General features: G+C 40.9%; 1 protein-coding gene across 1 annotated transcript; it reads left to right on the top strand.

The window, feature by feature from the left end:
* The first annotated feature begins 46,425 nt into the window (after window positions 1–46,425).
* LOC117504355 (N-acetyllactosaminide alpha-1,3-galactosyltransferase-like) lies at window positions 46,426–70,675 on the top strand. The gene is made up of 4 exons (XM_034163811.1): window positions 46,426–46,457; window positions 46,563–46,655; window positions 62,971–63,108; window positions 69,929–70,675. The coding sequence occupies exons 1-4, from the start codon at window positions 46,426–46,428 to the stop codon at window positions 70,611–70,613; spliced, it is 948 nt and encodes a 315-aa protein (XP_034019702.1). The 3' UTR covers window positions 70,614–70,675.
* Window positions 70,676–72,089: the final 1,414 nt, after the last annotated feature.

Here is a 72,089-nt window from a genome sequence, read left to right as displayed (position 1 = left end):
ATTTGAAGCGAAACGTCCTCACGTCAAGCAACCCAGTCCAGTCGAAGATTCAAGCTTCTCTACTTGGAAGGATGGTAACCAACCACCTTCTCATGGGATGCAAAAACTGAGAAGGCCAACAACCAGCAATGCAGCGAGAGCTGTGGACAAAAAAACTAGCACAGGAGGTTAGTAGAAGCACCAACTGTTTAGTGCTAAACCACAAAAACCCAAAGAACATACAAAATACATGTGGGGGGAAAAAAGGAACATGAAAGCAAAATGAACATAAGGAAAAGGCCAAATTCCCAAGCCCAATGCAAAGCTAAGTGAATCGTGAGCTGGTCGAACAAAAAAGGAACAACACAAACCATAAAGTTGCAGGAAGGAAGACTGTAAAACATGATAAATCCACAAAAATAAACTCTGGAACCTTTCAAACAAAGAAATTAACAGTGAATCAAATCAATTTTATCTATAAAGCGCCAAATCACAACAAACAGTTGCCCCAAGGCGCTTTATATTGTAAGGCAAGGCCATACAATAATTACGGAAAAACCCCAACGGTCAAAAAGACCCCCTGTGAGCAAGCACTTGGCAACAGTGGGAAGGAAAAAGTCTCTTAACAGGAAGAAACCTCCAGCAGAACCAGGCTCAGGGAGGGGCAGTCTTCTGCGGGGACTGGTTGGAGCTGAGGGAGAGAACCAGGAAAAAGACATGCTGTGGAGGGGAGCAGAGATCAATCACTAATGACTAAATGCAGAGTGGTGCATACAGAGCAAAAAGAGAAAGAAACAGTGAATCATGGGAACCCCCCAGCAGTCTAAGTCTATAGCAGCATAACTAAGGGATGGTTCAGGGTCACCCGATCCAGCCCTAACTATAAGCTTTAGCAAAAAGGAAAGTTTTAAGCCTAATCTTAAAAGTAGAGAGGGTATCTGTCTCCCTGATCTGAATTGGGAGCTGGTTCCACAGGAGAGGAGCCTGAAAGCTGAAAGCTCTGCCTCCCATTGTACTCTTACAAACCCTAGGAACTACAAGTAAGCCTGCAGTCTGAGAGCGAAGCGCTCTATTGGGGTGATATGGTACTATGAGGTCCCTAAGATAAGATGGGACCTGATTATTCAAAACCTTATAAGTAAGAAGAAGAATTTTAAATTCTATTCTAGAATTAACAGGAAGCCAATGAAGAAAGGCCAATATGGGTGAGAGATGCTCTGTCCTTCTAGTCCCCGTTAGTACTCTAGCTGCAGCATTTTGAATTAACTGAAGGCTTTTCAGGGAACTTTTAGGACAACCTGATAATAATGAATTACAATAGTCCAGCCTAGAGGAAATAAATGCATGAATTAGTTTTTCAGCATCACTCTGAGACAAGACCTTTTCTAATTTTAGAGATATTGTGCAAATGCAAAAAAGCAGTCCTACATATCTGTTTAATATGCGCATTGAATGACATATCCTTATCAAAAATGACTCCAAGATTTCTCACAGTATTACTAGAGGTCAGGGTAAAGCCATCCAGAGTAAGGATCTGGTTAGACCCCATGTTTCTAAGATTTGTGGGGCCAAGTACAATAACTTCAGTTTTATCTGAGTTTAAAAGCAGGAAATTAGAGGTCATCCATGTCTTTATGTCTGTAAGACAATCCTGCAGTTTAGCTAATTGGTGTGTGTCCTCTGGCTTCATGGATAGATAAAGCTGGGTATCATCTGCGTAACAATGAAAATTTAAGCAATGCCGTCTAATAATACTGCTTAAGGGAAACGTATAAAGTGAATAAAATTGGTCCTAGCACAGAACCTTGTGGAACTCCATAATTAACCTTAGTCTGTGAAGAAGATTCCCCATTTACATGAACAAATTGTAATCTATTAGATAAATATGATTCAAACCACCACAGCGCAGTGCCTTTTATACCTATGGCATGCTCTAATCTCTGTAATATTTTATGGTCAACAGTATCAAAAGCAGCACTGAGGTTTAACAGAACAAGCACAGAGATGAGTCCACTGTCTGAGGCCATAAGAAGATCATTTGTAACCTTCACTAATGCTGTTTCTGTACTATGATGAATTCTAAAACCTGACTGAAACTCTTCAAATAGACCATTCCTCTGCAGATGATCAGTTAGCTGTTTTACAACTACCCTTTCAAGAATTTTTGAGAGAAAAGGAAGGTTGGAGATTGGCCTATAATTAGCTAAGATAGCTGGGTCAATTGATGGCTTTTTAAGTAATGGTTTAATTACTGCCACCTTAAAAGCCTGTGGTACATAGCCAACTAACAAAGATAGATTGATCATATTTAAGATCGAAGCATTAATTAATGGTAGGGCTTCCTTGAGCAGCCTGGTAGGAATCGGGTCTAATAGACATGTTGGTTTGGAAGAAGTAATTAATGAAAATAACTCAGACAGAACAATCGGAGAGAGAGTCTAAGCAAATACCGGCATCACTGAAAGCAGCCAAAGATAACGATACATCTTTGGGATGGTTATGAGTAATTTTTTCTCTAATAGTTAAAATTTTATTAGCAAAGAAAGTCATGAAGTCATTACTAGTTAAAGGAATACCCAGCTCAATAGAGCTCTGACTCTTTGTCAGCCTGGCTACAGTGCTGAAAAGAAACCTGGGGTTGTTGTTTTCTTCAATTAGTGATGCGTAGTAAGATGTCCTAGCTTCACAGAGGGCTTTTTTTTTATAGAGCAACAGACTTTTTCCAGGTTAAGTGAAGAGCTTCTAAATTAGTGAGATGCCATTTCCTCTCCAACTTACGGGTTATCTACTTTAAGCTGCGAGTTTGAGTTATACCACAGAGTCAGGCACTTCTGATTTAAAGCTCTCTTTTTCAGAGGAGCTACAGCATCCAAAGTTGTCTTCAATGAGGATGTAAAACTATTGACGAGATACTCTATCTCACTTACAGAGTTTAGGTAGCTACTCTGCACTGTGTTGGTATATGGCATTAGAGAACATAAAGAAGGAATCAGAAAAAACCCTAACCCTTAAACCTAGTTACAGCATTTTCTGAAAGACTTCTAGTGTAATGAAACTTATTCCCCACTGCTGAGTAGTCCATCAGAGTAAATGTTAAGAAATGATCAGACAGAAGGGAGTTTTCAGGGAATACTGTTAAGTCTTCAATTTCCATACCATAAGTCAGAACAAGATCTAAGATATGATTAAAGTGGTGGGTGGACTCATTTACATTTTGAGCAAAGCCAACTGAGTCTAACAACAGATTAAATGCAGTGTTGAGGCTGTCATTCTCAGCATCTGTGTTGGGTTTGCACCCTGTTTTTAAAGAAATGAGAGGCACAAACACTGAAAAGAAACCAGTCAGAGAGAGACAAATATATATATATATATATATATATATATATTTTTTTTTTTTGCTCTGCACAGAGGAGGAGAACAATGAAGCAGCTTGTAAGTGCTCAGCTACAAAGCTCTTCTAAAATCCCCTCCTCTGGCCCAGCCTTTTATTTAGTTCATCAACATGAGAAAAAACAAACAAGGACAGTCGGGAGAGGTTACACATGAGTCATGTCTGCAAGAGGGTGATAGCAAAGATAGGTAACGGCTGAAACCTTCCATTCCTGCAACATGAGCCTTGTGGCTCGTCAAAGCAGGATAAGGCAAAATGAAAAATAGTTTGCTCAATCATGAAGAATGCAGACAACAAGTCTTTCTTTCTAAAACCTCCTCTTCTCACAAAGAGGAAAAATAATAAGCATAAACTATAAGAAAATAAATAATAATATAAGCATAAACTAAAGAAAATAAATGATAATAAGAGCATGAACTATATAAAATCCTTGACATAATTCTCCCTGTTTATCGTTTATTTACATAAGTTTGTCATGTCCAAGACACACTTCAATAGAAAATTTGTCCACTTTAACCACTTGTCTTATTACATTTTCAGCTAAAGCTTCATAGGCTAAGAGTGTGTTAACTCATCAAGTCAACAGTTCAAGCTTGAACTGGAGTTGAGCTTTTCAATATCATAATTCTCAACACAGTCATTATAGTTTTCTCCACTAAGGTCTGACTGTTTCAATGTTTGATATTTTGGCATAGTTTGTAGGAAAGCCAGATTATACTGTACAAATGTATTTGACACCATTGTGCCAACCACTGTTTTGATACAAGGGATCACACAACACATGCAAAGTCCAATCAGAATTAGGACTATAATAACTGGTGTCACCATTTTCAATAGTAACTGCCACCATGGTCCTGAAGTCAACCAGGACCAGGGATTCCACCGGTTCACGGCTAGGGTGTCTTAATGCATTGCATCACAAAGTTTATTCAGCTCTTCCAATGCGTCCTGCACATCCACCGAATGAATGGAGTCTGGGATGAAAGTACAGCATGTTGTGTTCAGCAGAACACAAACTCCTCCCTGTGAACCAGTAAGCAAGTCTAAAACCATGCGATTTTGGATCACCATGGTACGTAAAGCATCTATTTCAGTATTTTGAGCTGCTACTATTTTCTCAGTTACATTCATGAACAGACCCAATCGATAATTCAGTTTCAATCATTAATGAATTTTTTACCACTCCTATCCAGGGGAACAATGAAGGTGCTATTTTATCTCCTACAGACCACAATTTTTGGTCCTTTGGTACATCCGAGCCCCACGTGATCATGTGGTAACACATCTGGGTATATCAATCTCCTCTGTCTGGTGCTGCCATTCTTCTCTGTGGAGGTCCTTGGCACTACCACATATGTATGGTCAGTCACCTGGGTAGGTGCACACACACCACCCCAATTTGGTGGGAGACTCATGTACAGTCTGGAACCACAAAGCCAATAGATGTCATCATACACTGGAGTACCATTTACAGGTGGTAGCAAAAACTTACTAACATAAGCACATGATTCATCCATTCCCCATGGACAGGAGCCTGTATAATTACCACCCTGTCCAATGTGATGAAGATAAGTACCATCCACATAATGTTTTGGTTAGGCTTAAATTATTTGATAAAACATACGTTTGGGTACACAGACATTTCTTAATTTTACCTACAGTTTTATTCCCTGTCCCGTAAAAGCAAATCGGGAATGGCCGTTGTGATGATATTTTTGCATTTCCCTTCAGTCTAGTCAATGGAGCAGCACTCGGGCACGCTTGTACGTCTTCTGTTGAAATCCCTATCATAAAAGTGGTTGCACTGAGACAAGTGGTATTACGTCTTATCAGATTTGCTGAGAACTGTTGCCCCCGAAATACAGTTTGATTATGCATCTGTATGATAAGACATTCTGTCACCCTAGCAGGGTACGGTTTAGCCGTCAGAGCTGGGTGTGTTGAGGATATAGGCATTTGCGAACAAACATAACAATTAGTAACGTAATTCCATAGCCAATAAATGAACATATCTGTACCACATATTAGTATGGTATATATGAGGGTGTCCATCTGTCTTTCACATTATGAATAAACCTCTTCTGACGTTGCTTCCGTTGTTCTCTGGCTCGGTCCACAGTGAGCTGCAATTCTTGGGTCAACCACCAGGCCAGGAATCCAAGGAGCACGAAACACACTAAGATCACAACGCAACCGGCTGCCCTACCAACAGTCCGGCAGCGGCGGCGCTGAGCACGCCGCTCCGGGGTCTGCTGTAATTCACTCATGATTGCTAGGATACAGTGTTGTTAACCAACCTCACCTAATAGTGCAAGGATCTCCCTGCTTCACTGGCGTTGAGACAATCTATTGCTAATTAAATAGACTCCCTTTGTAGCCAGACTTCCCCTTACACTCTGGAGGCAGCCAACACACACTGTATCTTACAGTGACTTAGATGTATCCACGTTGATCTCTCCGCTATCTTTACTGCAGTTGTTGTTAACAGCACTTGGTATGGACCTTCCCAACGAGGACTGGACCAGTTCTTCCTCTTAATCACTCTGATGAACACCCAGTCTCCTGGCTGGACTACTGGAAGGCCGTCCTGTGGGAGATCAAAATTATTCGGCAGTAAATGTGTTTGAGTTATCTCTTTCTGTGTTAATGTCTTTTTCATAAAATCTGCTAATGTTTGTTCCTCATCTGCTGTTTTAGTATCCATGTCAAAAATTGGTAGACGATATGGTCGTCCATAAAGTATCTCAAATGGTGTTAAACCTGATGGTGTTGGTGTTAGTCTCATATACAATTTTACTAGGTCCAAACATTCAATCCAGGTTCGTTTTGTCTCTTCCATACATTTCCTTAGTCTTATTTTTATTGTGCCATTTGTCCTTTCCACTAATCCTGCACTTTGTGGGTGGTAAGCACAATGATGTTTTAACTTAATTTTCATGTGTTCTGCTACTCTTTGTACAACTTCATTTACAAAATGTGTTCCATTATCACTGTACAATGTCTCTGGTATTCCATAATACGGAATAATTGTCTTACACAATGCTTTTGCTACTGTTAAAGCATCTGCTTTTTGTGATGGAACAATTTCTACCCATTTTGAAAAGGCATCAATTAATACTAGACAGTATTGATAAGGTCCACATCGATTTAGTTCAATAAAGTCCATATGAACAATTTGAAAAGGATACTGTGGTTTTGGGAATTGCCCTCTCCGGGGTCTTATATTTCCCTGTAGGTTGTGTTTCAATCAGGTAACGCAGGCTTTACAAAAATTTTTTGAGTATAAATTAAATCCATAGGTAGTAAAGTATTGGTCTACCATATATACCATCCCCCCTGTCGACACATGCGTTAACCCATGCGTCGCAATTGCGGCTGCTTTGAATAAGCTTTTGGGTAGGATGGCTTTATGTACACAAAGTCGTTTGGGGTTGCCCCATTTTTCAACAACAAATGTCATTCCTGCGCTGGTGCCTGTTTTTGCATATCCAATAAAAGGTCAGAATCTATTAATGGTTCATTGTCTGTCTGAGCTGTGTAAATAAAAGAAGTACCATATCGACCAGCTTCTGCTTCTTTAGCTATTTTGTCTGCCAGGCAGTTTCCTCTGGAGACAAAATCTGTACCTCTGGTGTGGGCTGCGCATTTACATAATGCCAGGTGTGATGGTAATGTCACTGCTTCTAGCAAATTTGTGAGTAAGCCTGCATGTGTCACTGGTTTCCCTGTAGAGGTTATCATACCTCTTTGTTGCCATTGTTTTGCAAAGAACCAAATTGTTGAAAATGCATATTGACTATCTGTATAGACTGTCAGTTTCTGTCCTTTAGCCAAGATACAAGCTCTGGTTAATGCAATGAGTTCTGCAGCTTGGGCTGATTTAAAATGATCAATCCGTTTTGCTTCAATAACAGTATTTGGTAATTGAACAACAGCATAGCCTGTTAATGTCTGTCCTTTCTGATCTTTGAAACATGAGCCATCCACAAAGTAATGTAGTCCATCTGTAAATGGTTCGTCTGTTAAGTCTGGTCGAGGTAACTGTTGTTTCTGTGTGTCTGCCACACAATCGTGCGGTTCACCATCTGTCTCAGTAGGTAGGAGCGTGGCGGGATTCAAGGTGTTGCATCTTTCAATGGTAATATGTGGCTGAGACAATAGCATTGCTGTATAAGCTATCTGTCTAGCAGGCGATAAGAATGTATCCAACTGGTTTATTTTTATTCACATGTTGTTGTAGCAAGACTGCACACATGAATCCCTGTTTTGTGTCCACCACGAGAGTGAATGGCTTAGCATAATTGGGCAGAGATAATACTGTGGAACTCACAAGTTCTTGTTTAAGAGCTGTAAGCTGTTCTTCAGCTTCTTTATTCCACTGTATTTTGTCAGTCATAGCCGTTGGTATAGAGTGTATTAAATCCTGCAATTTCTGCACCTGCTCTGCAATAATTACAGATAGCTAAGAAAGTCATCTTTTCCTTTTTTGTTGACGGTTTAGGCGCTTTGAGAATAGCGCGCTTTCGATCATCTTGTATTCGTTTCCCCTCAGCTGATAAGACATGGCCATAAATAAGTCACTTGTGGTTGCACAAACTGCAACTTTTGCTTGTTAATTTTACTTCCTGTTTCTGCCAAATGTTGCAAAAGCATCATAGTACATTTTGTACAGCTGTCTTTTGTCTTTCCTGCCACCAAAATGTCATCTACATACACCAAGATTTGTGAATCTTCTGGTGGAGTAAATGAAGATAAGCAACAATTTATTGCTTGTGTAAAAATGGTTGGACTGTCAGCAAAACCTTGAGGGAATCTTGTATATGTATATCTTTTCCCTTTGAATGTAAAAGCAAACCAAAATTGAGAGTCTGGATGAACAGGTACTGAGAAAAATGCATTACTGATGTCTATGACAGAGAAGTACATGTTTCCAGGACTTAATCTATTTAGCAGCGTATGTGGGTCTGGGACCAGAGGGGCACTAGTTTCTACTGCAGCATTTACTGCACGTAGGTCTTGTACCATTCGCCAATTCTGATTGTCTGCTTTTTTCACAGGATATATTGGAGTGTTACAGGATGCATCTAAACATTCCCTGATGACTCCTGCTTCCAATAATTCTGCAATAATCGGTTCAATTCCTTTTTCTGCTTCAGGTTTTAACGGATATTGTTTGATCCGTGGTCTCCAATCAGATCGTGGCTTAATTTTGACCGGCGGAATATTTTTCAACAGTCCTACATCTGTGGGTGCATTCACCCAGAGATGAGGAGGCAGTTTGGCCAATAAAGTCTCATCTTCCTGTGTCAACAACACAGATGTTGTTAAATTTCAATGGTCCAGATCTACTTCATGTATCACTGGTGTCGTCCAAGCACTTACAAACATGTATTTCCGATACAAGCCTGTGGATGGACTGAAATCCCACACCGACATTGCATCTGCTTCGTGCCAATCAGTTGCTTCCTCAGCTATTTTAGCAATTCCTCCAAGGTCCTTCCAGGACTGAGTGTCTGCCCTTGTCAGTGAAATATGCGGCACAGCCTCAGGTTTTCCTCTGTACCATTTGTCTGCACTTTGGGTCAGCACTACACTACACACAGAGGTGGTTTTTCTGTCTGTGTATAGGTGTGCTACTGTCTGTAATTCTGATGGAATTTTCAGAAATCCTGCTCCATACCTTTCATCCTTTTGTGGAGTGAATAGCATAGTTAGGTGTAGATCTTTTGGTGACATCATTACTACATGTTCTCTGTTTTCACAGGTCATCAGACCTTCCTCCAATAATTGTTCAGTTTGTCTCAACTCCGACAGATCCAAAGAGTACTGCCAGGCCTGGGCCAAATTTCTATACACAGTAGCGGGCTGTCTCACAGCTCTCATACCACCTACTGTTGGCGTGACTCCTATAGATAAGGCAGTCATCAAATCTCGTCCCAGTAAATTTACTGGACAATGGGGTGAATAAACCACAGAGACACAAGCAGTTTGGTTCGTTTCAGGATCTTAAAAATTGACAAACTTTTCTCTGAATTCACCTGTCCATTTACAGATTTTACCCAAACGACTTCTTTTGCAAATTTAGTTCTGGGAGGTCTGTCTGTTATCACTGTCCTACATGCTCCTGTGTCACAGAGAAAATCCATGTCCTGTCCATTTACCTTTAGAGTCACCACAGGTCTTTCTTTCTCTTTATGGCCTCTACTCTCATCCGTGCTTCACTGAGCCATACTTCTGCACACTCTATTTCTCCTTCTTTTCTTGCTTTCCTGTTACCCTTTTTATTTGCTGCTGCTGCTGTAAGTTTTAACACCAAACCTTCACAATCTGGCACAACCAATTTACCTGAAAAGCCATATTCCTTTTTCCATTTAGTTATGTACTTCAGATTTTCCGGATTGCGTTTGTGCATGTATTTTTCGTCGCCCTGAAATAGGGGCTTATTTTTCTGTGTATGTTTCCCATGTTGTTCACCTATTCCCCTTCACTCTGCAAAGTTCAGGTCAAGCTTCTACCCCGTGGGGCGGACCTTCCTTGGAATCCCCCTCTTTGCAGACAACGGCTCCACTTTTATCCCCTGATAAAATGGGATATCAAGCTGTCCGTGCTTCAGTCACTCAGTCTCATTCTTTTATCATTACTAAGGAATACTCAGTCAAACAATACCACACATACAATCCGACACTGTCACACACACACATACACTCCCACAACCGCTCCAACTCTCACACATATACAAAATAAATTACAGATTTCATCAATGATTGCAATTACAGACAAGCCCTCATCTTAAAAAAAATAATAATAATAAATCATTTTATATCAAGACATAAATAACACAACAAAACAACAAAAACAGAATTTTCTCTCTTTCATACCGCAAACACACTTAGTTTCACTTTTGAAATAATCAATTAATTTGCATCTCTGTAACTGCTTCTCCTGAAATTCTCCTCCTGTATTTCTCAGCCGGATGGGGACTCGAACCCTCTGCCACCTGTGCTGGCAGGACCGGAGACTCTAACTCCCTCCCCTGCACTTTATTCCGGGTGGGGACTCTAACCCCTCCTCAACATATTTTCCTCACAGGCAGGCAGTAATTACTTATGTTAATTTGTTGCGCCCCTCATTTGGTTCGGAGGCGTCATCAATCTACTGCGGCGAGTGGAGGTGGACGTCTATAGTCACCGGCCCGACGGAGAATTCACTCCTCAGGACTTTCCTTCGATCCCTCTAGTGGAATCGGCCATGCACGGTCTGCGGCGTGTCTTCCTCCGTTCGCTCGAGAAGATCTGTCGACGCCCCACGTTGGGCGCCAAGAAAAAACTGTTGGGTTTGCACCCTGTTTTTAAAGAAATGAGGCACAAACACTGAGAAGAAACCAGTCAGAGAGAGACAAATATATATATATATAATATATATACTCAACAAAAATATAAACGCAACACTTTTGGTTTTGCTCCCATTTTGCATGAGATGAACTCAAAGATCTAAAACTTTTTCCACATGCACAATATCACCATTTCCCTCAAATATTGTTCACAAACCAGTCTACATCTGTGATAGTGAGCACTTCTCCTTTGCTGAGATAATCCATCCCACCTCACAGGTGTGCCATATCAAGATGCTGATTAGACACCATGATTAGTGCACAGGTGTGCCTTAGACTGCCCACAATAAAAGGCCACTCTGAAAGGTGCAGTTTTGTTTTATTGGGGGGGATACCAGTCAGTAACTGGTGTGACCACCATTTGCCTCATGCAGTGCAACACATCTCCTTCGCATCATCCGTGAAGAGAACGCCTCTCCAACGTGCCAAACACAAGCGAATGTGAGCATTTGCCCACTCAAGTCGGTTACGACGACGAACTGGAGTCAGGTCGAGACCCCGATGAGGACGACGAGCATGCAGATGAGCTTCCCTGAGACGGTTTCTGACAGTTTGTGCAGAAATTCTTTGGTTATGCAAACCGATTGTTCCAGCAGCTGTCCGAGTGACTGGTCTCAGACGATCAAATCAAATCTTGCGACATCTGTGGCATTGTGCTGTGTGATAAAACTGCACCTTTCAGAGTGGCCTTTTATTGTGGGCAGTCTAAGGCACACCTGTGCAATAATCATGGTGTCTAATCAGCATTTTGATATGGCACAACTGTGAGGTGGGATGGATTATCTCAGCAAAGAAGTGCTCACTATCACAGATTTAGACTGGTTTGTGAACAATATTTGAGAGAAATGGTGATATTGTGTATGTGGAAAAAGTTTTAGATCTTTGAGTTCATCTCATACAAAATGGGAGCAAAACCAAAAGTGTTGCGTTTATATTTTTGTTGAGTGTATATATATTTTTTTTTTTCCTCTGCGCAGAGGAGGAGAACAATGAAGCAGCTTGTAAGTGCTCAGCTATAAAGCTCTCCTAAAATCCCCTCCTCTGGCCCAGCCTTTTATTTAGTTCATCGACATGAGAAAAAACAATCAAGGACAGTCGGGAGAGGTTACACATGAGTCATGTCTGCAAGAGGGTGATAGCAAAGATAGGTAACGGCTGAAACCTTCCATTCCTGCAACATGAGCCTTGTGGCTCGTCAAAGCAGGATAAGGCAAAATGAAAAATAGTTTGCTCAATCATGAAGAATGCAGACAAGTCTTTCTTTCTAAAACCTCCTCTTCTCACAGAGGAAAAATAATAAGCATAAACTATAAGAAAATAAATAATAATAATATAAGCATAAACTATAAGAAAATAAATGATAATAAGAGCATGAACTATATAAAATCCTTGACAATCTGTGTGGATGTTAAAATCGCCCACTATAATTCTTATCTGAGCTAAGCACTAAGTCAGACAAAAGGTCTGAAAATTCAGAGAAACTCACAGTAACGACCAGGTGGACGATAGATAACAACAAATAAAACTGGTTTTTGGGACTTCCAATTTGGATGGACAAGACTAAGAGTCAAGCTTTCAAATGAATTAAAGCTCTGTCTGGGTTTTGGATTAATTAATAAGCTGGAATGTAAGATTGCTGCTAATCCTCCGCCTCAGCCCGTGCTACGAGCATTCTGGCAGTTAGTGTGACTCGGGGGTGTTGACTCATTTAAACTAACATTCATCCTGCTGTAACCAGGTTTCTGTAAGGCAGAATAAATCAATATGTTGATCAATTATTATATCATTTACTAAGAGGGACTTAGAAGAGAGAGACCTAATGTTTAATAGACCACATTTAACTGTTTTAGTCTGTGGTGCAGTTGAAGGTGCTATATTATTTCTTCTTTTTGAATTTTTATGCTTAAATAGATTTTTACTGGTTATTGGTTGTCTGGGAGCAGGCGCCGTCTCTGCGGGGATGGGGTAATGAGGGGATGGCAGGGGGAGAGAAGCTGCAGAGAGGTGTGTAAGACTACAACTCTGCTTCCTGGTCCCAACCCTGGATAGTCACGGTTTGGAGGGTTTAATAAAATTGGCCAGATTTCTAGAAATGAAAGCTGCTCCATCCAAAGTGGGATGGATGCCGTCTCTCCTAACAAGACCAGGTTTTCCCCAGAAGCTTTGCCAATTATCTATGAAGCCCACCTCATTTTTTGGACACCACTCAGACAGCCAGCAATTCAAGGAGAACATGCAGCTAAACAGGCCCCTCCCGGTCCGATTGGGGAGGGGCCCAGAGAAAACTACAGAGTCCAACATTGTTTTTGCAAAGTTACACACCGATTCAATGTTAATTTTAGTGACCTCCGATTGGCGTAACCGGGTGTCATTACTGCCGACGTGAATTACAATCTTACCAAATTTACGCTTAGCCTTAGCCAGCAGTTTCAAATTTCCTTCAATGTCGCCTGCTCTGGCCCTCGGAAGACAATTGACTATGGTTGCTGGTGTCGCTAATTTCACATTTCTCAAAACAGTCGCCAATAACCAGAGTTTGATCCTCGGTGGGTGTGTCGCAGAGTGGGGGAAAAACTGTTAGAAATGTGAATGGGTTGGCGGTGTACACGGGGCTTCTGATTAGGGCTAGGCTTCCTCCTCAGTCACCAAGTCGGCCTGCTTTCCCAGCTGCTCGGGATCTGCTGGAAGGGCACTAATGGCGGCTAAGCTACCTTGGTCTGCACCGACTACAGGGGCCTGGCTAGCTGTAGAATTTTCCACGGTGCGGAGCCGAGTCTCCAATTCGCCCAGCCTGGCCTCCAAACTATGAATAAGCTACACTTATTACAAGTACCATTACTGCTAAAGGAGGCCGAGGAATAACTAAACATTTCACACCCAGCACAGAACAGTGCGGGAGAGACAGGAGAAGCTGCCATGCTAAATCGGCTAAGAGCTAGTAGCTGCGCTAAGCTAGCGGATTCCTAAAAACACACAAAGTGAATAATGTGTAAATAATTTAGAGGTGATTCAGCAGAGGGAGTGCTTTAGTTAAGGCACGTGAAGTTTACACTGTGAAACAAATTATCTAGATCAATCTAACTGCGCCGATTAAACAGCTAACAGATACAGAAAAACACCTCTGTGCTCCGGAACAGGAAGTGATACAATACCGCAGTAATATGTACCCAACGTGTCCGAAAAAGGGTAGGGTGAAGCATCATCTTATTTATCCCTACCCCTTCTTCCCCACAACCAATAATACCCTTTGCCACGTATACACATAGATTCCTACACACATAAACTGATATCAAAATATATATATACACATACCTACTTACATACAAAATACTATATATTTACAAACCAAAGCAAAAAACAAACACCCTAACTCTCATTACCCTTCCTCCTCCCTATACCTAGAAAACCATATTTTTGTACCGCTGTTTGAACTGGTTCATGCTTGGACATTGCTTGAGCCCCACTCCCAATCTGTTCCACATCCTCACCCCACAGACAGAAATACAGAAACCTTTTAATGTTGTTCGTGTCCACTGATGTTTTAAATTAAATTTCCCAATCAGATTGCAATCCCCTGATCTGTTAAACATATTTTTAATATTTGCTGGAAGTAAATTGTTTATTGCTTTATACACGATTTGTACTGTTTGAAAATGAACCAAGTCTGTGGATTTTAAGATTTTGGATTGTAAAGATAGTGGATTTGTATGATCTCTATAGCCAGTATTATGAATGATTCTTATAGCTCTTTTCTGCATTACTGATAGTGATTGTGTTGTACCTTAAGTATTACCCCATACCTCTGCACAGTACTGTAAATATGGTAAAACCAGTGAGCAGTAAAGAATGCGGAGTGAGTTGTGGTCCAGAATGTTTCGCTTTTAGAACTGAAATGCTTCTTGACAGTTTACTTTGTATATGTTTTTATGAGTCTTCCAGTTTATCTTATCATCTATTATCACCCCCAGAAACTTATTTTCATGTACCCTTTCAATATCTACCCCCTCGACTTGTAACTGAACCTGTATGTCTGTATTACAATAGCCAAATAACATGTATTTTGTTTTACTTAAGTTTAATGATTTGTTTCTGTCAAACCATATTTTCAGTTTTCCCATTTCTATACTGATCCTCCTCAGTAACTCCTGCAAATCCCCCCCGAACAAAAAATGCTTGTCATCTGCAAATAATACTAATTTTAATATTTTGGAAACATTGACAATATCATTTATATAAATTAAATATTCCGACTGAATGTAATTTGTGGTCTATGGCATTTGTAATTGCAAGTGATGTTGAACTATGTGCTCTGAATCCATATTGACTATCAGTAAGTAATTTGTTTATTTATGAATTTGTCTAATCTATTATTGAATAACTTTTCTAATAATTTGGAAAATTGTGGAAGCAAAGTGTGATGTGGTGTCTATTCCCAGTCTTATACAGCGGCACAACCTTAGCTATTTTCATTTGATTGGGAAATTTACCGGTTTGAAATAAGTTACAGATGTATGTTAATGGTTCTGCAATCTATTCAATGACCTGTTTTACCACCACCATATCAATTTCATTTAAATCGGTAGATGTTTTGTATTTACAATCATTCACAATGTCTAATTTCTTTTCCATCCACTGCTGTGAGGAACATTGAACAGGGATTTCTTTCTATGAGATTATTATCCCAATCCTCAGGTTGGGAATCGGGAATTTTTTCTGCCAAGCTTGGTCCAATATTTACAAAAACATTATTAAAACCGTTGACTACCTCATCCTTATTTTCCTTCTTGACATTATTATCAATTAAATATTGAGGGTAACTCTGTTTTTTGTTACCATTTTTGATATCCCATATTCCTTTAATATTTATTATATAGTATGTTACTATAATATTCCTTCCTACATACCCGTATAATATTAATCTATTTTTGTATTTCTTATATCTATTTTCTGCCTCTTTAGTTTTATGAATTCTCTATACAGTGTATTTTTCTTCTTACATGCATTTCGTAACCCTTTTGTCATCCATGGTCGATCTGGGATTTTTTGTTTTCTGTAGTCTTAATTGGACAATTTTTATCATAATGATGTAAATATTTGTAAAAAAGTTTCATATGCACTATCAACATCACTCTCACTGTATACCTTTTCCCAGTTTTGCTCCTGTAAATCCTTCTTTAGTGTGTTCATGTTTCTTTGTCCGCACTCGCCTGTATTTTATTTTCTCGATTTCTATTATAAACAATGAAAACTGGTAGATGGTCACTGTCACTGATTAATAATCCACTCACAGTATTATTCTCAATATCATTGCTGAATATATTATCAATTAAGGTGGCACTATGGGATGTAATTCTGCTTGGCCTGGTGATTTTTGGATATAAACTCATACTGTACATTATACTGAAATTCATCTGTTATTTTATGCTTATTTGGATTATTTGAATATTTAAGTCACCACAAATGAACAGTTTTTTGATTAGTTTTTGAGAACATTTTTCCCATACAGTCGGTGAATATTTCAATACTAGATCCTGGTGCTCTATATATACAGCTGACTAATACATTTTTGCTTTTTTCTTCACATATTTCACTAGTTATACATTCTAATAAGTTATCAATCAGTTGTCATATTGTCTACTATTTTATAATCCATGTTCTTATCCACATACACAGCCACTCCTCCTCCACTCTTATTCTTTCTGTTTACACAATTAAATTCATATCCATTCCTTTATCTTCATTGATCCATGTTTCTGATAAAGCAATTATGTTAATTTTTTTTTAAATTGACTTAAATATTCTTTAATGTTAAAGTTTGCATACAGACTTCCACTGTTGAAATGGATTATTGATAATTTGTTATCCGTTTTAATGATCCGATTAAACTGTTCATCTGTATAATAGCAACAACTGTCATTGATATTTGAGAAGAAATTATTGTCCGGGTCTATATCGTGCTCCAAGTCCAGTACATTGTGGTCTGTGTATTTAAATGTTCTCAGTTCTAGTTTTCCATGATCAGCAATCCTTTGAGTTATAGCCTTCTTGTCTCCAGATGTAGATGTAGTAGATGAATAGGTTCCTCTGGTCTGTGTCATGGTGTTGTGATGTGTTTGTGTCCTCATACCTTGTTGGTCGTATTTGTCCAGTTCCTTGATGTTCCTGATTACCATAACCTTCGCTTGTTCTGGTGTTCTATTCAGTTTGATGAATATTTTGCAGATGGATGTCCATGTCTGTTGAATTTTTCCCTGCTTTTTTAAGAGACAAGCTTTCCTGGTGATGTCTGCGTTTCTTTTGGTCAGATGTTCATTGATGAATAAGTTTGTTCCTTTGAGTTTCCATCCCTGTTTTAACAATGCCATTTTATGTTTTCTGTTGACAAACCTCATTATAACTGCTCGCTTGTCTCCATCCTCTCTCCTGGGCAGGGGGTGGCACGCTTCAATGTTATTACAGTCCATTTGAATACCTTTAGATTGCAGGAAGTCAGCCACCTGTTGTTCCACTGAGCTGGCCTCCCCTCCGCTGTCTTCTGACACCGCCCGTGTGTAGGATCGAGGTTTAATATGAATTCCTGTAATAACGTCGTTCATCCTTATGTACTGTTCCAACTCGGCAACACGGTTCTCCAGGTGCACCAGACGCCGATCCGGAGAGCCTTCACTTCTTCCACCAGCCCCATAATGGATTTCTGCTGCATTTTAACAAGAGATTTCCTCAGACAAAAAGTACAGGGACTTCTTGATATCGTCTCCCTCCTCTGCCATCAGTGCCTTCTTCGGACCCATGGTCAGATAAATCCGCGCTGGCACCTCAGGCCTCGGTAAAGCCACGCAGGTGGAACTGTGCTGGTGCCTCGGGCTTCAGGTGGAGCCGCGCCGGTGGATGTGTGCTGGCGCTTTGGGCCTTGGTGAGGCTGCGGCTGCGAAAGTGACTGTGAGAACTGCGGAATGAAAACTTAAGTGCAAAAAGAAACTGTCAACTCCAAAAAAAACAAAAAACGAGTAACACACTGTAATCAATCCCAGAATTTAGCAAACAAAAATGACAAAACGTGTTTGGCAAAAGAACACATGTGAAAACCAACAAAATAAAACCAGGGCAAAATCACGAACAGAAACCTTAAGTCTGGACCTGGGAAAGGAATTAACCAAACCAAAACGTGGGAACGTGGACTGTTTCAGATGTAATCCTGACCAAAAGAAAAAAAAAAACATTTTACTTCAAGAATTTTATGGTCATCGTGAACCTGTCGTGATGCTTTTGCAGGTAACTAAATGGATTTAGCCAGAGGAAGATAAACAGTTTGTCCAACAGACACTTCAGGTGTGGGGAAAAAAAAGAAAAGCATGAACAAGATTACGAAAAATGACACACCAACCGTCCAGAAAACTGTGAATCCAATGATCGCTTGTGGAGATGACACTGATGGTTTGGCCAGAACAGGAGGTTCAGGAGATGCGGACCGAGTTGTGTGTGTTGTGAGTGCATCGGCTGATGTGCTTTCTGGTACAGGCAGTGATGGCTTCAGCGCCCTGGATAGCTCTGCTGCAACATGATATGGAACAGGAGCCTGAGCAGGTGATTCGGTGGACGCCACCGGAGGTCCAGGAGCAGGGCATGAAGGGCATGATCCGGATGATGGAACCGAGCAGCCTTTAACCAGATCTGCTGGCGATCTTGTGAGAATGGGAGGCGGATGAGGAGCTGGATGCTCCAGCGGCGTGATTCTCTCAGCAGGCTCCTCTGCCTGTGGTTCCGGGTCCAACGGAGGCATACGGGCTGCTGAAGGTGCTGGGAGTGTTACAGTTGGTTCGGATGATTCAGCCGGTGGAGCCATGGTGATCAGGATCGCTGAGAGGGTGGAGAACTCACAGCAACAGAAGAACCAAGACAGGGAAATGGACGGAGACTGGGGAACAAAAGCAGGTTCTGGGCCGGTCCAGGACCAAAGCATGACACTTACTGAGAATAATCTTTGAGCCGCTGCAGTCTGCTTTTAAAAAATATCATTCCACAGAAACGGCTATCACTAAAGTAGTGAATGATCTTCTGCTTACAATGGATTCGGACACCACTACGGTTCTGTTGTGTGAGATCTCAGTGCTGCATTTGATACAGTGGATCGTCATATTCTACTTGATAGGCTGGAAAATCATTTTGGGATTACTGGGAGTGCCCTTACATGGCTGACGTCATACTTGACCAGTCGTTCTCACTGTGTTTAGTACAGTAACACTACCTCTAACCTTAGTGACATGAAATTTGGGGTTCCACAGGGGTCTGTCTTAGGCCCCCTGCTTTTCTCCCTTTATATTTTTGAGTCTCTTTGCTTGCCTCTACTGGTGGTTGGCTCACTGCGGTATTGTATCACTTCCTGTTCCGGAGCACAGCGGTGTTTTTCTGTATCTGTTAGCTGTTTAATCTGCGCAGTTAGATTGATCTAGTTATCTAGATTACGATTTGTTTCCCAGTGTAATCTTTACGTGCCTTAACTAAAGCACTCCTTCTGCTGAATCACCTCTAAATTATTTACACATTATTCACTTTGCGTGTTTTTAGGAATCCGCTAGCTTAGCGTAGCTACTAGCTCTTAGCCGATTTAGCATGGCGGCTTCTCCTGTCTCTCCCGCACTTTTCTGCTCTGGGTGTGAAATGTTTAGTTATTCCTCGGCCTCCTTTAGCAGTAACGGTACTTGTAATAAGTGTAGCTTATTTGTAGCTTTGGAGGCCAGGCTGGGCGAATTGGAGATTCGGCTCCGCACCGTGGAAAATTCTACAGCTAGCCAGGCCCCTGTAGTCGGTGCGGACCAAGGTAGCTTAGCCGCCGTTAGTTCCCCCCCTGGCAGATCCCGAGCAGCCGGGAAAGCAGGCTGACTGGGTGACTGTGAGGAGGAAGCGTAGCCCTAAACAGAAGCCCCGTGTACACCGCCAACCAGTTCACATCTCTAACCGTTTTTCCCCACTCGACGACACACCCGCCGAGGATTAAACTCTGGTTATTGGCGACTCTGTTTTGCGAAATGTGAAGTTACCGACACCAGCATCCATAGTCAATTGTCTTCCGGGGGCCAGAGCAGGCGACATTGAAGGAAATTTGAAACTGCTGGCTAAGGCTAAGCGTAAATTTGGTAAGATTGTAATTCACGTCGGCAGTAATGACACCCGGTTACGCCAATCGGAGGTCACTAAAATTAACATTAAATCGGTGTGTAACTTTGCAAAAACAATGTCGGACTCTGTAGTTTTCACTGGGCCCCTCCCCAATCAGACCGGGAGTGATATGTTTAGCCGCATGTTCTCCTTGAATTGCTGGCTGTCTGAGTGGTGTCCAAAAAATGAGGTGGGCTTCATAGATAATTGGCAAAGCTTCTGGGGAAAACCTGGTCTTGTTAGGAGAGACGGCATCCATCCCACTTTGGATGGAGCAGCTCTCATTTCTAGAAATCTGGCCAATTTTCTTAAATCCTCCAAACCGTGACTATCCAGGGTTGGGACCAGGAAGCAGAGTTGTAGTCTTACACACCTCCCTGCAGCTTCTCTCCCCCTGCCATCCCCTCATTACCCCATCCCCGTAGAGACGGTGCCTGCTCCCAGACTACCAATAACCAGCAAAAATCTATTTAAGCATAAAAATTCAAAAAGAAAAAATAATATAGCACCTTCAACTGCACCACAGACTAAAACAGTTAAATGTGGTCTATTAAACATTAGGTCTCTCTCTTCTAAGTCCCTGTTGGTAAATGATATAATAATTGATCAACATATTGATTTATTCTGCCTTACAGAAACCTGGTTACAGCAGGATGAATATGTTAGTTTAAATGAGTCAACACCCCCGAGTCACACTAACTGTCAGAATGCTCGTAGCACGGGCCGGGGCGGAGGATTAGCAGCAATCTTCCATTCCAGCTTATTAATTAATCAAAAACCCAGACAGAGCTTTAATTCATTTGAAAGCTTGACTCTTAGTCTTGTCCATCCAAATTGGAAGTCCCAAAAACCAGTTTTATTTGTTATTATCTATCGTCCACCTGGTCGTTACTGTGAGTTTCTCTGTGAATTTTCAGAACTTTTGTCTGACTTAGTGCTTAGCTCAGATAAGATAATTATAGTGGGCGATTTTAACATCCACACAGATGCTGAGAATGACAGCCTCAACACTGCATTTAATCTATTATTAGACTCTATTGGCTTTGCTCAAAAAGTAAATGAGTCCACCCACCACTTTAATCATATCTTAGATCTTGTTCTGACTTATGGTATGGAAATAGAAGACTTAACAGTATTCCCTGAAAACTCCCTTCTGTCTGATCATTTCTTAATAACATTTACATTTACTCTGATGGACTACTCAGCAGTGGGGAATAAGTTTCATTACACTAGAAGTCTTTCAGAAAGCGCTGTAACTAGGTTTAAGGATATGATTCCTTCTTTATGTTCTCTAATGCCATATACCAACACAGTGCAGAGTAGCTACCTAAACTCTGTAAGTGAGATAGAGTATCTCGTCAATAGTTTTACATCCTCATTGAAGACAACTTTGGATGCTGTAGCTCCTCTAAAAAAGAGAGCTTTAAATCAGAAGTGCCTGACTCCGTGGTATAACTCACAAACTCGTAGCTTAAAGCAGATAACCCGTAAGTTGGAGAGGAAATGGCGTCTCACTAATTTAGAAGATCTTCACTTAGCCTGGAAAAAGAGTCTGTTGCTCTATAAAAAAAAGCCCTCCGTAAAGCTAGGACATCTTTCTACTCATCACTAATTGAAGAAAATAAGAACAACCCCAGGTTTCTTTTCAGCACTGTAGCCAGGCTGACAGAGTCAGAGCTCTATTGAGCTGAGTATTCCATTAACTTTAACTAGTAATGACTTCATGACTTTCTTTGCTAACAAAATTTTAACTATTAGAGAAAAAATTACTCATAACCATCCCAAAGACGTATCGTTATCTTTGGCTGCTTTCAGTGATGCCGGTATTTGGTTAGACTCTTTCTCTCCGATTGTTCTGTCTGAGTTATTTTCATTAGTTACTTCATCCAAACCATCAACATGTTTATTAGACCCCATTCCTACCAGGCTGCTCAAGGAAGCCCTACCATTATTTAATGCTTCGATCTTAAATATGATCAATCTATCTTTGTTAGTTGGCTATGTACCACAGGCTTTTAAGGTGGCAGTAATTAAACCATTACTTAAAAAGCCATCACTTGACCCAGCTATCTTAGCTAATTATAGGCCAATCTCCAACCTTCCTTTTCTCTCAAAAATTCTTGAAAGGGTAGTTGTAAAACAGCTAACTGATCATCTGCAAAGGAATGGTCTATTTGAAGAGTTTGTCAGGTTTTAGAATTCATCATAGTACAGAAACAGCATTAGTGAAGGTTACAAATTATCTTCTTATGGCCTCGGACAGTGGACTCATCTCTGTGCTTGTTCTGTTAGACCTCAGTGCTGCTTTTGATACTGTTGACCATAAAATTTTATTACAGAGATTAGAGCATGCCATAGGTATTAAAGGCACTGCGCTGCGGTGGTTTGAATCATATTTGTCTAATAGATTACAATTTGTTCATGTAAATGGGGAATCTTCTTCACAGACTAAAGTTAATTATGGAGTTCCACAAGGTTCTGTGCTAGGACCAATTTTATTCACTTTATACATGCTTCCCTTAGGCAGTATTATTAGACGGTATTGCTTAAATTTTCATTGTTACGCAGATGATACCCAGCTTTATCTATCCATGAAGCCAGAGGACACACACCAATTAGCTAAACTGCAGGATTGTCTTACAGACATAAAGACGTGGATGACCTCTAATTTCCTGCTTTTAAACTCAGATAAAACTGAAGTTATTGTACTTGGCCCCACAAATCTTAGAAACATGGTGTCTAACCAGATCCTTACTGTGGATGGCATTACCCTGACCTCTAGTAATACTGTGAGAAATCTTGGAGTCATTTTTGATCAGGATATGTCATTCAAAGCGCATATTAAACAAATATGTAGGACTGCTTTTTTGCATTTACGCAATATCTCTAAAATCAGAAAGGTCTTGTCTCAGAGTGATGCTGAAAAACTAATTCATGCATTTATTTCCTCTAGGCTGGACTATTGTAATTCATTATTATCAGGTTGTCCTAAAAGTTCCCTAAAAGCCTTCAGTTAATTCAAAATGCTGCAGCTAGAGTACTGACGGGGACTAGAAGGAGAGAGCATATCTCACCCATATTGGCCTCTCTTCATTGGCTCCCTGTTAATTCTAGAATAGAATTTAAAATTCTTCTTCTTACTTATAAGGTTTTGAATAATCAGGTCCCATCTTATCTTAGGGACCTCGTAGTACCATATCACCCCAATAGAGCGCTTCGCTCTCAGACTGCAGGCTTACTTGTAGTTCCTAGGGTTTGTAAGAGTAGAATGGGAGGCAGAGCCTTCAGCTTTCAGGCTCCTCTCCTGTGGAACCAGCTCCCAATTCAGATCAGGGAGACAGACACCCTCTCTACTTTTAAGATTAGGCTTAAAACTTTCCTTTTTGCTAAAGCTTATAGTTAGGGCTGGATCAGGTGACCCTGAACCATCCCTTAGTTATGCTGCTATAGACGTAGACTGCTGGGGGGTTCCCATGATGCACTGTTTCTTTCTCTTTTTGCTCTGTATGCACCACTCTGCATTTAATCATTAGTGATCGATCTCTGCTCCCCTCCACAGCATCTTTTTCCTGGTTCTCTCCCTCAGCCCCAACCAGTCCCAGCAGAAGACTGCCCCTCCCTGAGCCTGGTTCTGCTGGAGGTTTCTTCCTGTTAAAAGGGAGTTTTTCCTTCCCACTGTAGCCAAGTGCTTGCTCACAGGGGGTCGTTTTGACCGTTGGGGTTTTTCCGTAATTATTGTATGGCTTTGCCTTACAATATAAAGCGCCTTGGGGCAACTGTTTGTTGTGATTTGGCGCTATATAAAAAAATTGATTGATTGATATAGCACCCCTTGGGCACATATTGCGGCATTTTGGGATCACCTTTCACTGCTATGCAAATGATAGTTATATATGCCGATAACTGCTGGTAACCTCGTTCACATAAAATCCTTAGATTGCCTTGCATCAGTGAGAAGTTGGATGTCTAGAAACTTCCTACTTTTAAACTCTGAAAAGACTTAAATGATGGTTCTTGGTCCAGTGAGACATCGGCATCAATTTGACCAGTTAACACTCAGCCTAGGCTTGTGTGTCATACATCACACTGACAAAGTGAGGAACTTTGGGGTAATTTTTGATCCTTCGTTGTCCTTTTGGTCTCCATATTAGACATTACTAGGACTGCTTTCTTCCACCTGCAAAATATAGCGACGATTCGTCCCATCCTGTCTATGGCTGATGCTGAGACCCTCATCCATGCGGTCATCTCTTCTAGATTGGACTACTGCAATGTTCTGTTTTCTGGTTTACCGCAGTCTAGCATTAGTGGTCTCCAGTTGGTTTAGAATGCTGCAGCCAGACGTTTGACACGAAGCAGAAAGTTTGACCACATTACACCCATTTTGGCGTCTCTTCACTGGCTTCCTGTCCCAGTGAGATCAGATTTTAAGGTTCTGCTACTAACCTATAAAATTATTCATGGACTGGCACCTCCCTACCTAGCTGACCTAATTAAACCTTACGTACCGGCCCGGGCTTTACGTTCTCAGGGTGCAGGACTACTTTGTGTCCCTAAGGTGAATAAGACGTCTGCGGGTCACAGAGCTTTCTCTTATCGTGCCCCTGTTCTGTGGAATGATCTCCCTGCATCAAAACAATCAGATTCTGTTGAGACTTTCAAGTCCAGACTTAAGACACACTTATTTTCTCTTTCATATGGCTAGCATACTGGTGCAGTTTTGTTTTACGCTTTTTACTCTTTTAATTCGTGTTATTAGTAATTGAAGTGAGCCGCAGCCTCAACTTCACCTAAATTCTGGGTCTTTTAGTGAAGCTTAGGGCTAGGGGCCGGTGATCACCTTCGTATTGCTTCTGTTTTTTTTGTTAATGCTGGCAAATTATATGTATTTTTTGTCTTTCTGATGCCCGATTCTGTTTTTTTCTCTGTTTAAGGTGCAGCTCCATCCAGAAATGGGAGTTGTGTTTGTGTTGGTGATCCTCCTGTCCTGTGCACCAACAGCAATTCTTGTATATTTGTCCGTGAATTGTTCTGTGAATTATTTCAGTAATTTATGTTTGTAGCATGGCCCAAGCAGAGGTCACCACTGAGTCTGGTTTGCTTGAGTTTTCTTCCTCAGGGAGTTTTTCCTTACCACTGTTGCTCTGGGGGTTGGTAAGGTTAGACCTTACCTGTGTGAAGCGCCTTGAGGCAACTCTGTTGTGATTTGGTGCTACATAAAGGAAATAAATTGAAATTGAATCGAAAATTGAGGCTGTGGATGGGTGTCTCTTATACAGATAACAAGTTCAAACAGATGCCATTAATACAGGTAACAGGTGGAGGACAGAAGAGCATGTTAAAGAAGAGGTTACAGGTCTGTGAACCAGAAATCGTGCTTCTTTGTGGGTGACCAAATACTTATTTTCCACCATAATTTACAAATTCTTTAAAAATCCTACAATGTGATTTCCTGGATTTTTTTTTTTTTTTTGTCTCTCATAGTTGAAGTGTACCTATGGCCACGCATTTTCTAAGTGCCATGCGAACAGCATTAGATGTTCGTGTGTGTCACCTGGAATTTGGCCGACACTTGCCGCTAGAGGGTTCGATGGGCTCACACACTCTTTCAGCAGCTACGATTTTATACATTTTGCATACGATTCTTGTATGCGCAATTCACACTATGTGTGAAGGGGCCCTAAGGCCTTTTTTAATGCAGTGACAGCTGCTTCCGCATCAGATGACCATTCCAAGTCAGGAGGAGCAGAAAGCTTCACCATTGATCTCAATGGGGCTTCCATGCAGGAAAAGTTAGGGATGAAATTTCTGTAATAAGAACACATCCCCAGGAAAGATAACATTTGTTATTTTGTCTGTGGGTGAGGTACATCAATGATGGCTTGAACACGTGTGGAGTTCAAACGTTTACCCTCTGCTGACACCAAGCAGCCAATGAAGGACACTTCAGGTTGAACAAACTGTACTTTTGTTCGTGAGACTTTATGCCCCTCCCCAGCCAGATGGGTAAGGAGGAGCAATGTGTCATGTTCACATTGAGACTTGGCTGGTGCAGCCAGAAGCAAGTCATCCACATATTGTAAAAGGGCTGTTCCCTTTGATAAGGTTAAAGGAGCCAAGCTGTCAGCGAAACCCTGACAGTAACGATGAGGTCTACTTGTAAACCCTTGGGATAGGTGAGTCCAGATATACTGTTGACTCTTGAAAGTAAAAGCAAAACCAGAACTAAAAAACTGGATGTACTGGTACAGAAAAAAATGCATTTGATAAATCAACCACTGAGGAAAAATTGTGAATTTCCTGGGATTTGTTACAAAATTGTATGTGGATTTGGTACCACCGACGCCAGTGGTATAATCGCCGCGTTTACCACCTGTAAGTCCTGAACAAAAGCCCATTCAGTGGGTTGCCCAGCAGGATGAATCTTTCACTGGGAATATTGACGTTAAAACAGGAGAATTTTGGATGGGTACCACAATTCCTGCCTCCAGCAGGAACTGAAAAACAGGTATTAATCCATCCACAGCTTCCTGTCTGAGTGGATATTCTTTCTTAATAGGCCTGAAAGATGATTTTGATTGTAATAGCGTTGGAGCACAGCCCCTAATCAGTCCCACATCATACTAAGGTCACAAAGTTGCGCCCACAAAATGGGAGGGACAGAAGAGACGTAGGAGGGAACTTACAAATTTGGCATGGAAATGAGAGGAGACTCCTCAGCATCCTTGAACAATATCAAAGCTTATTGAGCAATGAGCTGTTCACCAATCTCCCATCTATATGCATTAACAGTGGGTGAGTAATACACCATAGATACATCAGTTTCTTTCCAATCACAAGCCTTTTTTACAATTCAATACAAAAGGTCCAACACCTTTCCACATTTTAGAGGCAGACTTCACAATTGAGACATGGGGAGTGGAATTAGGTACCCGTTGATCATGATTCAGTTGGTTTGTTGCGGCCTCTGTCACTGTCAGTTTTTCATCAACCTAAATGACAAAAAAAAACCTTTTCCTCATAGTGAAGCTTGCATTGGCCTAAATCGCAAACAAAAGCTGCACAATGCATATTTTCTGATTTTATTGTCTCAAAATTTGGTGAGATCAGATGTTTAACATGCTCCAGCAGCATTTCACCAGGAAGTGGCCCCAAGGACCAGTTGTAGATAAACAAAGGCCCATTTGAATCATTTATCAACAAACTCGGGTCTGTGTAATCAAGTGACGAGGAGGCAGTCATGCCTTTACCCGTGCAGGACAGGACTGCATTACAAGTATACAAAATATCTCTGCCCAACAAACTTACAGGACACTTTTGTGACATGACAAACTCATGTTGAAACTGTCGACCTCCTATCTCCCAATAACACAGAGCTGGTTTGTAAAATAGTTCACTTAATGTTTCTCCGCTGGCACAAACTGATAGGTGTGTCTTTTGACTGGGTTCGAGACCTTCAAAATCAGAGCTCTGTATCAAGTATCTTGTAGCACCAGTGTCAGAAATTTCAGTTTTCTCCCATTTAAAGTTAATGCACTTGTTGGCAATATTGCTAAAGGTTGAACTTTAAGAAACATATGATATGGATTAGAAAGCTTTTCTAAATCTGCAATCTTATTTAAAAGCAATTGTTGTACCTCTGGAGGATTTGAGTTTGTTTCTTACTCAAATTATTTTATTCTCAAAATTCATATTCGTGTGGTGTCCCACGGGTGTGAGTGTGTTTGATTCACCCCTGTGCTGAGCTGGTCAGTCCGCAAAGGTGTTCTGGCTTTACTGGACTGGCCTCTGTTGCCACCTCGCCCATGACCAATTCTTCTATTAGGGGAGGTGCTGGTCTCGTAGTTAAGCCTTGGGATTGAGACCAGAGGATCCTTGGTTCAAATCCCAGCCTGACCAGAAAATCACTAAAGGGCCCTCGGGCAAGGTCTTAATTCCCTATTTGCACGCGGTGTGTAGTGGGCACCTTGCATGGCAGCAGCCTGACATCGGGGTGAATGTGAGGCATTGATGTGTAAAGCACTTTGAGCGTCGGATGCAGATGGAAAAGTGCTCTATAAATGCAGTCATTACCATTTCTATGTCCATGACCCTGTCCTGGGCGGCATTGTGGGCACTCAGTGGACCAGTGGCCAGACTCCCCACAGATGAAACAGCTGTTTCAGAATGTCTTCCACATGGTTGTCAGCCCAACCTCCAATCATGGTCTGTTCCACCCCCTGATGGACTTCAGGTTTCAGACCAGGGACCAGGCAGGACTTTAGAACAGCTTCAAATGGTGTTTTTGTCTGCATCATAAGCTCCATCATCTCTCCCATGTCCACTGTGTGCATTGCATTCTTTCTCCAGCTGGACAAAGAAGTCTGAGAGTTTCATCAGGTTTTTGCTTGCAGGCTTGGATTGCTGTCATGTTCACAGTAGCTGGACATTTAGCTTTAATTTCATCACAGACATGCTGCACATGGACTTAATAGATGCCTTGATCATCCCAGGTGATGGTCTGTTGTCTTAGTCTTTGTGCTGCTGGTGTCTCAATAACAGCTTGAATTTTCAAATACAGCAGGACAGGGATGAGACTTTTCAGGAGACTGGTGAATTCTTCACCTGTCAGTCTCCAGGCATGACAAAATGAGTTCAGCTTTGTAGCAAAGCCTTCACCTCCCCAGGTGAGTGGAGAGAAGATAATCTCTTGCCGCTGACAACGTTTCAGACAACAGGACATTCTCACCGTTGGCACCAGGAAACTCAGTCATTTGCATTGCAAAGTCGTCTTGCTGTTGTGCCTACTGTTGAGTACGGGCTCAGGTTGTCATGCCCTCAGCTTGTATTTTATTTGCAGTTCTCCCACAGCGCCTAGTGGATCATCTGTTGGAGATGGTGGTAAAGGCACATCTTGTGGTGGTCCTGATGGACCTGGCTGGACAGCCACAGGCTGCTGATCTGGTTGCTGTGGCAGTCAAGCTCGGCGGAACACAGGACACCAGTCATCCCTTCGTGGACTTGGACCTTTAACATCCAGCACAGCCAGACTCAGATATAGGGAATTGGATGGCTATGATGGTGGAGAAGGGAAGAGATTATTAAATGATAATGTATGAGTTGTGTGTGTGTGTCTCTTTCTCCCCGTCTGGTTCCTTCTTTTCAACATTGTTTCTTCCTTCTTTCTGTCTTTGAATGAATGAATGAGGCACACAGACTCAACAATAACAAAAAACATACACAAGACAATTCCACATTGACATGTGTGACCAAAAGGGGGTGAGCAGAAGAAGCAAAGCTTATAAATGCCCACCCCTTACATACACACATATACGAGGGTAGGCTGAAAGGTTCTAAGGCTGACTATGATGCAGTTGTCAAACTGAACAAATTCAGGGTTATTTTTCTACATAGTCTCCCTGTAACTCCACACACTTCTTCTTCCAGCGGTGCTTGAGTGCTTCGATTCCCTTGGCATAGGATAAATTCTGCAGTACACAGGGCATTATCGGCAGCAGCAGAACACCACCGTTCTCACGCACGTCTTAACCTGCGATTGTAAAGGATAGAATTGGGTATTAACCCCCGTTGCCTGATGTGTGCCGGATGCTACGACGTCAAAACTCCACTTTATTCGGCGAATTTAGCGACGTTTTATCTGCGTATTTGCGGCTAGTACGGCGCTCAATGCTCCGCCCTTTTCCACCATGACAACAGCCGGAACTACCGTGAACTTCGGCCTATGTACTACCCACCGACAAAACCATCTATGTGTAACCTGGGCTTTAGAACTTTTCAGCCTACCCTCGTATACTCATTACCAACCAGTGGTAAGGAAAAACTCCCACTGACATATTGAGTAAGGGTGACCCTCTACTTGGGCCATGTTACAAACACATTTAACACAACACAAAGTCAAATCCCATCATCATAAACATATCTAGTGAACACCATATCTTTATCTACATACATAGATTCATACATATATATACACATACCTACATACACACATGCAATGCGTGTGATTAATTTACAAGATAGAAAAACAAAGTGCACACAACTAAACAATGATCAAACACCCTTCCTCCTCCCTATACCTAGAAAAAAACCATGTGCCTATACCGCTGCTTATGGGTGCTCCTTTTGTTTCTTAAGTCACATTGAGTCAACCACACATTATATGCGGTATAATAATCTTCAATATCTGTCACATCCACTGTCCTTACTCTCGTTTTTGACATTATTTTCCCCTTTTTCTTATCCATGGATTCTTTAAATCTGTCTGATTTCTGCTTAAGCTACCTCCTCTTGGGAATCCAAAATCTCTCACCCATAACTGCAAATGACAGACAATTTTCACCATAATTTCCCTTTCATTCCTTTACAGTTGAAGACCAGTCAACCTCATCTTTTTTATTCCTTTTCCTGATTTGTTTCCCATTTTACACAGAAAATTTCAGAAAGAATTATATATTTATTTGTTTTGGTTTTTTTTACAACTCAGAAATAAATGAATTTTATTTCCTACAAGCTCAGAAATAACATACCGCAGCGGTTACTATTTCGTACAAACTCAGAGTCAAAGAATTTTCTTTGCTCCTCCAGAAACAGAATTAAAATTCATCTTACACTCAAATAACACATTGTAGTGTTAATTCCTATGAGGGGTGGTGGCCAAGTGGTTAATGCGCTTGGTTTCAGTGCAGAAGGTTCCGGGTTCAAATCCCACTCCTGCCACATTTCTCCATGTAATGTGGAGTTGCGTCAGGAAGGGCATCCGGTGTAAAACCTGTGCCAATTCAACATGCAGATCCACCTTGGATTTGCTGTGGCGACCCCGAGTGCAAACAAGGGAGCAGCCGAAGGGACTTACTAGTGTTAAGTCCTACAAACTCATAGTATAAACTTCTTCTACTAGGGCCCGAACTCAGTTAAAATCAATTTTATTTTAACCTACAATGCCTGTAGACAATCAATTTTAATTTCCACAACAAAATGACACCCACGGTTCTTGGAAATGCTGCACTAACGATTGAACCAGTCGGTCCTCCTCCGTCCGTTAAAGCCTAAACCGGGTACAAGGCAGATCACTGGATATGTTTGACCATTCTGGTCTGACGGTCCAGAGAGCATCCCACTTCTGACACAAACTGTGGAGGGGGAAGGATTTTCAGGCTGTCTGTAGAAAGAAAGAGTCAAGACATTGCCCATTTGTCAAATAACAGGCTCTTTAATACGAAGCTTCGGACACTGTGTCAAACAGGGTGTTGTGATTGGAACACTGTCAAGTGTGGCTTTCTGAGCTCTGCTTTTATCTACATATCAGGACAGGAGGCTGTGTGGGAAGTTATGCATATAGTGTCTAAAGAATGCATCTGTCAAACATAAACACAGTTAATTAGTTAATTAAAAATAAACAGGTTGTTAAAACAAAGTCCCAAATGAAGGCTGAATGATTGTCCTTCTATATACAAGAATGATGGATTTTGTCTGTGTTTGTGGTTCACAGGGCTGTGATGAGACCCTTTCATCTGACAGAATGTCTTTTTCATCATGGCGCAGATCAGAAGTCTCTTGGAGGTTGTGAACAAAGTCCCACTGTGAAGCTTGTCTTTATTTACAACAGTGTCTTTTCTTGCATTGTAATTGATCACAAGGTGAAGTAATGCCAGCTCGCAGCAGTTTGTCACTCAGAGGTCATTTGTGTGATAAGGCTCAAGGGAAGGTTTTATCAGATGTGCTGCAAGACTGAAGGAATGTCTTATCATATGCCTTTCACACTGAGCATGAGGTTGCAAGTGATCAAACGGAACATTTAGTTAACAGAAAAGCAATATTTATCATTTTGGTTTCCACAAACTGAAGAAGCCTTTTGGATGAGAAGTGAAACGTCTTCAAGAAACTTTAAGTCCAGTCGCCCCCCCCCCCCCCCCCGCCCTTTCTTTTTTTTCAAGCTCCAGAGATGTATGCATGTTAAACCCAAGGGGACCATTACTTACATCTTGGCTTATATTATTTATATATATATATATATATATATATATATATATCACATTGTAGAGATTTGAGTTTGAGGATAATTTTCAGAATTTTAATAGAGAAGCCTGAATTACTTCTTGTATATGAAATGGCATAAACAAATTAAAATTAAAACCTGTAAAATCCCAAGGGGCTGAATACTTTCTTCAAGACAGTGTACGGAGGAGTTTCAGTTATTTTACAGGACTGCTGCATTGCAACCAAATAAACAGTTGCGTTGCTGTTCTGATGACTTGGTGCAAATGTTGTGCCACTCTTGAAAGATGGTTGATTTATGATGTCTCTTTGACCTTTTTCTCCAAGGTACCGTTTTATATAAATACTCCAACAGCTGTGTTCACCTTCTCCAAGTTTGTGGGCTGGCAAAATGAGAAGACAACTTGTAACAATGAGGTACACATTAAATACTACCTACTTCGTTATCGTTTTCAGTCAATAGGCTGCAGAAACAAGTAATTATGGCAATCATTTATGGTTATATAGTGGTGATATTGAAGAAATAAGACAGTTTATCTCTGGAGTCCACAGTGTGAAGTGGATGGGGAAACTACAGTTACCCATGGATGGGACATCAGTTTGACTCTTTACTTCCCAGCTGAGGCTTGTACCTATGTACAGCTGTACCTGCGTCATGCCTCAGCAGTTACAGTTTCATGGTGGAGTGGCACAGGGAAACTCAAATTTCACTACGGTTTGCCAGAAGGGAGACGTCTGTTTGGTCCTCTGCCTTCAGAGGGAAGGATGCACAGCATCAAGGCCAGAACCTCCCTCTCTCTGCGGTCCAGCTTCCTTCCTGAATCTGTCAGACTGATGAACAAAACCACACGCTGCTAAACGTTTTGAGTATAATATGGTCACAATACACTTCTTTGCAGTTCAGTAAACCGATTATTTGTAGTTCTTAAGCTCTTCCATTTAACTTATTTGAGTTCTGTTTAACTTGTTTCATATAACTTTTTAACTTCTATGCCTTCACTGGGCCTTGAGTACTGTAATTTTGTTTATTTCATGTACATGTTTCAAATTACAATAAACGAACATTTAAAGATGCAAGCCTAGATTTGCCACAGAAGAGGATTTTTTTTTTTCCAGGTTATGAGAACATTTTTTGTTGTCATTGACAAATAATTTTGGACATTTTTAATATATTTTTGATTAAACTAGTTTTTCACTTATTTCAATTTTTTTCAATTTATTTTCATTTATATAGTGCCAAATCACAACAGAGTTGCCTCAAGGCGCTTAACACAGGTAGGGTCTAACCTTACTAACCCCCTTAGCAACAGTGGTAAGGAAAAGTCCCTCTGAGGAAGAAACCTCAAGCAGACCAGACTCAAAGAGGTGACCCTCTGCTTGCTACCAGTGGTGGGCACAGCTAACCAAAAACTATTTGATATCAGCTAACTGAAAAGTTATCATTCATAAAGCTAAACCGATAAACCACCCAAACATTTATCAGAAGCTACAGATAACTTCCAGTATTGTCTCCGGTACATTTGCAACTACTAACAAGCTGATTTTGATTTTAACACCACAATTGCTTCTGGTAGCCTCAAAGACGACCACAGACCCAAACAATGAGTCAGCACTTCTGTCTTTGAGTGCCCTGCCCACTGCTGAAAGCTCCAGTTTACTACATAGCTTCTAGCAGCAAAGCAGTTGAGAGGAGCAGCGAAGTTCAACTCTCCACTCAATAACAGCATCTTGGAAAATAAAGCAGTGCTAACTTATGGTTTGGTTCATAAACAAAATTGATACTGATAGAATAACTCCATTAATGTAAATTCTGTCATTTGTGGTTGGTTGTCCATTCGGCTGCTTCCGTTTTGTGTTCGGGGCCGCTACAGCGGATACAACCAGATCCGCATTGATATTTAGCACAGGTTTTACGCTGGATGCCCTTCCTGACACAACTCCAGTGTTACCTGGAGAAACACACACAGCCGCTGGTGTTTCAAAGAGGTCTCCCATCCAAGTACTAACCAGGTCCCGCACTGCTTAGCTTCTGATATCTGACGGGATCAGGCTTACACAGAGCAGATTGGCTGCCTGTCAATTCTGTCATTTGTACAAAGTTAAAATATAACATCTTTTAATTTTAAATAATGCACTAATTCTGAATTTTTTAACAAACACAGACAGATGGCAAAGGATTATGGGTAAAATGTGCCTCCGCTAACACTGATTGGTTGACTCATTCATTCTATGTAAACCAACATGTGAGGTGTCGTGTGTTGGTGTTTACAGATAAGTGCTTTTGTAAAATATGCCATTTTTTTTATTTGTACAAAAGTCATTTTCAAAAAAAAATGCCAAGTTGTAATTAGATAACTGTCTGATATAACCAGTGTCAAAATAAACAGAACACTGCCATCTACTGGATGCTCAGTAATAGGGCAAATACTGCCATGAACACTACTGGCCAGTAGATGGCAGTAGGGACCGTGAAAACTTGCCAAATCAAAATTCCAGAATCAGTTTCTGCTATCAATCAATCAATTTTATTTATATAGCGCCAAATCACAACAAACAGCTGCCCTAAGGCGCCCCATATTGCAAGGCAAGGCCATACAATAATTACGTAAAAACCCCAATGGTCAAAACGACCCCCTGTGAGCAAGCAGTTGGCGACAGTGGGAAGGAAAAACTCCCTTTTAACAGGAAGAAACCTCCAGCAGAACCAGGCTCAGGGAGGAGCAGTCTTCTGCTGGGACTGGTTGGGGCTGAGGGAGAGAGCCAGGAAAAAGACATGCTGTGGAGGGGAGCAGAGATCAATCACTAATGATTAAATGCAGAGTGGTGCATACAGAGCAAAAAGAGAAAGAAACACTCAGTGCATCATGGGAACCCCCCAGCAGTCTAAGTCTATAGCAGCATAACTAAGGGATGGTTCAGGGTCACCTGATCCAGCCCTAACTATAAGCTTTAGCAAAAAGTAAAGTTTTAAGCCTAATCTTAAAAGTAGAGAGGGTGTCTGTCTCCCTGATCCGAATTGGGAGCTGTTTCCACAGGAGAGGAGCCTGAAAGCTGAAGGCTCTGCCTCCCATTCTACTCTTACAAACCCTAGGAACTACAAGTAAGCCTGCAGTCTGAGAGCGAAGCACTCTATTGGGGTGATATGGTACTATGAGGTCCCTAATATAAGAAGGGACCTGATTATTCAAAACCTTATAAGTAAGAAGAAGAATTTTAAATTCTATTCTAGAATTAACAGGAAGCCAATGAAGAGAGGCCAATATGGGTGAGATATGCTCTCTCCTTCTAGTCCCCGTCAGTACTCTAGCTGCAGCATTTTGAATTAACTGAAGGCTTTTCAGGGAACTTTTAGGACAACCTGATAATAATGAATTACAATAGTCCAGCCTAGAGGAAATAAATGAATGAATTAGTTTTTCAGCATCACTCTGAGACAAGACCTTTCTAATTTTAGAGATATTGCGTAAATGCAAAAAGGCAGTCTTACATATTTGTTTAATATGCACTTTGAATGAAATATCCAGATCAAAAATGACTCCAAGATTTCTCACAGTATTACTAGAGGTCAGGGTAATGCCATCCAGAGTAAGGATCTGGTTAGACACCATGTTTCTAAGATTTGTGGGGCCAAGTACAATAACTTCAGTTTTATCTGAGTTTAAAAGCAGGAAATTAGAGGTCATCCATGTCCTTATGTCTGTAAGACAATCCTGCAGTTTCAGTGTGTGTCCTCTGGCTTCATGGATAGATAAAGCTGGGTATCATCTGCGTAACAATGAAAATTTAAGCAATGCCGTCTAATAATACTGCCTAAGGGAAGCATGTATAAAGTGAATAAAATTGGTCCTAGCACAGAACCTTGTGGAACTCCATAATTAACCTTAGTCTGTGAAGAAGATTCCCCATTTACATGAACAAATTGTAATCTATTAGATAAATATGATTCAAACCACCGCAGTGCCTTTAATACCTATGGCATGCTCTAATCTCTAATAAAATTTTATGGTCAACAGTATCAAAAGCAGCACTGAGGTCTAACAGAACAAGCACAGAGATGAGTCCATTGTCTGGGGCCATAAGAAGATCATTTGTAACCTTCACTAAGTTTCACTTCGCTATGTTTGAGATGCGTGGAATTTAATAATCACAGATTGAATTTCAGACATCTTTATATATAAAAACATTACTCTGGAACAAAGACGACAGACAGTGTTTGACATAAGCAGTACTCTAATGGCAAACAGGAATCCATTGCATTGATTCCAATTGAAAATAATGGAGGATCATCCTGAGCTTCTTCTGGAATTTTTACATAAAACAAACACTAACAACATCTATAAACCCAGAGAATATATTCACGAGAGTATCAGGCACAATATACAAAGAGTTTAATGCTGTTGTCCATGTGGAGCCTGATCAGAGCATCTCAAATGCATTTATTCTGTCGTGAATGTCCTGAGGGTACCCTTAATGCACCTGGGCACAGCATATCCACACTAAAACCTTCAAAATTAGTGCATTACTTTAAAACTAAAACACATATCTGATATTTTCACTTTATAAAACTTCAGACGTGACGTTAATTTAAATAACTTGTCCGAAATGAGTTTGGTTAAAATTTTAACCATAAGTTAAAACTGGATGACTTGGGCGACATTGCCAGTGTATCAGTATGGGTTCAAAAGAAATGAGCCTTTTTTTCTTTTTTATGATCATTTCTCCTTTGCCTGCAGAGGATACAGTGGTTTCTTCTAGAGCCAGCTCTCCTCTGTTTATGGAGGATATGTATCTACTATAAAACATTTAACAGGTAGGTGCTTAAGTGATTTTAGTTTTGTTTTCCACGTCTGCAAAAATACGTTAGCGGTCTAAAATTTATCGGACCAAAACATATCGGAAGATAATTGGTCCAATGATGGTTTTCTGAAAGTTATCTGTAAAGCTAATCTGATAATTAAAACATTATCTTTGATAATTAGCGGTTAGCGGAACTGTACAACCACTGCATGCCACAGACATAAATTGCAGAACAATTCACAGAACAAATATACAGGAAATGCTGTTGGTGCACAGGACAGGAGGGTTACCAGCTGCACCTTAGAGAAAAAACAATCAGGCATCAGAGACAAGAAATATGGTATAATTTGCCAGCATTAATCAACAAGAAAAACAGAAGAAATACTAAGGTGATCGCCGGCCACTAGCCTTTAGCTTCACTAAAAGACCCAGAATTTAGGTAAAGTTGAGGCCACGGCACGCTCGTTTACTAATAAAATGAATTAAGAGTAAAAAGCATAAAACAAAACTATACCAGTATGCCAGCTAGGGATGGGTATCGAGAACAGGTTCCTTTCGGGTATCGTTAAGAAATGATTCGATCTACCGACATCAATAAGCTTTTTGCTTAATGATTCTGTTATCGGTCCTCCAGAGTGGCTGTTGTTTTGGGGGGTGTTTGTCAGGAAAATGATAATCTCTCTACATTGATTACAGACCCTGCAGCGGGTCTGTAATCAACTTTTCTGCAGCGCGGCTTTGCGTTGAACCTTGACCCAATCGAAGCAGTGGTTCGCAGATTGAAGCAGTGCTTAGATCTATTGCTTCATTTATTCTTTCTTTCGTTTCATTTTTCCCCACTAAAACCCCAAAGAGCATATGTCTGTGAGTATTATTTACCTCTTATGTTAAACCGACCTGTTATGGTCTTCTGAAACAGTTGACAGATGTATTTTATAACTTAAAAATGGGAGTGATGCTAACGCGTTAGCATGTCTATGGCATTTTCAATGTTAAAAGTAGAGCCCAATGATATGGATTTTTTTGAGGCCGATGCCGATAATGATATTTGGATGAAAAAAATGCAGGTAATCGATAAATCGGCTGATTTGCCGATAGCCGATAAATCAGCCGTTGTTGTTGTTTTCATTTTTTTTATAAAATGTTCTTTTTTGGACCCTTAACAAAAAAGGTATGAGCTAAAAGCTGAAGCTTTGTCCTCATATTGATTAACTTTATAACAGAAGAATTTTCAAGTTCAAAAAATGCAATCAAGAATTAAACCTTTGTGAAATTAGCAAATACATATCCTTAGAGTTGCGAAATACATCTGATCTTGTACCTCTTGTTACTGCAACTTAGATATAGATTATATTACAGGTACAAAAACCTTTTTAGTTGCAGACAAGTAATTGTGAGAGGAAAGAAACAGAAACATTAAGGAAACATTATTTTCACAAGACTCCTTTATTTTTCTATTCTGCAACTTTCAAACAACCTTAGTGCAAGCAGAGGTTGGTTTTAGTGCTGGTAGAACATTTTAACAGGAAAACATGGACCCTGATATGTGTGTGATATAACATCATATAACAGTAAAATAAGATTCTTTTCACAAGACCCTGTAGTATGTTTGTGCAATTTTCAAGAACAGTAAGAAAGAACTGTCTAGTACAAAAAAATCTGTGCAAAGTTGCATTAATCTCTAAGGAAAAGATAAATAACATTACAAAAAAAAAACTCTACAAAAGTTATTAAACAAATCTTGAAACATCCGCCCTTTATTCTTGGTCCCTTTGGGTGGAAATCAAACAGACGATAGGACTGGCAGGATATTTTTCATTATGTAAACATTGTTAACATAATATAACATTAACAGAACAGAATGGAAGGGGGGTAGCTTTTGAAAATTGAAGCTAAAAATTAGCCATTCTAGGGGTACCCAAAGGGTAAAAGCCAGGTACGACAGCCCAAGTCCCTTCATCATGTCCAGAAGGCTGGACAATTTCATTCTGGGTTAGCCAGTACATGATCCTCAGTGAGGCAGTTGGAGTCTTTGGACATTTTTAAGTCAAGACTTAACATATTTATTCACTTTCTTATGAGTAGTTTTTATTTTATGTTTTATTCTTTTACTTCTGTTTTTAATTAGGTATTTGAATTTTTTTATTTTTTTTTATGTTGAACTGTTCTGTGTGAGGCACCTTGAGATGGCTTTTGTTATTTGGCGCTTTATAAGCTGATTAAATTGAAATTGAACAACATTTTGAGTCTTAAAGTAAATAAATATGAAATTGGTTACTGGATCCTTAAACTCTGGACATAATAAACTCTACATGGTGGATCCTTGGTCTCTGGACAAACAGGAATCTGTTAGTCAAAAGCATTTCCTTTCAGACATTATTAGTGGCATGAATGTCTTTCCATACCTATGAGCTGAGCTCTACAGCTCATAGACGTCTCACTTTTTGGGGAAAAAAACGTTTGTCGATTGTCGTTTATTGTCTGTATTGCAATGTTTGTAAGAGGTGTCAGTTTATTTAAAGCAGCGATTTGTTTTGAAGTTATTAATTCCGAGCGGACTCTGTCTCAACAGAGAGCCACGCATCGTTTGAATCTGTGACAAAGGAACGGAGGACGATTCTCGTTTGTTGACTGCAACAAGACAGGAGTCCCAGTTAATGACTTTAATACACACAAAAATGACTCGATATTTTAATGGCTTTGAGAGGGGTTAAGAAACAGACTTACCGCTTCTGAAGAGCAGCGAATCAAAGAGCCACGAGCCATTGAATCGAAGCATCGCTTCAAACTGGAGTCACGCTGCAGAAACGGTCCAAAATAAGTGTAACAGTCCAAAATTATATCGTAAACGGGCTGTAACGCCTGTTTCAACCTCTTAGCAGTAAACGAATGATTTTCATACTAGAAATAAGGTCTACACAACGTGGGCTTAATAAAAAGTGTGACCGACGCAATGAAGCACATTTGACACATTACTACATAAACTGAGGTAATTAAACTGAGTTGAAGTGAAAGCAGAGAAATGTAGGGTGAATGTAATCGCAAAGTTATTACAAACAGCATCCTTATAAACTTACTTGTATGCTTTTGTCAAGCCGATCAGTGCAGTATGACGGCGAACTACGGGGCTGTGATGAACACATTTAAACAGGGGTGTAAAGCAGCTCTCAGTTGAATGGAGTCAGAGCTCCATCTACTGTACAAATGGTGCAAGGACTCTTTAATTATCAGCGTTTTATTGGCAAAATTTCGGCCGATGGTGAGTACTTTGAAAAGGGCTTATCGGCCGATAATATCGGCTGGCTGATATATTGGTCGGGCTCTAGTTAAAAGTTAGCATTAAGCAGCTGCAGCTGTCATCACGTTCGGGTGCATTTGTTTTCAAATTGTAATATTTTTTAAATTAATTTTTTATATACAAGGTCTATTAGAAAAGAAACTGACCTTTTTATTTTTTCAAAAACTATATGGATTTGAATCACGTGCGATTACATCAGACAAGCTTGAACCCTCGTGCGCATGTGAGTTTTTTTTCATGCCTGTCGGTTGCGTCATTCGCCTGTGGGCAGGCTTTGAGTGAGCACTGGTCCACCCCTCCTGTCGGAATTCCTTTGTCTGAGAACTTCCTGAGAGACTGGCGCTTTGCTTGATCAAAATTTTTCAGAAACTGTAAGGCACATCCAAGTGGACACCATTTGAGAAATTCAGATGGGTTTCGGTGAAAATTTTAACGGCTGATGAGAGATTAAGGAGTGTTACTATCACTTTAAGGACAGCCCACGGCGCCGGACGGCGCGCCGTGCTCCGAGCCGCCGTCGTCGGCCTGTTTTGAGCTGAAAACTTCCAAATTTAAACCTCTGTTGACCCAGGACGTCGTGAGAGAGCAGAGAAGTTTCAGAAGAGGTCGGAATCAGCAGTTTATCCAGACATTCCACTGTTAAAGGAGATTTTGTAATGAAAGATGTGCGGACGGATTTGCGAGTCGGCACCCAGCCGCTCATGGCGCAGCACCACAGGAAAACACCTCTGTTGGAAGTCTCACAGGACAAATTTGAACATGCCCAGCTGTTAAACAATTTCTCGGATACTCACTCGATTGAAAGCCATCGTAAACCGCCTGAATCTTACGACTGGTTATCAACACAGAGGTGTTTTTCTGTGGCCCGCTCCACCTGCTCCGTTTTCCTTGCGCTCCTCTCCGGAGGAGGCGCTTTAGAAGGCGCAGAAAGCGGAGTGGTGCATCCGTGAAATTTAAGTTTTACCTGGCAGCCTTCACTAGAGGGTCTGATCCTCGCCTCCTGTGGGATGGACGATATTCTTGGGCGTGGGTGCGCGTGCTGCGCACGAGAGGCTGCTGGATTCATCCTGTTGCTCCTGAACTGTCCTCTCCGATGACCGGACTGGCTCCGCTAAAGCTGTGCCCGTTTGTGCCACAGCTTCCTGCTGCTGCCTCTCGCCGGGCTGCGGAGTTTTCTGCGGGCTCACAGATGCAGCGTTTCACCTGAGGGTCCTCCGGCCGCTGAAACACGCTGCGTCACTGGCTGCTGAGGAGCTGAACTTCCGCATGACTTCGTTAAAATCAGCTGATCCCACCGAGATCCTTAGTTTGGGTCTCATTAACATCAGGTCATTGTCTCTGAAGTCATTGCTGGTGAATGACTTAATTGTGGATCATCGCCTGGATATGCTTGGATTATGTGAAACCTGGATTAAATCCACAGCTGTCCTTCCTCTGAATGAGGCCTGCCCACCAGCGTACACTTTTAGTCACGTTTCACGTGATGTGAGGAAAGGCGGGGGTGTTGCTTTTATTTATAAATCCAGGTTTACTTTAGTAACTGTTGGGGGTCAGAATTCATTTGAGCATCTGATTCTCCGTTATGCCCATGATGCTAAGTACTGCCAAGGTCATAAAACTGGAAATCAGATGTTATATTGTTACTGTCTATAGGCCTCCTGGCCCATATTCTGATTTTTTTTTTTTTTTTTTTTTAGATGAATTTGGCGCGTTCATCTCTAGTATTTCAATTAGTGTAGACAACATTTTGATTATTGGTGACTTTAACATTCATATAAATAAGCCCTCTGATCCCCTCAGTAAATCATTTATGGAAATCATGGATGCACTAGGATTTCGGCAGTTCATTCATGGTTCAACGCATATCAGTGGTAATACTCTGGACTTGGTTCTTGCACGTGGCCTTGCTGTCACAAATATCGACATCCTGCCTCTTGCATCAGCGGTCTCTGACCACTCGCTTATTAGGTTTACAATTATGCTGCCGCGTTTAGTGGAGCAACAACCTTGCCTATCATTAAACCTTCAACTTTGACTGAACTCGAAGCGAGACTACCTGAAATCCTAACTTCAAGCTTGATGAAATTTCAGTCAGTAGACAGTCTTGCAGATGGCCTGAATTTAGTGCTAAAAACCACACTTAATAAGATTGCGCCTCCTCTATTAAAGCCATGCCTTCCCAAAGCACAGACACCCTGCTTCAACAGTTATTTGCGTGACCTTAGGCAGAAGGCTAGAGGGTTGGAACGGAAATGGCGTAGTTCCAAACTTGAGGTGTTTCACCTTGCGTGGCGTGAAGCTATTTTAGATTATAAGCATGCGTTATTGGCTACGAAGCAGGCATATTATTCTGAATTGATCAACAAAAACAAGCATAACTCAAAGTTCTTGTTTGATATGGTGGCATTTCTTATTCATGGACAGCCACCTGTTGGTCGTTCTCCTTTTTCAGAACAGGACTTTCTGGACTATTTCGAAAAGAAAATAGAAGATAGTAGGTTGAGCACATCTCAGCATACTTTGGTCTAATCATTGTATTCAGCTACTGAGCTGGGGACTACCACTGAGGTGCTACCTAGATTCATGGAATTTAACAGTATCTCACGAGGTGTGCTGACGAAACTCGTGATGTCTACTAGAAGCACAACTTGTTTATTTGATCCTATAACAACAAAATTGTTTAAGGATCTTTGGCCCATTCTTGGGCCGACTGTGCTGGAAATTAACCTTTCTTTAAACTCTGGATTTGTTCCGAATTGGTTTAAATCTGCTGTGGTTAAACCACTACTCAAGAAATCTAATCTTGATCCTGGTGTATTGAAAAATTATAGGCTGATATCAAATCTATCATTCTGCTCTAAAATTCTGGAAAAGGTGGTTTCACGGCAGCTTGTGGACTATCTTACTGAGAATGACCTTTTTGAGCCGCTGCAGTCTGCTTTTAGAAGACATCACTCCACAGAAACAGCACTTATTAAAGTAGTTAATGATCTTCTGTGAGCAATGGACTCGGATACTACTACAGCATTGGTGTTGTTGGATCTCAGTGCTGCGTTTGACACAGCTGATCATCATATTCTACTTGATAGGCTAGAAAACTGTTTAGGGATTACTGGAACTGCTCTTGCATGGCTGACGTCTTATCTGTCTGGTTGTTCCCATTGTGTTTTGTGCAATGACACTACCTCTGACTTTAAGGGCATGAAGTTCGGGGTTCCCTGCTTTTTACCCTGTATATGGCACCCCTTGGGAACATTTTGCGGCATTTCGGGGTTGCGTTTCATTGTTATGCTGATGATACTCAGTTGTATATGCCGATAGCTGCTGGAAATCCTGTCCATATAAAATCTTTACAGGACTGTCTTGCAGCAGTGAGAAGTTGGATGTCTAGCAACATTCTACTTTTGAACACTGGTAAGACTGAAATGATGGTTCTTGGTCCAGCAAGACATCGGCATCAATTCAGCTGGCGCTTAGCCTAGGTTCATGTGTTATACATCATACTGACAAAGTGAGGAACCTTGGGGTAATCTTTGATCCTACGTTGTCCTTTGACCTCCACATTAGGGACATTACGAGGACTGCTTTCTTTCATCTGAGAAATATAGCAAAGATTCGCCCCATCCTGTCTATGGCTGATGCTGAGACTCTGATTCATGCGTTTGTCTCTTCTAGATTGGATTATTGTAATGCTTTATTTTCTGGCCTGCCGCAGTCTAGCATTCAAGGACTTCAGTTGGTACAGAATCCTGCTAGCAGACTTTTGACACAAAGTAGAAGGTTTGACCACATTACTCCCATTCTGGCATCCCAACATTGGCTACCGGTTTCTGCCAGATCAGATTTTAAAGTTTTATTGTTGGTTTATAAAATTGTTCATGGAATGGCACCTTCCTACCTGGTGGACTTGGTTAAGCCCTATGTACCTGCGAGGCCTTTGCATTCGCAGGGCGCAGGGCTTCTGTGGGGTATAGAGCCTTTTCCTACCATGGTCCGGCTCTTTGGAATGATCTACCTGCTGTTATTCGGCAGTCTGACATGGTGGAGATTTTTAAATCAAGACTGAAGGCCCAATTTTTTAGACTGTCTTATTAATTTTTTAATCAGTTTGTGTTTGCTTTGTAATTTCTTTTTATTCTACTGTGTCTTATCTTTTTACTGTGCTTTTCTTGCTTTTAATTTTGATTTTAGATTCATTTGTGTTGTGAATGTGAAGCGCCTTGGAGTGACTTTGTCGTGATTTGGCGCTATATAAATTAATAAATTGAAATTGAATGAGACTGCAATGCACAATTACCTTCTCCAACGAAGTCTTTGTCCATGTTTGTCTGTGTTCAGTGTGGCGCCTGCAATTTTTCATGTCTCTATGAATGTTTTACTCAAGATTCATATTCTAATAAGCAAGAACTGATTCAATTTTCAAAGTCAAAGGGCAAAGTCAGGAAAAATCCCTTTCCTCAACATTGAATGAATTTTCAAAAATTCATAACTGTCAAAAATCTAATTTCTTTCACATTGGACAGCATTACATAGAATGACATCTTTTATCAAATGACAGTTTGATCTGGATCTGATCCAGATTACAGATTTTGTGGCCATTTAAATTTAACATTGAAAATCCCATTTAATATATAGTTGGCATTATCTCTTAATAAAACATGATCCAATATGACAGTTTGATCCGGATTGTGGATTTTGTGGGCTTTTGAATTTAATATTGAAAAGCCCCTTTGGTGTAGGTCTCAATTAAAACTGCCTCAGTCACTCTCATTTTTTTGTTATGGATTTACCTACCATCAAAATTGGATGGATGTTCCAATTATCAGTCAGAAACCAAGTGCCAAAAAGCACTGACAAATTGTGTATGGGAGAGATAACCAATGTTCTGTGAAAATTATCTGGAAAAAGAATTCAGAAACACATAAAGTTGGAAAAAAAAAACCCATGACCACACCACAAAAAAAAAAAAAAATGATTCAAGTGCATGAACTAAATACATACTCCCAATATTTGATCACATCTAATTTACCTTTATATAAACATACTTCCAGCAGGACTTTGACATGAAGAACTGGGCTGAACCGGTTTTACCACATAAAACAGAGATTCAAGTTACAATATATGTCCCATTATGGGCAAGGGCTTGACCTCCCTCTAATGCCCACGGGGACCAATAAGGGAAGGATTTTGCGAAATAAGGTCCACCTTTATCACGTTTATCCATGTTGTATTTTATTAAAAAAAAAAAAAAAAACTGTTTTAGTCCTTGTTTGACATTCTGCACACATGGATCTCCTGCTCGAGAGAAGTTCTTCAGAACCCAGGCCTGTTTTTCACTGTGACTTTGAATAAATTTAAATTGAAAAATAGTTTGACTTTATTTCTGACCACATGGCCTTCTCTCATGCCGCCTCTAGATCATCCAGATGGTCACTGGCGAACTTCAAACAGACCTGGACATGTGCTGGCATCAGCAGGGGGACCTTGTTGCCCTGCAGGATTTTAAGCCATGACGGTGTAGTGTGTTACCAATGTAATCTTTGTGACTGTGATCCCAGCTCTCTTCAGGTCATTGACTAGGTCCTCCCATGTAGTTCTGCGCTTTCTCAGATTCATTCTTACCCCACGAGGTGAGATCTTGCATGGAGCCCCAGACTAAGGAAGATTGACAGTCATCTTGGGTTTCTTCCATTTTCTAATAATTATACCAACAGTCGTTGTCTTCTCACCAAGCTGCTTGCCTGTTGTCCTGTAGTCCATCCCAGTCTTGTGCAGGTCTACAGTTTTGTCCTTGATGTCCTTAAACAGCTCTTTGGTCTTGGTCATGGTAGACAGTTTAGAGTGTGATTGACTGTGTAGACAGGTGTCTTTTATACAGGTAATGAGTTCAAACAGGTGCAATTAATACAGGCAGAGAGTGCAGAACAGGAGGGCTTCTTGAAGAAAAACTAACATGTCTGTGTGAGACAGAATTATTGCGGGTTGGTAAGTGATCAAAAACTTATTTTATGCAATAAAATGTAAATTAATTAAAAAATCATACAATATGATTTTCTGTCTTTAAGATTCCGTCTCACAATTGAAGTGTACCTATGATAAAAATTACAGACCTCTCCATTGTTTATAGGTGGGAAAACTTGCAAAATCAACAGTGGATCAAATACTACTTTGCCTCATTCTGTGTACAATGACAAAGGTTGCTGTTGTGCTTGTCAAATTAAATGGGTGTGGCTGCTCAGTCACTGCAAACTGGATCAATTCCATATTCCTTCAGCTTTTCTGGCTAAATTTTTGAGCACACACACCTTTTTTTCTGCACTATCCTGTAGAAACATCACTGAATTAATCGCTGTGTTTTCCAGCAGACTCTTTCAGAAGGCAAAGAGTGGTGGAATGGTTGCTTTCTGCAGTATTACTTTGATGGTCCTTTGCCTCATCTCTGTGTACTTCAGGTGAGGGTTACAGTCCTTGTTTCATACAGGGCAACGTAATGGAGAAGTTGTTTTAAGAAACAACAAAATGCTTTCAGTTGTAATTGGTCTGTCTTTAATATTCAGATATTTGAGGAGCCTCATGCCTGTGGAAAACACGACTGTGACCAGCAGGGAGCCGCACAAACAATACACTGACGATGAAACTCTTAACTTTGGGTAAGAGATTTGTCCTTTGTTTTGGCTACACAAATGTAGAAGACACAAAAATACATAATGGTGCACGTCTGTTTCCAAAGTGACTGACAGCATTATGATGTAATTGAGCCTGATATGTGGTCAGATTACAGATATGTGGTAATAGCGGAACACGATCAGCTCAGAAGGGGAAAAAGAGGTGACGGTGCACACTTCTCTCACTACTGCATTGTATACCTCTTAGTTCTGCTTAAAGCTACCAGTCACAAAATCGCTAATAAATATGGACTTTCAACAAATCATCACAAAATGGTCTATTAACAACCACATGAAACACACATATATATATATATATATATATATATATATGCACTCAAGCTGAGATGCAATATTTCCGGTCCCTAATAAGCCGACCTTGATGGCATTAGCCACATGTGATGCACAGTTGTTATCCAGACAGTTTCCCCTCCAAAATGCAGACATGAAAAACAGAATAGCGCTTTTTTCGATTGGCTAGCCATGAGCCATTTTTTACATTTGAACCATTCATGGTTGAATGATCTATTTTTATCCTTTCCTTCTTGACAAAGGGTGAAATCCTCTGGTCTATGGGGTCCCAGACATTTAATCTCTAATTTATGTTTGATCGGTAGAGTACCAAATCGCACAGTCACTAAATAATCTACTCGGTTCATTGTTTTTTCTAAACAGCAAACTAGTTAATTGACGAGGTAACAATGCCCACTACCCGCCCTCACACCAAATCAACCAATAGGAAAGCATCTAGCACCCTGGCTGTCAGGCCCCACTGGCCAAACGCAGCAGTGTGCCCAATTCAGAGCGCTGCAGGCACGACCTTCTCTTGCTGTGCCCCACTGAGCGGAAACAGGTGAGCAGCACAGACAAATCCACACAGAACAATATTACAAACATGTCTAGAGAATGAATACATCATCATTTTAGTTTCGCTGAACAACATAATTGTGATGAGCGTAATTCTCCTTTGCACAATAGTGACATCTGGTGGGACCTTACCCCACGGGCCCCTAATGGAAAAATGCCACTAGTACCAGTGGTGGGCACAGTTCCGCTAACCGCTAATTATTGAAGATAACGTTTTCATTATCAGATTAGCTTTTCAGATAACTTTGAAAACCATTATCGGACTAATTATCTTCTGATAGGTTTTGCTCCGATAATCTTTAGACCATTAACGTATGTGGTATAGAAAGCTAAATAGCTACAAACATTTATGAAATTTAAAGTAAGTTGAGCACCTACCTGTTAAATGTTTTGCAGCAGATGCGTATTTCTGCTCTCCGTAAAAGAATTGGTTCCAAAAGAAACCACTCTATTCTCTGCAGACAAAGGAGAAATGGTCACAAAAAGAAAAACAAAAAGCTCATTTCTTTTGACCCCATACTGATACGCTGGCAATAGTACCCAAGTCATCCAGCGGCATACAGGTTTAACTTATGGTTAAAATTTTAACCAAACTAATTTCGGACAAGTTATTTAAATTAACATCACGGCTGAGGTTTAGAAAGTGAAAATATCAGATATATCGTATGATTTAGTTTTAAAGTAATGCACTAATTTTGAAGGTTTTAGTGTGGAGATGCTGTGCCCAGGTGCATTATGGGTATCTCAGTACATTCACGACAGAAGAAATGCATTTGAGATGCTCTGATCAGGCTCCACACAGACAACAGCATTAAACTCTTTGTATATTGTGCCTAAAACTCTCGTGAATATATTCTCTGACTGAGTTTATCGACGTTGTTATTGCATTTGTGTTTGCGTTTATTAAATTCCACACATCTTAAATGTAGCAGACACGGATTATCTGGAATTTTGTTTTGGCAAGTTTTCAGTGTCTACTGCCATCTACTGGCCAGTAGTGTTCATGGCAGTATTCGCCCTAAAGCTGGACAGACACTGTACAATATTTTCAGTCATTGTACTCGGCGATAGCTCAAACTGTACGACAAAACCGCACGGTGTAAAAGTTCAGAGTGTATGATTTATGTTCTCACACACATTGTACGAGGTCTGTTAGAAAAGTATCGGACCTTCTTATTTTTTCAAAAACCTGATGGATTTGATTCATGTGTGCTTGCATGAGCCAACCTTGAACCTTCGTGCGCATGGGTGAGTTTTTTCACGCCTGTTGATTGCATCATTTGCTCGTAAGCAGCCTTTGTGTGCGGATGGGTGTAGTCTCTCGTCGTTTTTTTCTTTGCAAGGAAAATGGCGGACCACTAGAGCAGCGCAACTACATCAAATTTTGCCAGAAACTGGGCGACAGCCAGGTGGAAATCATTCAGATTATTCAGACGGCTTTCGGTGACTACCCTATGGGCATCACACAGATTAAGGAGCGGTACAACTGGTTTAAAGACGGCTGCACAATGGTGGAGAGCGAGCCGCGCTCCGGTCGGCCATCAACATGCAGAAATGACCAGATCATTTGCAAAGTGAACACTGTGGTGATTTGGCCATGAAAAGCGTTGCAGCGAAATTCATGCCGATGGCTTTGGCACAAAGCTGATGGCGGAGCAAAAGCGCCACCGTGTTGAAGCCTCACAGGACATGTTGTGACATGCTCACCTCTTCCACCATTCGGAAGATTCAGACGGCTTTCGGTGGCTTTTCAGTTGTGTGACTATACGAGAAATTGTGGATATTGTATACTATATCCACATATATACTATACTATATCCATGTATACTACACGATGCAGGACGCAGAATTAACCTGAAACTCGATCCAAACAATTCTCGCACTAATGAAAAATCGGCTGAAAAAGGCCCAAAACGCGCACAGTGTAAACCCAGCTTAAGTACTGAATGTCCAGCACAAGTGGCAGTGTTCTATTTATTTTGACACCAATTATATCTGATGGTTATCTAATTACAACTTGGCTTTTTTTACAAATAGAAAATGGCATATTTTACAAAAGCACATTTATCTGTAAACACCAACACACGATACACCTTAATACATTACGTTAACAGTACATTAATGTGTTGGTGTTTACATAGAATGAATGAGTCAACCAATCAGTGTTAGCGGAAACACATTTTACCCATAATCCTTTTCCATCTGTCTGTGTTTGTTACAAAACTTCAGAATTAGTGTATTATTCAACATTAAAAGATATGTTTTATTTTAACTTTGTACAAATGACAGAATTGACATTAATGGAGTTATTCTATCAGTATTAATTTTTTATTTTTACACCAAACCATAAGTCAGCACTGCTTTATTTTCCAAGACCTCTGCTTGATGGCAGTGCTGTTATTGAGTATTTGAGAGTTGAGCTTTGAAGCTCCTCTCAACTACTTCGCTGCTGGAAGCCATGTAGTAAACAGGAACTTCCAGCAGGGGGCAGGGTGCACAAAGGCAGAAGTGCTGACTCATTGTTTAGGTCTGTGGTTGCCATTGATGCTCCCAGAAGCGATCGTGGTGTTAAAACTCAAAATCAGCTTGTTAGTAGTTGCAAGTGTACCGGAGACAATACTGGAATTTATTGGTTATCTGTAACTTCCCCAAAAAATTTGGGTGGTTTACTGGTTTAGCTTTATAAAAGAAAACTTTTCAGTTAGCTGATTATCTGTTATCGAAGCTAATTTTTTGGTTAGCTGTGCCCACCACTGACTAGTACTAACTAATTGCTTCACTTGTTTTCTTGATTAACCTGATTAACTTAATTGGCAGGGATTTATGACTCTAATTGGGGATCCACTGTGTGTTTAAACCTAGACTGAATTCCCAACTGTGTTTTTCCAATGCTGTTGAGCAGTGCTAACCCCCCCCCCCCCCCCCCCCAGTCATATTACCTATGAGGGACTGAGGCAAAGTGACACGCTGCCATTCATTCTCAGTCAAAGCAGGTTTTTAGTGATGAGACAAGTGGTTGCCATGAGGGGCCAAAATGGTTAAGTCAGTTTTATGCAAATGTTCAATGATGCCACATGGCATCTACCAAGCCAAACGAAGGTAGCAAAAGTTGGTTGGTTGGTTATATTTATACTTATTTGTTTAAAAGTGTGTGTGTGTGTGTGTGTGTGTGTGTGTAGGGCTGGACGAAGAATGTATGTGAAGTTCTGTGTATGTATGTTTTTGAGGGTGAGAGAGAGAGAGAGGAGGATAAGGTCACTAACTTTTTTTCCTGATTATGAGCCCTGACCAGTGAATCTCAATGTGACAAAAAAAATAATATATATATATATATATATATATATATATATATATATATATATATATTCATACCATTTTCCTTAAGCAAAAACTGAAAACGGGTCCCACAGACCCAACACCTTACGAGGGTTAAGCAAAGCAATATTTCACTAACACACACAACACTGTAAGTTGGACACCAAATCTAGTCAGAGCATTATTTGACACCAAAGCTAAGGCACCCCACACACACACACACACACACACCTACACACACAGGTGCTCCAACTCCTAATTCCCTAATGTATTATGTCCTTAAATATAGATGGTCATATGAATAACATGGAAACAGTAGGGAAATTGTGCTGCATAGGCCATGAGGTAAATATGATTTCTGTTAATATACAGTAAGAAAAGGGCTGTGTTGTGCACAACTCCATCTGGGCCGCTATTGTATGTTCTAAGTCTTACTGAATAAAATGAATCGCTTAGTAATAATTTCCTAGGTTAAACATTTTCATACTTTCAGCTTACAATTGCTCCAGTGGAGAGATACTGTCAGTGAGCTTACTGAATGGAACGTTAATAACAACCAAAAATATTTTATGCCAATTCCACAGCGTATCACATGTCTTTCTGCCCCTTCTCACCAGGCTGGCAGTAGCTACTCCACCTTGGAACGGCTACCAGCGATTGCTAAACAGTAGCACAGCTAGTCGGCTTCTTACCTATCCATCTGCCACGCCACGAGGCAGCTAATACTTAATACGAGATGTCTTGATAATGACATGGCATGCCATTACAGAAGGAAAAGATTACAAAAATACATTTTGTATAAAATCATAGTTGCACAACACACGACAAGCAGTAGAGTAGAAATAAGATATTAGTTGGATCTGAGAAAGTGAAAGGGGGGAATGCCATAACTAACACGCACTAGCAATGACTTCAGACACACAGCACAGGTCGTCCTTGTGACAGTTCAAGACAAATGGAAGAGTTCTATATGCTGGCGCAAAATGTTGCCTTTTTTTAGTCAATAAAAGATTTTGGGAGCTTTAAACCAGTGTGGATTTTCTGTTTTTTTTTTTTTTCTGTCTGGAATTTCTGATTATCCTGCACCTGGCCTAATATAGGATTGGATGTGCGTACAACTACCATTTTTTCTTAAATTTTAAGTTCTTGCCAGAAAACCACTCAGTGCTGTGTTTGTCTACTGAATAGCAGTGCACCTGCTTCCAGCAGATACGGGCTGCTGGTATGATTGGTTTAACTTTATTTATTTGTTACACCTGCAACATGCCCAACCTTTGCATGAGGGTCCTGCTTTATTCCAAGTTTTAAGAAAATAACAATGCGTGTATGGATGTGTCTTATGAGGGTGTGACATCTGAATTTTATGTGTTGAAATAGAGGGCATGTAAAGGCTGTGTTTAGGCTGATCTTAGACTCAATCCATAAAACCCAAACTGAGTTGTGGGATTAAACCATTGCTGTGCTGATGTCACATGCCTACAATACACAGCAGCAAGAAGAAATATGTCAGCCATTGAGTTATGACAAGTCTGAATGTTAGAATAACATAAAAAACAGACTTCTGTAAATTTAAAAAAAATCTAAAATGATTGTCTTTTAAACGTGATGAAAACTCATCTGCGCAACATGACAAAAAAAATATAAAAACGCCAAAACAATAAGGTGTATAAATTACAAACTACAGTTTGGTATTGTATGGTAAGACTGTCTGGAGGAGGCAGTTCCCAAAAACTGAGTGACCATGTAAGACGGAGACAACTTAGGAAAGACACTCAGACAATCCGGCAGAAGTTGTATACTGCTGTGGCTCAAACATTGGAATTCCCACATGCAATTAATTCTAAATGAATGAAGCTATACAACAGAATATAAAATGGTCCTTATAAGACAAGTTGTCTGCATAACAACTTCCAGAGTCCCCAAAAGGGCGCCACAATTCTGGCTGGATCAAACACTGGAGGTGATTTTGAATATTTGTTGCTATGATTGCGTTGAATTTTAAGTTTCCTCTGTTATCACCACCACCGCCTGTGGTGATAAGATTTTGCTATTAATTACTGGCTGGCTCAGCAAATAACTATGTCCGCAATAGCATTTTTTTTGTTTGTTTGTTTCTTTAAATTATCTCCATGGTTTCTCTGCACAGTTGCTTACCTAAATTAACGGACACTGTGGTGAAGGTGAAACCGATGGGCAGAGCACACAATGTTTAGCAGATGGCAGCCAATTTACACATAAGTTGAACAAATTAATACATTTCCATAATCCATCTAGCATCCACATTTGGAGGTTATAACATTAGAAAAAAAGTTGCTTTTTTTTTTTTTTTTTTGACTGACCTAAATTCATCAAAGGTGATGTTGATAAATTAAAGAAAGTGAGTGAAGTTAGGGGAATACTTTGTACACTCTAGTGCCACGGGGCAGTTGGACTGGAAAGCTGTTGGTTCTGATCATGGGATTAATGTCTTATCTGAACAAATGATGGAATGTAAGCTGCAACTCTTCCTACAAGCAAAACCCCACATGTAGACTAATTGTGAAATAAAGTGCATGATATGGGCCTAAATTGTCAGCTGAAGAAATATATGTGACTTTTGATGTTTGGTGTTAAGTGTATACAGCTTCAAAGCGAGTACCAAGTAACACATTTCTACCTGCAGGCTGTGTTATCAGGTCCTTATCAGCATCCACTGATACAGTGAGTAAAAAAAAACTTAACCCCAACTCTGTTTCAGTATGTAGGTTAACTAGGCTTGCAAACAAATTCAGCATTCTGTGGTCAGGTGTGCTCTTTGTTTCATCAAGACTTTCAGTTGGATGGCCGCTGCAGTGTCCCACTCAGACATTTTTTGGTCATCTGGCCATAAAGCGTCCGTTATCTGTCTGTCGTTAAAGTCATTGTTTGTTGTCCACGTTTTACAAAAAGAAAAAAAAAATTCTGTCAATTCTTGATGGATTTTTGGACTATGTTTTGTTTTATAGATCTATGGTTGGGGCATGGAACATTTTCGCAGATTTGCCAAATTGTAATTATTTACAGTGCAAGTATTCAGTCCTTCACTATTTCCACATTTTGTTACAACCCCAATTCCAATGAAGTTGGGACAGTGTGAAATGTAAATAAAAACAGATTACAATGATTTGCAAATCCTCTTCAACCTATATTCAATTGAATACACCACAAAGACGAGATATTTCATGCTCAAACTGATAAACGTTATTGTTTTTGTGCAAATATTTGCTCATTTTGAAATGGATGCCTGCAACACATTTCAAAAAAGCTGGGACAGTGGTATGTTTACCACTGTGTTACATCACCTTTCCTTCTAACAACACTCAATAAGCATTTGGGAACTGAGGACATTAATTGTGAATGTCATGATAAAAAGGAGCATCCCTAAAAGTTTCAGCCATTCACAAGCAAAGATGGGGCAAGGATCAAATCAATTTTATTTATATAGCGCCAAATCACAACAAACAGTTGCCCCAAGGCGCTTCATATTGCAAGGCAAAGCCATACAATAATTACAGAAAAACCCCAACTGTCAAAACGACCCCCTGTGAGCAAGCACTTGGCGACAGTGGGAAGGAAAAACTCCCTTTTAACAGGAAGAAACCTCCAGCAGAACCAGGCTCAGGGAGGGGCAGTCTTCTGCTGGGACTGGTTGGGGCTGAGGGAGAGAACCAGGAAAAAGACATGCTGTGGAGGGGAGCAGAGATCAATCACTAATGATTAAATGCAGAGTGGTGCATACAGAGCAAAAAGAGAAAGGAACACTCAGTGCATCATGGGAACCACCCAGCAGTCTAAGTCTATAGCAGCATAACTAAGGGATGGTTCAGGGTCACCTGATCCAGCCCTAACTATAAGCTTTAGCAAAAAGGAAAGATTTAAGCCTAATCTTAAAAGTAGAGAGGGTGTCTGTCTCCCTGATCTGAATTGGGAGCTGGTTCCACAGGAGAGGAGCCTGAAAGCTGAAGGCTCTGCCTCCCATTCTACTCTTACAAACCCTAGGAACTACAAGTAAGCCTGCAGTCTGAGAGCGAAGCGCTCTATTGGGGCGATATGGTACTATGAGGTCCCTAAGATAAGATGGGACCTGATTATTCAAAACCTTATAAGAAGAAGAATTTTAAATTCTATTCTAGAATTAACAGGAAGCCAATGAAGAGAGGCCAATATGGGTGAGATATGCTCTCTCCTTGTAGTCCCTGTCAGTACTCTAGCTGCAGCATTTTGAATTAACTGAAGGCTTTTCAGGGAACTTTTAGGACAACCTGATAATGAATTACAATAGTCCAGCCTAGAGGAAATAAATGCATGAATTAGTTTTTCAGCATCACTCTGAGCCAAGACCTTTCTAATTTTAGGATATTGCGCAAATGCAAAAAAGCAGTCCTAAATATTTAATATGCGCATTGAATGACATATCTTGATCAAAAATGACTCCAAGTTTTCTCACAGTATTACTAGAGGTCAGGGTAATGTCATCCAGAGTAAGGATCTGGTTAGACACCATGTTTCTAAGATTTGTGGGGCCAAGTACAATAACTTCAGTTTTATCTGAGTTTAAAAGCAAGAAATTAGAGGTCATCCATGTCTTTGTCTATAAGACAATCCTGCAGTTTAGCTAATTGGTGTGTGTCCTTTGGCTTCATGGATAGATAAAGCTGAGTATCATCTGCGTAACAATGAAAATTTAAGCAATGCTGTCTAATAATACTGCCTAAGGGAAGCATGTATAAAGTGAATAAAATTGGTCCTAGCACAGAACCTTGTGGAACTCCATAATTAACCTTAGTCTGTGAAGAGGATTCCCCATTTACATGAACAAATTGTAATCTATTAGATAAATATGATACAAACCAGCGCAGTGCCTTTAATACCTATGGCATGCTCTAATCTCTGTAATAAAATTTTATGGTCAACAGTATCAAAAGCAGCACTGAGGTTTAACAGAACAAGCACAGAGATGAGTCCACTGTCTGAGGCCATAAGATCATTTGTAACCTTCACTAATGCTGTTTCTGTACTATGATGAATTCTAAACCCTGACTGAAACTCTTCAAATAGACCATTCCTCTGCAGATGATCAGTTAGCTGTTTTACAACTACCCTTTCAAGAATTTTTGAGAAAAGGAAGGTTGGAGATTGGCCTATAATTAGCTAAGATAGCTAGGTCAAGTGATGTCTTTTTAAGTAATGGTTTAATTACTGCCACCTTAAAAGCCTGTGGTACATAGCCAACTAATAAAGATAGATTAATCATATTTAAGATCGAAGCATTAAATAATGGTAGGGCTTCCTTGACCAGCCTGATAGGAATGGGGTCTAATAGACATGTTGATGGTTTGGAGGAAGTAACTAATGAAAAATAACTCAGACAGAACAATCGGAGAGAAAGAGTCTAACCAAATACCGGCATCACTGAAAGCAGCCAAAGAGAACGATACGTCTTTGGGATGGTTGAGTAATTTTTTCTCTAATAGTTAAAATTTTATTAACAAAGAAAGCCATGAAGTCATTACTAGTTAAAGTTAAAGGAATACTCGGCTCAGTAGAGCTCTGACTCTTTGTCAGCCTGGCTACAGTGTTGAAAAGAAACCTGGGGTTGTTCTTATTTTCTTCAATTAGTGATGAGTAGTAAGATGTCCTAGCTTTACGGAGGGCTTTTTTATAGAGCAACAGACTCTTTTTCCAGGCTAAGTGAAGATCTTCTAAATTAGTGAGACGCCATTTCCTCTCCAACTTACGGGTTATCTGTTTTAAGCTGCGAGTTTGTGAGTTATACCACGGAGTCAGGCACTTCTGATTTAAAACTCTTTTTCAGAGGAGCTACAGCATCCAAAGTTGTCTTCAATGAGGATGTAAAACTATTGACGAGATACTCTATCTCACTTACAGAGTTTAGGTAGCTACTCTGCACTGTGTTGGTGGTATATGGCATTAGAGAACATAAAGAAGGAATCATATCCTTAAACCTAGTTACAGCGCTTTCTGAAAGACTTCTACTGTAATAAAACTTATTCCCCACTGCTGGGTAGTCCATCAGAGTAAATGTAAATGTTATTAAGAAATTATCAGACAGAAGGGAGTTTTCAGGGAATACTGTTAAGTCTTCAATTTCCGTACCATAAGTCAGAACAAGATCTAAGATATGATTAAAGTGGTGGGTGGACTCATTTACATTTTGAGCAAAGCCAATTGACTCTAATAATAGATTAAATGCAGTGTTGAGGCTGTCATTCTCAGCATCTGTGTGGATGTTAAAATCGCCCACTATAATTATCTTATCTGAGCTAAGCACTAAGTCAGACAAAAGTTCTGAAAATTCAGAGAAACTCACAGTAACGACCAGGTGGACGATAGATAATAACAAATAAAACTGGTTTTTGGGACTTCCAATTTGGATGGACAAGACTAAGAGTCAAGCTTTCAAATGAATTAAAGCTCTGTCTGGGTTTTTGATTAATTAATAAGCTGGAATGGAAGATTGCTGCTAATCCTCGGCCCGTGCTATGAGCATTCTGGCAGTTAGTGTGACTCGAGGGTGTTGACTCATTTAAACTAACATATTCATCCTGCTGTAACCAGGTTTCTGGGAGAGACCTAATGTTTAATAGACCACATTTAACTGTTTTAGTCTGTGGTGCAGTTGAAGGTGCTATATTATTTTTTCTTTTTGAATTTTTATGCTTAAATAGATTTTTGCTGGTTGTTGGTAGTCTGGGAGCAGGCACCGTCTCTACGGGGATGGGGTAATGAGGGGATGGCAGGGGGAGAGAAGCTGCAGAGAGGTGTGTAAGACTACAACTCTGCTTCCTGGTCCCAACCCTGGATAGTCACGGTTTGGAGGATTTAAGAAAATTGGCCAGATTTCTAGAAATGAGAGCTGCTCCATCCAAAGTGGGATGGATGCCGTCTCTCCTAACAAGACCAGGTTTTCCCCAGAAGCTTTGCCAATTATCTACGAAGCCCACCTCATTTTTTGGACACCACTCAGACAGCCAGCAATTCAAGGAGAACATGTGGCTAAACATGTCACTCCCGGTCCCATTGGGGAGGGGCCCAGAGAAAAGTACAGAGTCCAACATTGTTTTTGCAAAGTTACACACCGATTCAGTTAATTTTAGTGACCTCCGATTGGCGTAACCGGGTGTCATTACTGCCGACTTGAATTACAATCTTACCAAATTTACGCTTAGCCTTAGCCAGCAGTTTCAAATTTCCTTCAATGTCGCCTGCTCTGGCCCCTGGAAGACAATTGACTATGGTTGCTGGTGTCGCTAACTTCACATTTCTCAAAACAGAGTCGCCAATAACCAGAGTTTGATCCTCGGTGGGTGTGTCGCTGAGTGGGGAAAAACGGTTAGAAATGTGAACGGGTTGGCGGTGTACACGGGGCTTCTGATTAGGGCTAGGCTTCCTCCTCAGTCACCCTGTTGGCCTGCTTTCCCGGCTGCTCAGGATCTGCCAGAGGGAAACTAACGACAGCTAAGCTACCTTGGTCCGCTCCGACTACAGGGGCCTGGCTAGCTGTAGAATTTTCCACAGTGCGGAGCCGAGTCTCCAATTCGCCCAGCCTGGCCTCCAAAGCTACGAATAAGCTACACTTATTACAAGTACCATTACTGCTAAAGGAGGCCGAGGAATAACTAAACATTTCACACCCAGAGCAGAAAAGTGCAGGAGAGACAGGAGAAGCCGCCATGCTAAACCGGCTAAGAGCTAGTAGCTGCGCTAAGCTAGCGGATTCCTAAAAACACACAAAGTGAATAATGTGTAAATAATTTAGAGGTGATTCAGCAGAGGGAGTGCTTTAGTTAAGGCACGTGAAGATTACACTGTGAAACAAATCGTTATCTAGGTAACTAGATCAATCTAACTGCGCAGATTAAACAGCTAACAGATACAGCAAAACACCGCTGTGCTCCGGAACAGGAAGTGATACAATACCGCAGTGAGAGCCAACCACCAGTAGAGGCAAGCAATTTAGGGATTCCATCATCTACAAAAGTCCATAATATAATCAGAAGATTCAGAGAATCTGAAGAACTTACTACACATAACCAGCAAGGTCAAAAACCAACATTGAATGCCCGTGACCTTCAATCTCTCAGGCAGCACTGCATTAAAAACCGACATTGTTTCAAGGATCTTACTGTGTGGGCTCAGGAACACTTCAGAAAACCATTGTCAGGTAACACAGTTTGTTGCTACATCTACAAGTGCAAGTTACATCAACAACATCCAGAAACACCGCTTCCTTCTCTGGGCCCAAGTTCATTTGAAATGGACAGACGCAAAGTGGAAAAGTGTGCTGTGGTCTGATGAGTCCACATTTCAAATTGGTTTTGGAAATCATGGATGTCGTGTCCTCTGGACAAAAGAGGAAAAAGGCCATCCAGGCTGTTACCAGCACAAAGTTCAAAAGCCAGCATCTGTGATGGTATGGGGGTGTGTTAGTGCCCATGGAATGGGCAACTTAAACATCTGTGATGGCACCATCAATGCTGAAAGGTACATCCAGGTTTTAGAGCAACACATGCTGCCATCCAAGCAACGTCTTTTTCAGGGACGCCCCTGCTTATTTCAGCAAGACAATGCCAAGCAACATTCTGCATGTTACAACAACGTGGCTTCTTAGTAAGAGTGCAGGTACTAGACTGGCCTGCCTGCAGTCCAGACCTGTCACCCAATGAAAATGTGTGGCACATTATGAAGTGCAAAATATGACAACGGAGACCCCGGACTGTTAAGCAACTGAAGTCGTACATCAAGCAAGAATGGGAAAGAATTCTACCTACAAAGCTTCAACAATTGGTGTCCTCAGTTCCCAAACGCTTATTGAGTGTTGTCAGAAGGATAGGTGATGCAACACAGTGGTAAACATACCACTGTCCCAGCTTTTTTGAAACATGTTGCAGGCATCCATTTCAAAATGAGCAAATATTTGCACAAAAACAATAAAGTTTATCAGTTTGATTATTAAATATCTTGTCTTTGTGGTGTATTCAATTGAATATAGGCTGAAGAGAATTATCCCAACTTCACTGGAATTGGGGTTGTATGTTACAACCTTTTTTTAAATGCTGCCTTTGTACTAAGGAGTGGCTTCCGTCTGGCTACTGTACCAGACAGGTCTGACTGGTGGATTGCTGCAGTTGTGTGGAGATGAAGGGTGGTTTGTTCATCTGGGGGTTTGTCTGATGCACTGCCAAAGGGGAAAAAGAGGTTTTTTTTTGTTGTTGTTGGTTTTAATTTCTGTCCAAGACTATCCTTATCAGTGTTCCAAATTGTTTGATCTGCTCTGAATGTTATTGTCCAGTCATGTCCCACCCATTCTGGCACGACGCGTGCAAAATTAATATTTTTCATAAAACAGAGCTTTCAGTGCAATCTTTATGGGCTCTGCGTGCGCTTAGCATGTTGCGTGAGAAACTTGGAGCCTTGCACTCTGAGTTTACGGAGACCGGTGGGGGGTTTCCCACTTTGCTGGATGTTTCTGCCAGTGAGTGTGTTACCGTCAAGCAAACAATTTGTCGTTTATTTTATGCTATTATGGCTGACATGTTAATTTACATTCATTAATTACAGCACCTATAAAGCATTCATTATTTAAAAATCATGATTGATTGGATGTCACTGTTGTGTTTGCTGTCAAAGTTAAAAAGTGAATCCAATATGCAGGCAGCCGAGATGGGAGGTATGATTAAACACCAGTGATTTATTGTTGAGGTTCACACCCATCAGCAGTCGTGAATGCCAGAAGTCCAAAACCATATCTTTACAGTTCTTCACAAACCTTTTGAAAAGTACATGGTTCCGGCTGAATGGCCTGTTCACTGTGAGAAATGCTGTGTATTGGGATTCACTGCCCATTAACACTCCCAGCCAGATGGTGGCGATAATGCAGTTGCTCTGGCAAGCGCCGTAAAACTTCACAGAAGAGTTGTCCATTAGTTTGCTTTTTTGTCTCTCTCTCTCTCTTTCAAGCATGAACAATACAGGTTAAACAGAACAATGGTTCAAGGTCTGCACACACAAAGAAAGTCATTAAAAAGATTAGAAGTTAAATTCACAATGTTTTGGTTTTTACAGCTTTATTGTTAGTGCAATTCTTTAAGGTTTTTAAATATGATTTATAATAAGACAGAGAAAACAACAAAACAGGGTTTTTGATTTTAAAAAATGCTGGTGTATATATGAAATATGGCTAAAATAAGTTGAGTTAGTTTGCTAATACTTTAGTCTGAGATGATAGTACCAAATGTCATATATGTATTAGTGGCATGTGAAAAGCACCCACCCCCACCCATGTTACCTCAGTGTCTGGATCAGCTGACATCTTAGACTACGGGCACTTTTATGTCCCTTGATCATATTTTATGAAAAAAAGAAAAAAGGGGAAATTTCACACTTTTATAGTTATCTTTACAATGAAAGTGTTTTAAGAAATGTGTCCTAGTAGTCTATGATGACTTTTCACCTTTTTTCAGCATCATTATATGCAAATATTGCCGTTTTGTGCTTGTCCCACACCCAGACTTATGATCTTCAATGATAAAAATGAATAGTAAACAAACGTTTTTTCTAATATTTTAAAATATCTCTGAATAAAATATCAGTAAAATAATCAAAACATAATTGGGGTATTCAATGTCATACAACTGTTGTGATTTTTTTTAAACGAAATGTAGTTGTCCCACACTATTGCCGTAATTTCCACCACAACAATAATGTCCCTTTAAAAAGTCTGTATGAAAGCTTGTGTGGGTAGTTTCTATGGAGATAAACGGTAACATCAGAGCACATGTATATAGCGGCAAATCACAACAGCACAACAGTTGCCCCAAGGCGCTTTATATTGTAAGGCAATGGTGTGGTGGAAATTACATTTACAAGGCCAATAGTGCCCGTAGTTAAAGAATCACCCTAATGCAGTTGTCAGTCTGGCAACCAGCATAAAACTTCATAGAAGAGTTGTGGCTAGTTAGCCTGCTAATACTTTGTCTGTGAAGAATTCTATATACCCATGAGGGGCACATGAAACTTAAATTATGGCCATGTTACATGGATGCAAATTGTTTTAAAAAAAGCTCCACATAAGAAAGTTGCCACAATAATTAATAACATTGAACTGAAATACTTGTAATATAATGGCTATCTTGAAAAAGAATCCAAGAATCTCAGTTTAAGATGGTGTTTTGTTTTTTGGTTGGTTGTTCTTTCTGATCGCAGAACAAAACAAATATGTCCATTTCTTCATATTACAGACAATATTAAATTTGTCCCCCACATTTAATTAAAGAAAACCATCCACAATTGGTTACCTATTTGTTTATTTATTTTGCCTCAGAAGTTGATTTGTGCTGGCCCTTAATGATAATTATATTTTGTGGTACAAAACATGGCAGATGATCACTCAGTAATACAACATAATAATTATAAAACAAAGCTGATGAATTAAAATTTGATCTTCTTAAAAATGCTGGAGACAACCTCCAAAGAAATTCTGTATTTTTAAAGGTGAAAGTGGTGGAACATTTACATAAGGCACGATAGCTCATCGTACCAGTGGGCATGAAGACCTCTAAGGGCTGTGGCAATCTCATCTTTGACTTTAACCATCTTGACCTGGACAATTCTACAACCAAGCACCACATGTACACCATCTGTGGTGCAAATCAGTATGAAAAACTGCATTTTGACCTTGACTTAAATTAAGTTTTGCTAAATTTGATCTCACCTGGGCAATTCCAGAACCCGCTGTTGATAGTAAGCCCCTTTGGATGCTCCCTTTGTTTTCTTTCAGGGTTGTCACAGAAGATCTGAAGAGGACCTGCATGTTGAATTGGCACAAGTTTTACGCAGGATGCCCTTCCTGACGCAACTCCACATTACACGGACAAATGTGGCAGGGGTGGGGTTTGAAGTGGGAACCTTCTGTGCTGAAACCAAGTGCAACAAAACCAAGTGTGCCAAATTTGTTAGAAATCCAAACAATTTCATTAGTCTATTTATTGATTAAGGTCTGTCTATTGAATTTTTGCTTTTAAAACATTTAAGGGCATCATTGTGCTGCACTTCTTTGAATTTCTGAATCTCATTTCAGGTCCAGAACAGATGTTGAGACGTGTACACCATGGAAAGCTCCAATCATCTGGGAAGGCATATTTGATCCCCAATTTTTTGACCGTCAGCACCAGTCTCAGCAGTCATCTGTGGCCCTGACGGTGTTTGCTGTGGGCAGGTTTGTTTGTTCAGGTGGTCTTACTGTTCCTGCAGATGAACACACTTCTGAATTTCATGTGTGGTCACACAGTGAGAGGGTTGGTGCTGCCTCTTGCGTTGTTTCATAGCAGTGCTGCAGCAGCCCAATTCCTTCCCCTTTTCTGAGTTGGTTACAACTCAATGTGTTGTTTGGGAACAGAATAGACGAGGAAACCACAGACCTCAAACTGCTCTAAACAACATTGAGCAACCGGCCTTCTTTTTTGTGTTTTTCACAGCTACGCTGCATGTTGCTTGTACGGATAAATAGAGCATAAATGGATGAGCTGAGAGAACTCCCTTTTTTCACAGCTTTATAGAAATGAGTTTTATTTATGGACAGTTACAATCAAACCCTTTGAAAGGTGTCTGTTTTATTGTAGGTTTTACAGGTTAATGCTCTATCAAAGCAACAATTAAATATTCTGAAGCCAGGTCCATATGTATGAGGACTGTGACACTTTTGGCACAATGGAATTGAAATGAAAGGATCAATATACACACAGTGTAGACTGGTAACTTTTAAGAGATTTGTATTTTAAAGAGATGACATGAAAATCTGACCTTACATGAACACAAAGCCAATGACGGGTGACCAGAACTAGGGTAGTATTATCAAAATTTCTTCTCCTGGCTAAAACTCCAGCAGCAAAATTGTGCATCTGCCATAGACAGAAAAGGTCAAATCCTCATAATATTGTATGTGACTGTAACTTCTCAAAGGTGTAGGTCAAAGGACAGTTTGGGTCAAAGATCACTCCTAGATTATTTTGCTTCATTACTATGGTGGATGAGACAGGCACCCAATATTATTACGTGATCAAACTGGTGTCTGTCTCTCCCAGGACCAATGACCATAACTCAATCTTCTCTGAATTTAACAACAAAATATTTGTAATTATTTATACTGGGCCCATAATCTACAAAATATAGATTAATACAAATCTAAGATTTAACATCTGGGAGCCATTTGTTGATTGCATATGTAATGACCCAAACAGGAAACAAATTAAAGTATGAGCCAAATCCCTTACTTTGACCACACTGAAGTGTTGTGGCAAGACCGTAAACAGGTTTTTCAAGCTCAAATACCTTCTATGTCTCAAATGAAAGTGTTCTGCTCCCCTAGCCCCCAAGCAAAATACTAGGGGAGCTATGTCCACTACCTTTGCACCCCCCCCCCCCCCAGGACACAACCAAACCAACTGTTTTAGGTTCCTTAGATGAGCCCAAAACACAATCAGGATGTTCCCAAAAATAAAAACCGGCCTCAAGCCAGTTATCCAAGATGGCCACCAAAATTAAGGTTTTTGCACTAACACACCTTTTCACAACATAAAAACATCTTAAATATCACAGATGTTCAATAGGAAGACCATTGCAGGTCACAGGAAACTCATTTGTGCCTAAACTAAATTCATTCATGGGTTTAAGATTCAAAATGGTGTAGAAAATGGCCACCAATAGACCCTTATCATTAAAATGCATAGTAGGAACAAAGAATAGATTTAATAATGACAGAAATCATTGGTGTTTTAGTGGGGGGGGAAAAAAAATATATTTTGGTGGCCATCTTGGATGCCATGTTGGATAACTGGCTTGAGGCCAGCTTTTATTTTTGGGAACATCCTGGTTGTGTTTTGGGGTCATCTAAGGAACCTAAAAATGTTGGTTTGGTTTAGTCCTGGGGGGGTGCAAAGGTAGCAGTCGTAGCTCCCCTAGTAAAAGCGAAAGTCTGTACTTGCAGGATATGTAGAAGTAACATTAAATTCATCACTAAATCTTTTCAGCACAGGATTTCTTGGATTATTTTGAGAAGAAAATAGATATTAGGCTGAGCATATGTCAGCATGCCTCGGCCCAGCCATTAAAACCTGCTATGAAGGTGGGCGCTACCATTGAGGTGTTACCTAGATTGACAGAATTTAATAGTATTTCATTGGGCGTGCTGACGAAACTTGTGGCATCTACAAAAAGCACAACCTGTTTATTTGATCCCATACCAACAAAATTGTTTAAGGACCTGTGGCCCACTCTTGGGCCGACTGTGCTGGAAATGATTAATCTGTCATTAACCTCTGGATCTGTTCCAAAATGTTTTAAATCAGCAGTGATTAAATCATTACTTAAGAAATCTAATCTTGACTCTAGTGTATTGAAAAATTACAGGCGATATCAAATCTATCATTCTGTTTCAAAATTTTAGAAAAGGTGGTTTCACGGCAGCTCGTAGACCACCTTACTGAGAATGATCTTTTTGAGCCGCTGCAGTCTGCTTTTAGGAAATATCACTCCACAGAGACAGTGCTCACTAAAGTAGTGAATGATCTGCGAGCAATGGACTCAGACACCACTACGGTTTTGGTGTTAGATCTCAGTGCTGCGTTTGATACCGTGGATCATCATATTTTGCTCAATAGGTTGGAGAACTTTTTTTTTTGGGATTACTGGAAGTGCCCTTGCCTGGTTGACGTCATATCTGTCCAGTCGTTCTCAATGTGTCTTGTATAATGGCACTACCTCTGACCTTGCTGACATGAGATTTGGGGTTCCACAGGGATCTGTTTTAGGCCCCTTGCTCTTCTCCCTGTATGTGGCACCCCTTGGCGTATACTGCAGCGTTTTGGGATTGCCTTTCATTGTTATGCTGATGATACTCAGTTGTAAGATGGCGCCACGTGAAGGCGCCCTGGTATTCTGGTGCTCCCTGTTTTGTCTGTTTTTGTGCATAAATCGAGTGTCATCGTGCTCCTACACCCGCGAGGAGCTTCTAACCTTCAGATCAACACCCACGGACATTACGCCAGTTTTTTTAGTGCCTGCAGCTGAACTGGTTCACTTTTTGGCCAAAAGAGTGAGACGCTGGCGGAGAGGAAAACGAGCTGGAGCTCTCGTGCGCCTCAGACGAAGGGGCACGCGCGCGCCCCTACCTGGGATATTTCTCTCCAACGTCCGCTCACTCCACAACAAGATGGATGATCTGGCACTGCTGATGAAGAATAGAGATTTCTCCTCATCTTGTGTACTGTGCTTCATGGAGACATGGTTAAATGCACCGACACCGGACTGCGCGCTCCAACTAGAGGGATTCCAACTACTCTGCGCAGACAGAGACCGAGCACTCTCTGGTGGAAAAACTAGAGGGGGAGGACTCTGCTTCTATATCAACAACGCCTGGTGCTCCGATGTGACTGTGATCTCCCAACATTGCTGTCCCTCTCTGGAATATCTCCTCATAAACTGCAGACCGTTCTACTCTCCACATGAGTTTAACTCTTTCATACTTTGCTCTGTGTATATTCCACCAAGCGCGGACGTGCACGAGGCTGAGCGCGCGCCCGCGGATCAGATTATGAGTGTGGAGAGAGACTTTCCGGACTCTCTTGTTATAATTCTCGGTGATTTTAACAAAGGGAATCTCAGTCAGGAATTACCAAAATACAGTTTAAATGCCCAACCAGAGAAGGGAGCACATTAGATCATTGTTACACAACAGTGAGTGGTGCGTACCGAGCGGTGGCCCGTGCAGCTTTGGGACTCTCAGATCACATGATGGTCCACTTGATCCCCACGTACAGACAGAGACTAAAACTCTCTAAACCTGTTGTGAGAACGTCTCAAGTGTGGAGCAATGAAGCTGTGGAGGAGCTACGCGCGTGCTTGGGCACTACGGATTGGGATATGTATGAGATCACCAACTAGTTATATAGAGTATATAGTATTATACAGTTATATAGTTCCAGTCCCCAAGAAGCCACGCATCACTGGACTTAATGACTACAGACCTGTGGCTCTCATGTCTGTAGTCATGAAGACCTTTGAACGCCTGGTTTTATCCCACCTGAAGTCCATCACTGACTCCCTCCTGGACCCCCTGCAGTTTGCCTACAGAGCCAACAGGTCTGTAGATGACGCCATAAACCTGGCCCTGCACTCTATCCTGCAGCACCTGGACTCCCCAGGAACCTACGCTAGGATCCTGTTTGTGGACTTCAGCTCTGCATTCAGCACCATCCTTCCAGCTTTGCTCCAGGACAAGCTTTCTCTGCTCCACGTGCTCGACTCCACCTGCAGGTGGATCACAGAATTCCTGACGGACCGGAGTCAGCATTTGAGGCTGGGAAAGAATGTCTCGAACACTCGGGCTCTCAGCACAGGATCTCCACAGGGCTGTGTCCCCTCTGCTCTTCTCCCTGTACACTAAGACCACCCTCATCGGACTCATTTCGGATGGGGATGAGTCTGCCTACAGGAGGGAGGTGGATCGGCTGGTGACCTGGTGTAGCAGCAACAACTTGGAGCTCAACGCCCAGAAAACAGTGGAGATGATCATGGACTTCAGGAAAGCCACAGCCTCCCTCACCTTCACCAACAGCCCCATCACCACTGTGGACTGTCACCGCTTTCTCGGCACCACCATCACCCAGGACCTCAAGTGGGAGTCAACCATCAGCTCCCTCATCAAGAAGGCCCAGCAGAGGATGTACTTCCTGCGGCAGCTGAAGAAGGCCAAGCTGCCTGTCCAGCTGATGGTGCAGTTCTACACGGCCATCGAGTCCATCCTCTGCTCCTCCATCACGGTGTGGTACGCCGGGGCCACAGCCAGGGACAGACAGACTGCAGCGCATTGTGGCCTCTGCTGAGAAGGTGATCAGCTGTAGCCTTCCATCTCTCCACGACCTGCACGTCTCCAGGACTCTGGGCTGAGCAGGTCGGATCACAGCCAACCCTTCTCACCCTGCACACAGTCTATTCAAACCACTCCCCTCGGGCAGGAGGCTACGGTCCATCTGGACCAGAACCTCCCGCCATAAGAACAGTTTCTTCCCCTCTGCCGTTAGACTCATGAACTCCTCATAACTCAGTCACCTTAACCTTAACTGTCACTTTATCATTTTATCATGGTCACTTTAGACAATGTACTTTGGTTTTAATTGCACTCCTCCCACTGCACTGTTTTTTTCTGTTCCTCTTTCTTTGTTTTTCTGTTGCACACAGCCTTTTATATTTCATATGTCATTTTTTATTTTATATTTTGTCTTATTTTGGCACATATTGTATATTTTATCTTAGTATTTTATATTGCTCTCTGTTTAATGTTGCACCATTATATCGAAGCAAATTCCTAGTCATAGAATCCTGTTCATTGGCAATGGCAATAAACTTCTTTTGATTCTGATTGTACATGCTGATAACTGTGGGAAATCTCACTCCCATAAAATCCCTGGAGGACTGTCTTCTATCAGTGAGAAGTTGGATGTCTAGTAACTTCCTACTTTTAAACTTTGATAAGACTGAAATGATGGTTCTTGGTCCAGCGAGACATCGGCATCAGTTTGACCAGCTGGCGCTCAGCCTGGGTTCGTGTGTCATACATCATACGGACAAAATGAGGAATCTTGGGGTAATTTTTGATCCCACGTTGTCTTTTGACCTCCACATCAGGGATGTTACTAGGACTGCTTTTTTCCATCTGAGAAATATAGCGAGGATCCGCCCCATCCTGTCCATGGCTGATGCTGAGACCCTGATTCATGCTTTTGTTTCTAGACTAGATTATTGTAATGTTCTATTTTCAGGGTTACCACAGTCCAGCATTAGGGGTCTTCAGCTGGTTCAGAATGCTGCCGCCAAACTTCTGACACGTAGCAGAAGGTCTGAACATATCACACCCATTTTGGCATCTTTGCACTGGCTCCCTGTCTCTGTGAGAGCAGATTTTAAGGTTTTGTTATTGACTTACAAGGTTGTTCATGGACTGGCGTCATCTTATTTGGCTGATCTGGTGGAACTCTACGTGCCGACCCGGGCTTTGCGGTCACAGGATGCGGGACTTCTCTGTGTTCCCAGGATGAAGAAGTCAGCAGGTCAAAGAGCCTTTTTGTATCATGCACCCACCCTGTGGAACAGTCTTCTTGCGACCATGAGGCAGTCTGAGTCCGTGGATATTTTTAAGTCAAGCCTCAAAACATATTTTTATTCTTTCTTATGGATAGTTTTTATTTTTTTTTTATTCTTTTACTTCTGTTTTTATTTATGTATTTGAATTTTTTTTTATTCATTTTAAATTATTTATTCAATTTTATGTTGACTTGTTTTATGTAAGGCGCCTTGAGACGGCTTTTGTTGTGATTTGGCACATAAGCTAATTAAATAAATCATAATGGAAACATTTGCACATCTATTTCTTTAAGCAGTTTTACAGTATTTTCTGTAGAATAACTCACACTGGAATATGTCACACATTTTCTATACAATGAGCTCTTTAATTTGTGCATTGTTGTTGTGTACGTTTTATTAATATGGTTGATTGTGGGTTTATTTTTAGTGCTTTGTTTCATGGGAAAGTCCTGTATAGCTATTATTATTAAGAAAACTGATTTTTCTGTATATAACAAAATAAGTAGCAGGACCCCCAAAACTAATTAAAAAAAATACACAACTTGTACTCCAGAAAATAAGGTACATAGGAGAAAATGAATGCAAAGGCAGTCAGTTTGGTTCTGAGACAGAAGACAACGCTTCTGCTTTTCAATCCATGGTGTTTCCCCAATTCAGAGAGTAAAGGGCATGTTCGGGTGGAAAAGGTTTTTGTTTGTTCCCCCCTCTGGCTGCATGAGAAGCTACACTATTAAAACTAGTAACATAATTACATCCAGAAAGAAAAGAAAACACTTTCTTCTGTTCATAATAAAAAAAAATAAAATTCTATGTACATGACATTTCACTGGTATGACTGGTGCAGTGAATGTAACTTGTACAGGTTTTTAATGGACCATAACTATATTTTGTCTTTTTAGGTACTTGGATACCTACCTGGAGACTTTCCTCGCCTCTGCAGAACAACATTTTATGGTGGCTTTACCTGTGACATATTACGTATTCACAGACACACCAGAGAAGGTCACAGAACTGAAACTAGGTCCTCAGCGACACATGAAGATCATCAAAGTGGAAAAGCACTCCAGGTGGCAGGACATCTCTATGATGCGAATGAAGACTATATCAGACTTCATAGATTCAGACATTCAGCACAATTCCACTTATGTCTTCTGCTTTGATGTGGATCAAGAGTTCAAGGGCAGGTTTGGTTCAGAGGCTCTTGGTGAGTCTGTAGCTTTGTTGCACGCTTACTATTACAAACTTCCAAAGGACAGATTCACCTATGACCGCAACCCCAAATCCAAAGCCTTCATGGAAACGGGAGATTTCTACTATCACGCTGCTGTCTTTGGAGGCACATGGAAAAGTGTAAAGGATTTGGTTGATACCTGCTATCTGAACATCATGGAGGACAAAATAAACAATGTAGAGGCTCTATGGCATGATGAAAGTCATCTAAACAAGTACTTTTGGCTTCACAAGCCAAGCAGAGTGCTCTCTCCTGAGTATTGCTGGGACCAGGCAATTCAAGAAGCAGAGGACATACGTGTCACACGCTTAATATGGGCACCAAAAAATTATGACAAACTTCGTAGTCGTTAATGCATCCGAACGGACCACAAGGAGGAATACGATGCTGAGCTGAATGAAACATTTGTACAACTTGCAATGAATTCTGATTGTCTGACATAAAACCAAAAAAAAAATCTTGACTAACCATCCCATCGCCCACTGGTATTTCATGACTTAAAAATGTGCATGTATGGAAATGGCTCAGCATGAAAACACGCGCATAGAATTTGATATTTTTATGAATACAGTCCTCCTCCATACTATCGGTCGGCCTCGAAGAGATTCTGGCAAACCGTCTGATGCCTCTGGAGGCGGAAGCAGCTCTCCACCAGCACTGTTTACGGTGCGGGTGGGGAGCTGTTGACCCTGACTGGGGATGTCGTCGGGCAGTGGAAGGAATACTTTGAGGATCTCCTCAATCCCATCGTCACGTCTTCCGAAGAGGAAGCAGAGACTGGGGACTCAGAGGCGGACTCATCCTTTACCCAGGCCGAAGTCACCGAGGTGGTTGGAAAGCTCCTTGGTGGCAAGGCTCCTGGGGTGGATGAAATCCATCCTGAGTACCTTAAGTCTCTGGATGTTGTGGGACTGTCTTGGCTGACACGCCTCTGCAACATCGCGTCAACATCGCGTGGAGATCGGGGACAGTGCCTCTGGATTGGCAGACCGGGGTGGTGGTCCCTCTGTTTAAGAAGGGGGACCAGAGGGTGTGTATAATATGGCATACTTAAAGAGAGTACCTGTATGTTTCCAGCGGTGCTCCTGCTGTTTGCGGTGTTGATGGCTTGGGATCTGTCTATTGTTGTGGTGTTGATCGGACCAGGTCCAGGACATTGGTGGATGCCGCCGGACAGCATGAGACAGATTGATGACAAGTGTGAGGCTTTGTTGTGGTTTGAGAACAGTTTTTGAGCACCTCTTTGCTGAGTTAAAGAGGTATGGATGAATGAATGTAGTTGCAATGGCATATTTCCCATAGCCAAAGTGTTTGTTGGCATTGGTTAGCTCGGGCATTTTTGATGGCTTGACTATACCGTTGATTATCCGGTTGTCTTTCAAAGTCCAAGTCTGGCTGGTGTTAAAATTCATTGTACTTGTGAGCAGAGCGTAAACAAGCAGAGCTGCTACTATACCTGCCGCACCTGACGGCACCATCTTGTTCCTCCATGCAGATTGAAGGACTTTTATTCCTAAACTCCCACCCATCCTTGTTTGAGTTATGCACCTTTCCAGAGATGTTGAAAGTTGCCCAATGTTTAAAACTGCAGAACACTGATCAAGCTCAGGATGATTATACAGAGAGCAATACTGATATCTTGTGCAAAACCATTATAATTACTTTCACCAATATTCAAATTTTCATATCTGTACTTAGCAGATAGAGGGAGCTTACCAGAGGTGGCACAACTGAGGATGCATGATCCAACCCCCAGAGAAGTCTTTCAAAAGACTTGCGGTGTGTGACTTTTACGTCATACATTGGAGAGAGAAGGTGGCACCTAACAA

This window comes from Thalassophryne amazonica, chromosome 2 (genome assembly GCF_902500255.1).
Source record: "Thalassophryne amazonica chromosome 2, fThaAma1.1, whole genome shotgun sequence".
Lineage (NCBI taxonomy): Eukaryota > Metazoa > Chordata > Actinopteri > Batrachoidiformes > Batrachoididae > Thalassophryne > Thalassophryne amazonica.
Note: the sequence above shows the minus strand (reverse complement) of the source record. Positions and strands in the feature narration are given on the sequence as shown.

Coding starts and splice junctions, on each gene's coding strand:
- LOC117504355 (XM_034163811.1), top strand. CDS start 46,426: ATGGTCCTTTGCCTCATCTCTGTGTACTTCAG. Junction 46,458..46,562: donor CTCATCTCTGTGTACTTCAG/GTGAGGGTTACA, acceptor TTTAATATTCAG/ATATTTGAGGAGCCTCATGC. Junction 46,656..62,970: donor GATGAAACTCTTAACTTTGG/GTAAGAGATTTG, acceptor ATCTCATTTCAG/GTCCAGAACAGATGTTGAGA.